A 72,089-nucleotide genomic window follows, 5' to 3' on the forward strand; every position below is an offset into this window, starting at 1 on the left:
GAAATGTTTTGGTTTTTCTTGCCAAATTGTCATTTCATTGACACCAAGAAGCTCATTCCCAGAGCTTCTAAGAAGCGAAGATGATGATGACCTCCATTTAGAAAATGGTCAGAAAAGATCATCATCGCTGTTTTACCCAAAACTTAAGTTCTGTGAGCATAAGTCGAGAGTGTGGGTGACTCAGCTCCCTTCCGAGTGGACTAGAAACACCATAATCTACCATCCATGAGGCTGGACAAATACTCAGCTGCCTTGTTGCCCTTGCAGAAGCAGGTAAGCATACACTGGAGTAGGGACTGTAGCCCCACTCCCCTCAGGTGAGTGTCTTCCTCTCCTGGCTAGACAGTTATACCAAATAACTGGTGATGTATTTTATAGAGGGTTGAGTTACATCTTCAGCACCCAGCAATGAAGATCTCTCCTTGATTCAGAACCTCTTCCCAAAGGGAGAAGATCTGAATCAGGCTTTTCCACAGGGAAGTCCTTGACTGCTAGGATGAAGCATTCATTGAAATGAACTTTCCTCTTTCCCTCTTATTGGTGCTCTTCTACATCATATGCCACATATAAACAATTACTGAGACAAATAGTAAAGCAATGAGTCTGGATCTCCAGCTAGAGAGCAGCTCACCAGCACAGGACACAGATTCCAATCCCCTCTCCAGCCTATATTTAATTATTTTTACAGGACGAAACAGCATCAGGAAATCCCTAGTGGAGTGGCATTTAGGAACTTCTGATGAGGATTCAAACTTTTTGGATAGAAGAAGGAACTGATAACACTTTATTCCACATTTCAACCAATTTCTTCGATTCCTGCACTACTGGTAAATGAAAATAACTCTTTTGTAATTTTGCAACATTTTCTTAAGCCAAAACAGTTTCACAAGCTGGCTGTGTCATTAGGACAATGAGAACCACATCCCTTAGTGAATTTTCTGTCTGCCGGAAAAGTGGTGACCTAGTCAAAACTACCTGAGAATTAGTGTTACTCACGACAGTGATGTTCTGTTTCCTAAGGTTCTTGTTTAAATGTGGTTCTGTGTCTCATCAGGTCATATACCATTTTCATCATGTTTCTGTGTGCTTTGTAAATCTAGCAAAAGTTTCTGCTCTTGATCTCCATTTGAAGAATCCCTCTGACTTCACTTGATGTTCCTCAAATTTATGACAGATTATGATTCACCGCTCTTCCTGTCATCTCGGAAGACGAGTGAAAAGGGTTAGTTTCAAATTAGCATTTGGAGTATTTCAGCTTCATTCTTTTTCTGGTGACATGTTCCTTGGCCTCTGGAAATTATACTGAGATTCTCCATGAAAAAACCTTGGTATCCAAGGAGAGCCTCATTGACACTAATAATGATGTCCTTTGGCACAATCTTCAACTTGCACTGGTTTTGGTGAAGCTTATGGCCTAAGTCAGTAGTCTGGTCACTATAGCAAATGGAGAAGCTCAGTATTTACATCGCCACAAGTGAGAGCAGGATCGGTTCTTACACACTTCTTTATGTTTTCATTTCCCTGTAGCTGTGCTGTCACTATTGTCTTTTTCATTTGAGCACAAAAATAAAAAGCATAAAGGAATAATGTCTATATTGTGCAATAAAATTTCTGTAGAAGGGATGTAAGCAAAGAACAGGGAAGAGGTGCACATCTGTTTTCTTCCAGGTTACCAAAGCACCTAGGGGCTTTAAGATACATCTCCAGAAAATAAATAAAGATTTTACAGAAAGACTGACAATTTCTGAGAAGGGCTAATGTTGATTCCAACTAGTGCGTATTCTCAAAAATATTAAACAGTAATAAAAATACTGTTCCTTAATAAAGCAAAGGTACTGCAGAGGTAATTGCAGATCAAAGTTAACTCACAATTGACATGTATTTTAAATACACAGGGGTTTCTGATTGCAGAAAAGGTTGTCAGTGGCTGAAAGCACAACATGCACCAGGAACAGTTCCAAAAGTCTGTTGTTTTCTTGGAAATTTCTGGAAATAAAATCTATGAGAAGATTAACATAAGTTCTCCTAAGACCTATTTACTAAATAAAAGAACTTCTCTCTTCGTTTTTCTTAAAAAAGGGGTGATTTGAATACATTAATTGGTTGGAAACATTAATTAACTATTTAGGTTATCTCTCCACCTATGTAAGCACACAGGACATAATTCTGGTAAGGCAAAATGAGCCTTTTGGTGAGGGATTTGGAGGAAATGAGGGGACTAGGGAAAGTAAGTGACCATTCTGGTAGTATGCCCTCAGTAAGTTTTCCAAAACAAGGCCAGTGAGCTAAGGGGTTCATTTGTGTTTCACTGCCCCCTTGGACCTCACCTGGGACACTCATGTGCTGGATGTCACATTGCTCTGTGGCGACGAGCAGCACCAGAGCAGATCAGCTGACCCCAGGAGGAAAGTCATGGGCTTTCTCCTTTCATATGTGGACACCTTCCCATGCATTACAACACAGACAAGGGCCAACCAATTTGCAAGTTTTGTTTATGTGGATACTTGTAGTTCCTAAATATGTTCAAATCCCAAGTCTTTTTTATGGTGTAGGCAATCTAAACTATGAGTGCCTCCCATGAGCTAATATGCGGATGTGTGCATGCACCTCCTTCCTCCTTGATAAAAAAAAAAAGACAGGTTTCTGTATCTGCTTGCCTTGGGTAAACAGCACCCTCAAAAATTTTCAATTGGTGTTGTGAGAGCTCCCTCTCCTGTTACAAAGGGCTCTATCAGCTGCTTCAAAGTCTCAGTTTTGGTTTATAGGGCTGAATTGCAGCTGAGCTGGCAGGCAGACAGACAAGGAGACACTGCTAGGAGCAGGCAGACAGACAAGGAGACACTGCTAGGATCAGCTACAGAAATGGTCACCCAGAAAATTGTCATGCAAAGGAATGTCTCTGATGGTGGTGGCCGAAGAATGACTTTAGCCCCCTGTCTTTCTTTGATTCATCTTTTATTTCTTTGGTCAAATTCTGTCCTGAGGTTCACTGGCTTTGGTCAGGTAGCAAATGCAAGGCAAAATTTAGTCCTTTCAGAAAAAACCCTGGAAGCAAGAATGAACAGTTCATATATTGTTAGAGACTTGATCCATTGTAAGGTGTAGCTGGTGGTAGGGCTAGATATAAAGAGGCATAGTAGGGTTTTAGGCTGTTTACTGTCAGATTTTTATTCAATAATCTGGTATTGCTTATTTTATTTAATTACTTGATATCAAATAGCAAGCTAAAATATACACCGTTGCATACTAGGTGACCTTCACAATGACTCGAAAAACACAAACCATGCACACAGACAAGGGGGAAATACAGCTTCCATCTTGTGCAGCCATTATGCATTAGCTCTCATGGAAAAAGGAAGCAGGGAACCCATTATTCCAAAATAGCCCTTTCCTCCCCAAAATGCATGCCCATACTTGTCCACCCCAAAGTGGTTTTATGGTCTGAAAGTCAGCTTTTCCAAAGCGTACAGATGGAGCCACGAGCCTATGACTGAAATATCCACTCCAGAAAGTCTTCTTTAGCTTGGCAGAGGGAATTTGAAATCAAAAGCACTTGCAATAAGATGGCACTTCAAGAGGAATGATCTTCCATACAGGCAGTTCTTCAACTGTTTTAAATGGGCTGTCAAAATTAATTAGGCACCAAAATGCAAGTAAACAGCCCATGTGATTATCAAGCATCGCTCTACCTTTATTTATCATTGATTTCAACTTTCAGCCCTACACTCAGAATGAGAATTTTGTATCTTAAATGGGCTTTTGGTCACATCTGAGTGCTAGAGGTAAGATGACATCAAGAACTTCTGTCATTCTTTCAGGGGCAGGGGGAAGAAGGTGGGCTTGAACTGCTTCAGCTGGGGAAGTGAGTTGAATCTGTGTCTCCTGTAGCTGGATGAATGCTCAGACGTGAGGCCATTCTGTGCACATTTTCAAAGAAAGCAGCAGCCACTGCTATATTTTTGTCATAGATATCTCTTAGGCATACCATACGCAGTTTCTAAGAGTGCCTGATCAGGCAGGGCCCCTTGGTGGGGGGAAATGTCTATGTGGATTTAGGTGAGAACTAAGCACTTTTCATCCATCCTCTCCAGACTAAGCGCTGCTGGACAGGCACAGAAGTAGAACATGAGGTTCTCAGGGAGTTTAAAGGTTAAAAACTGAGGTACCTCTAGAGGCAGCTTGTGAGGCTTTTCAAGGTTTGGATGAGAGCTGAGCAGGGATTTTCAGGTTGCACATTTTGATGTCTGAATTCTTTGCATTTCTCCTTGGAGGTACCAGTGTCTTTTTGATTTGCAGAATGTAAAAGCAGGGAGCTTCACTGCCCATGGTGGGACTTCACACCTAAGCACCTGTCTAAACACTTTAGAAAATGTGATTTATAGGTCATGACCAATACTATTCCACTCATTTCTTCTCTCCTACACAAAGCTTGCAATTAACTGGCAGGTAATGAGGATTATAAAACCTGTTTCTGCTGATTTTGAAGAGTTTTTTTAGATGCAGTCCCTCAGTAGCGAGCATTTCAGTAATCTAATCCATATGTTTGTGAAGACAAAATAAACAAGCACATTTGGAAGATGTAGGCTACCTTTGCCTTATGTTTGCTTTTATGGGGAAAAAATAAGAAGATGATGACTTTTTCGCCACCTGATCATTTTTGTGGGTAATTGTCAGGTTAAACTGAGGCTGTTCTGTCTTTTCCAGATAGTTCAAATAACAGCACAGTTCCTTACCCACAGCAGTTAATTATCAAGCACAACCAGTTGCAAAGCTATTAAATAATTATAACACATTTTACAACTGCTGAAAAATGTATATGAATATTATATGGTGATATTATCATATCCCTTGTTAATATTCCTCAACAGTTTAATAGAATGACTTATGACAATTAAGTACAGTAAACAGCTTTTATTACAGTTTTAACATAATTTTGCACTATATTTTCTACATGCTAAATCACAGCTTCAGAAGAATCAGAGTGAAACATTAAAATGACAATCATCTCAGAATCCTGAAGGAGCAATGATGGGGAGTGTACTTAGTGCTAGTAAAGCTGGACTGATTGATCTCTGGGGATGGTGCTTCCTTCACTCAACATGCTCTGTAGGCCTTGAGAACAACCCTTAAGGAGCTGAGGATAAATTCTTGGTGCAAGCACATTGAGCAGGGTGTAGAAAATACTAGCATAGATCAAATTCATTGCTTTAATGTCACTCTACATAACAGTATGGAATCTGATCTCTCTGTTTTGTACCACAACATCACTTCCCCCAGTATCATCGGATCCCCAGAGCATGCAGGTGGATTTTAGCCTTTTGAACCTTTTTCTCTATTTGCGCTGTACTTTCTCAACTGCAGAACATCAATGCTGAGTTCCATTTTTCTATTGCCTTTTTATCCTGTGGCATCAGGCAAGCCATGCAACTTGTCAGCAACTTGTTGGCAATAGCAAGTCTTGTCCTGAGGACTTGCAGCAGTTAGCACGAGTTGGGGCTAGGTAGAGCAGCTGTTAGCATAAGCTCATGAACTTTAACTGACTTTCTGTTTCAGGAGTAGACAAACCGCTTCTTCAAAAAAACCCCAGAAAGAACCTTGAATGTTTTTTGTGTGCTCAAGGAAAATAAAAAGCCAAGCTGTGCAAAAAACCTGTTGAAAATCAAGAAGGTTCTAACTTGTCCAGAAGTGTCCCAAATAGTACCAACAGAGGCTGATTGTGAGCACCAAGAGTGTCTACAGCAAGTCAGAAAAAGACAGCAGGATTTGTAGGGGTGAATCACCAGGGAGGTGTTTTCTGCCCAGTCCTGTAAATAGGGAAAATAAAGAATTTACAGAGAGACTCCAGGGGCACAGACCCCAAGGGAACCCAGGGAAAAGAAGAACCTGAGAGACTTCTGGGGAACCCTGAGGATGCCACAGCCTTGCCCCAGGACCATGCACTGCACAGCTGGGGCCATTGCACTAACCCACCTGGCATTTGTCCAAGCCCACTTCATCGCTCCCATGAAGCAGGGAAGTCATGCGATTCATGAAAATTCATATATCTGTGATTAAAAATCAGTCTCCATACTGTCATTTTGTCTTTAACTGCAACAGGGCTCATTGGGAAAATGCGTGTAGCAGTGCAGAAGGGCTACATACTGCTGGTTAAAACCACACTTCCATAAAATCACACTTCAGAAGCATCCAGAAACTCAAGAGAAAGGGTAGATATGTGAAGAAATTTATATAACATCAACAACTGGGATTTAGTAATATTCTGCAAACTGCTAAGTATCAATAAATGAAAAGGGAGAAATCCACTGTGGTGTTAAATCATGCACAAACAAAGTATTATTCAGGTTCCAAACGCAGGAGCCTAAGATCCTTGACCACAGTGGCCACCATTAGTTAAGAAGTTTAACAGTGATGGGAAAAAAAGAAAAGGAACAGCAATTAAAATAATAGGATTCTCTAGAAATGTAATAAGATTCTATAGGAGCTGTTCCAGAAACATCTATCATTTAATAATGATAATCAATAATTAAATGAATTATTCCTTATTTTGAATTGGCCATTTCAGGAATATAATCATCTGTTAAATGGCACTGTATGATTAAAAAACAATATTAAATTCAGACTTTTCTCTACAGGAATAGCTGGGTGATTCTCCACCCATCTTACAAAGAGAACTCAGAAAGGCTGTTGTAGGAGACCCTGTGAACTACAGCTGTATGCTACTAAACAGCAGATATCCATTGGTAGTATAGAAAAATACTTAATTGGATTATTCTGCATTTGGTCATTCCAGATATATGCCACTACCATAGAAACAGATGTCTGCGCGATGCAGTATTGAAATAAATCTGTGTAGACCAGAGCTGTGATTTCTATAGAGGATAAATTTCTCTCAAAGGTTCAAGTCATCCTCTGGCTCATAACGTTGTTCTCAATTTCCAGGGAAATATTTGGGCTTCCTAGAAGGAGATGGGGTTATTCAGTAGGGTTCAGCTGAAACTGTTATAGATGAGAGATCCAGGATGGAGACTGAGTGCTGGCTCTGCAATCACCCCCAAGTTGTTAGCTTGTCCCTTTGCTCCATTTTGTAGCCCTCCAACTAGGACTTTCCAAGGAGCCTATGAAGGGGTTTAATGCTAAGCAGTGTGATTGGGAAACAGTAGGTGTCTGTTGACCTTGGGGGTCTGGACATCCTTCAACTAGTAACGTTGCCATAGCCCAAAAGTCCTTACTTGTTGGTGAATTTTCTAGGTATCTCACATAGGTTGGGGATGCTTGCCTTCTTGTCATACCCTCCTCAATACCTACAAGAAAGTGTATTTTGAGCTCACTTTCACTAGCTGCACCTGCAAAACTGTACGGATCTCTCTAGATGCTCTAGTTAGACACTCAAATGACATTTTCCACACACAAGATGGTCACATGGTTAGTCCAAGGCTGATGGGTACCTCCCCATGGACACTTCCACAGTGTCCTAGTGCAGGCACTTACAATGTTAGCATGCTGGCTGCCCAGCTTCCTTACAGCTTTGCCTGAGAAAACAGCAAGTTGTTCCGCCAGCCAGCAAGGCTCAGCAGAAGGGCATATATTGTACCCTTGGGTGGCCCAGTGGTTATGCTCACAGTCTATCCCCACCACATGCAAGAGGCCTGCAAAGAGACATTCCAAAACTGACAGCCAGTTCTCCCCGGTGAGGAAGTTGGACCAATCTGTCAAATGGCTGATATGCATCTATTAAACTGTCTTTTGTAACTCCCAGTAAGATAGACTAACAAGATAACACTTTGAATAATGCATCTCAGGATAGGAAAATTATGAAACACAGATGCCTCACTGTCTTACAATCATATGTCATTCTTCTGTCCTACTTTATCTGCCTTTGACAAGTTGACTGGTAGTGGTAGGATAGTTACATGGGTTCTTTGTTTTCTCATCTGCATTGTCTCAGCCTGAGATTGAACATTAACATGGGTTTCAATCAATTTTGCAAGTTATTGAATATGTTTACCCTTAGAGCAGGCACATGCCAGAGAAGTGGTGGATTGACCAAACCTAGCTCTTCTACTGAGAGACTTGGTACACCTATGGTATGTATGTACTAGGATCCTTTTCAAGGATAATCTTGACATCCGATCTCTGATGTAATTAGCACTATTGCAAATTTTCACAAGGGATTCTCTGTTCTTGTCAAAATCTTTACCATAACAACCTTTGAATTACAATACAGCAGTAAGTGTACTCCAGTGTTCAGCAGAGGAAAAGATACAGTAGGAACATCTCTAAATGAAATTAATTAGAATGGTTAATGTTCATGAAGCACTTTGAAGATGGAAAGAGCTGTAGTAGTGTTAAATTATAATCATTAGCATGCCAGATCCTGAAGGTCTTATTCATTTATTACCCATTTGTTACACAGGCTAAACTTCCATTCACTTCAGTTGAAGACTTATCTGAATGAGATATGACTACAGATTTCAAAATTCATAAAATAGTAGTAGTACATGTGGATTAATACACCAGTCAGTGTGTAAAAAGTCTGTTCTCATAGCCCCTGGTATTCAAGTCTGTATAGGAAAGACTCACTTGGAAAATTCCTTGGACCAAATAGCTCCATTGTTCATTTAATTTGCAAAAATTAATAATATAAGCAAAACAACAGAACAGTGTTCTACATTAGATTAAATATAACAGCTCTGCATAAGGGCAGGGCAGGGCAGGGCAGGGCAGGGCAGGGCAGGGCAGGGCAGGGCAGGGCAGGGAAGGGAAGGGAAGGGAAGGGAAGGGAAGGGAAGGGAAGGGAAGGGAAGGGAAGGGAAGGGAAGGGAAGGGAAGGGAAGGGAAGGGAAGGGAAGGGAAGGGAAGGGAAGGGAAGGGAAGGGAAGGGAAGGGAAGGGAAGGGAAGGGAAGGGAAGGGAAGGGAAGGGAAGGGAAGGGAAGGGAAGGGAAGGGAAGGGAAGGGAAGGGAAGGGAAGGGAAGGGAAGGGAAGGGAAGGGATATAGAGGAAACACACAAGAGGTGGAAGCAGAGGCAGGTGACCCAGGAGGAATTTAGAAACATTGTCCAATCATGCAGAGGTGAGGCGGTGAAAGCCAAAGCCCACCAGGACTTGAATTTGACAAGGGCTGAGAAGGGCAGCAAGAAAGGCTTCTGCAGGTATATGAGCAGCAAAAGGAAGAGTGGAGAAAATGCAGTCGTGCTGCTGAATGAAGCAGGTGATCTGGCAACAAACAGTGTAGAAAAGGGCCAAGGTATTCAGCGTATTTTTTGGCTCAGCCTTTACTGGTAAGATTCACCCTCAGCAATACAAAGCCCCTGTGACCAGTGGGAAAGTCTGGAGCAAGGTAGACTTACCCTTGGTGTAGGAGCATCAGGTTAGGGAATATTTAAACAAAGCGGACATACACATCCATGGGACCTAATGAGATGCGGTGCCCAGTGACAGGACAAGATGCAATAAGCACAAACTGAAATACAGTAAAGTCCATCTGAACCCAAGAAAACACATTTTTGTTGTGAGGGTGGTCAAATACTGGCACAGGGTGCCCTCAGAGGTGGTGGAGTCTCCATCCTCAAAAAAGGAAAAGGAACAAGTGGGAACAGGTTGCTCCTTGCGGTTAGCTGTGATACTGTGTAAGAACTCACACATTTAGTTTTAGAAAAGTTAAATGCTTTGTGAAAGATTACCACAGTGACAACCACAGAAGGTGTGATTCTACCTGCACCTTACTCTCCAAGAGCAGTCATTTACTAACTCTCCCTCTATTCCCTTGTGCCTCCTTATTCTCATCAGTGCTTCAGATCATTCTGGGCAAAGAATGGTGATAGAATCCAAGACCAGCAATAATGGACATCACATATTGCCCCTCCAACACCCTAATTCAACATTGAAGAAACCTGATTTATAGGTGAGATGGGTTCACCTATGTTGCTTCAGTATTTCTCTTCACTGCAAACGTAGCACCCATAACTGGTATTCATTTGAAAATGGTTTACTTAAGAAAAAAAGGACCAGATCCTGCTTCCTTTAGTCATACAATTAGTTCCTAGTGAAGCTAGCAAAACACCTTTGGAAAGGCAGTCAGAGAGATTTTGACTCACATCTTGTAAACTTCCTTTTTTCCTGATGATACGGTTTCTGCAAATAGTACACATCCCACCCAAGATTTCTTTGGTGAGCAGCCACCCACAGGGAGCACACATCAAGTTGTAAGTTACAATAATGTCCAGCTTTTCCAGCTCTTGCTGATAGCTCAGCAGCTCCTCTAGTACTCCAAGGGTTTGTCAAGCAGTAAACAGAAGCTGCAGCTGACCAGGATGTTAGGAGAAGAAAACATAAATTTAAAACAAACTCTTTTTTTGTTCTTGCTTAGAGCCATGTTAACAGTGAAGATCTGTGTGACAGGAATGGGAGTGCCTGCGAGAAGAAGCTACATGCAGACTTCCTACAGAGAATTTAAAATATTGGATAACAGTATCAACATATTTTGGCTGCATGCAAGTCCTTGCATATTATCATAGTTCCAGGAAAGTACACAGCACCTCTGAGTCATATAAAAGTTCTGGTTCCTGCACATAATCTGCATTTAGGCAGAAGATAATAACTCATAGTGTGGCAAAGAACAGTTAATAGCTCCCCCAATAGTATCACATGACAACTTGAGTTGGTTTTAACTCTGTTGTGGCTCCGTACATATATATAGCAAAACTGTCTTGTAATCGTGTTGCAAACCCAAATTCCTGGAGATTTGGATAACTTCAGCACAGCGTGCCATTGTAAGTCTCTGTGAGCCTTGGTAGAGCACTTAAGTACTTTGATCACATAGGTATACCACTCTGGGCATTTAAATTACACCATCTCATGTAGATGCATAAGTGAGACTTGTGAAGTCTCTACACAGCTGACGGAGAGACACCGACTCCTAACTCAGTCTCTTGCCTCCTGCCTCTTCATTGACTGTGCAGCAAACCTGAGCTCCTGCAGTGGGATTTATCTCACCTAATTTTAGCAATCCAAATGTTTAGCTCTTGGCTGAGCTAGTCTCCAAGCTACTTCTACATTCAATGCAGAGAGATGGGTATTTCCAGGTAAATGTTAATGTTCTTAGCTTAGACACTTACTTATCTTGAGTTGGGATGACTTGTTTTCTCTCAAGGAGTCCCTGACAATACGTTATAGCAGTGGCCCATGCAAATAGCTCAGAACAGATGCCTGTGATCTACATATTATATTACATAAAATGATCCATAAGAACTTAAAAATGTGGTAATCATTAAGCAGCATAAAAATTGATTCGTAACCCCCAAAGCTCCAGCACATTTCTAACTACCTTCAGCAACAGCAAAGAATCATCAGTACTGGAATTAGACATCTATTTTATTCTAATATACAGTTAAACCTCTTCAAGGCATAAACCTTCTGAAAATCATGGTACTGTTGAATTTGGTGGTATAATACAGATGAGTTCAAATATATTTCAAAGACAATTAGCAACTTCTCTTATCTGTATCCCACTGTCAGTACTCTATTAAATTAAGAAGGAAGTTTCATTTGAGAAAGGAAGAGTAGCCCGTCAGAGGCTATGACCAATAATAATTTACTGAGGGAAAAACTTGGCAAATGGTAACATTTGTGAAATATTATTAAGATATTTTGTTGGGAAATGTTAAACTTTTCCAATAAGCTAAACTGGCAAAAAGGGACTGAAAATACACACATTGATATATCTCTCTTTAATAATTTAATATAAAAAGAGAATACAATGAAATGAACTGTCAAGTATAAAAATCCTTTTAGTATTCTCTTTTCATGTTCAAAATCTTTGTTGTGTTTGAGCATCCATAATTGCTTTGCGTCAAGTTCCCTAAGACGTTTCCGTCTGTCTTTCAGAAAACTTGAAAACGATCTTTTGTACTTTTGGCTTTAGTGGAAATCAGATGTTTCTTTCAGCCAGGAAGGTTACTTCTGGCGATTGTTTATCCTCTGTCTCTCTGTTGTCATCACTGGGACCATCTTTCACTTCAGCATGATACATGTATATTACTGTTTGCACCATCACTCACAGTTCATAACTTGGGATAATCCAGAAGGGCATTGCACGCATCGTTCCTTCTGTTTAGCCATTGAAATAACTTTACTCAGAATCAAAAAGCTGAATGAAACAGCTGAGCACAGCAAACAGAGCAGCTAACATGGGAGTTTCTGAAGGGTTAGCTACAGACCCTGTGCTCAGAGGTAGTGCAGTTGCAAGAGGTGAGTTGAGAGAGCATTTGCATGCATGTGCGTGTGTGCATTATCTATTCAAGTTTTGTCCTTTGGGAAGGCTGTGAGGACAGCCTCTCGATCTCCTATGAGGCCTACTGGTAGGCTTGTTGGTGCTTTTGTGAGACCCATCTGGCCGTGACTAGCAGGTCATCGATCAGAATCAGTGCTTGAAATCATCAAGCAGCAAAAGCCTCTCAGATTATTGAGGGAATGAGACTCTGCAGCGAGAATTTATATATAAAATGTTTGCCTGGGGTGCATTGGAACCAGGCAGATGAAGGAAGAACGGAAAGAAAGACAGGGACTTCACATAACATACAGGAGGTATATTTGGAAAAAACACATCTGGAAAACGTCACTGTTGGAGATTCAAGGCAGCAGGGACACATCACTAAGGAACAAGCTATATGACAGATCAGGCTCTGTAGCACAAGGGACAAGGGTACCATTTTATATACCTTCTCAAACCCAAAAAAATACTTATGTCTGAGCCACTGACAAAGCCCTGTGCAAGTGATGTTGAAGGTTTATGGATCAATTTTCTAGCCAATATAGTGCAAGGTGGGGCACAAGCTACTGGCAGCTCCCACCATCATATCACACTTCAGAACAATATCAACAGCTCCTTAAAACCCTGCCTATATAAAGAATAAAAAGCTGAGAAGTTGACATCTCAACATGAGTGATATATATCAGAGATCTGTCAGCACAAAAACTACCTTGGAATTTCAAAAAAAAAAAAAATACTGACAATTTCCTAACTCAAAAAATAGTGTCATGGAAAGATAAATTTGATTTCTTCTTGGCAGATAAAAGGGCACTGATCTAAGAACTAAAACCAAAGATTTTTTAGGAGCAAGTTATCATGACTTAATTACATTCATTATGTGCAGACAGAAAAAAAGCTCAAATCAGTAATAAATATGGTTGGTGATCTAAAAGAGACAGGTTCATAAAGCTGAAAACAACTATAGGTTGATAGAACTGAAGAAAGGTATGAATAATTTGGGAGAGCTGATTAAATATTTTATTTGATGGCCAAAAAGCTACCATCCCACAGCTGAAAAATAGGTGACGTTAGTTATAAAACAACTTGACTTTAGCAGAGAGAACAAAAGCACCTACAAAAGCTATTTGTGATCTGTGTGTGTGCACGCCAGTGGAGGGGGGGGGGGTGAAAAAAAAGGGCAACATGAAAGAAATGGATATAAATTTAGAAGCTAGAAAGTTTGGGAAACTGGTTAAGGAAACAAAAAAAGAATCAAGTAAAAAGCAAGGGATGATACAGTTGTAGGTAATAAAAAATCCAAATGTAAGGAATCCTGCCAGAGGTGCTGTTTTTTTTCCTAAATGAATAAGGTAGGACTGTCAATAGTAATGCAGAGAATCAAAAGTGTTCAAAAAATTTTCTGTATTTTATTTGGAAAAAGCAGGATACATTCAGATTACATGAAAATGATGAGTACGTTCACTTCAATAAGGACTTTTTCAGAGGCTTTCTTTACATACAAAGAACTATAACAAAGAACAATAAGATATTTATTATTTTTGCTTAGAAATAAAATGGGGTTTGAATGAGATTTTATCTGAGTTACCTGGATCTATATTTAGAAATGTTATAAACAAGTCATTTGTTAGCCAGAGGGGTCCAGAGGAAACATTAGGCTGGGAGCCTACATTTTTTAAAGAAGTCACTTTAAACTCCTAAAGTCGCTTCAAACTCCTAAAGCACTGAACAGATTTACTTCTTCATCTTGAAATGCCGATGCTTTCTTCAGTAGAATGCCTGCTATTTGTTAGGCACTTCACAAAATCTCGTATAAATTCTTTCTGAGCATCTGACGAGATGTTGTGTTTTTGGCAAGACAGGATGTCAGCGCCTGCTGCTTTTGAAGGCAGACTTTTTGTGGAAGGTTGTATATAAATACATATTAAGGAAGAATGTTTTAACATAACATTTGAGACATAAATATTCATTTCCTGCTGCAAACTATAGATGAACAAGGTATTCTAATTTCTTCTGATCCTTGAGCACTTATTTTTGGAATGTTTGCTACTTCTCCCGTCTGTTGCTCCTTGATCCCATGTTTTCTGTATAAAGCCAAATATCTCCTTCATTGCGTGTTTCCTGGTTTTGAGGAAGGAAAATATGCAATGGTAAAGCTGACTGGAATAGTGACTGCTGTTCTCCTGTGCCCTATATATGAAGGTTGCTGAGAATGGGACATTTTAATTGTTCCTCTCCCTGCCAGCCTGAAATCCTTCCTGAATTCCTGTAGCTTATAAAAGCCAACAAACAAACAAACAAACAAACAAACAAACAAATAAAACCCCTCATCAGACAAGGACCAGTTCCTTTAAGTGTTCATTTGTGCAAGGTGGGCAGGGTGGTGTGACTGGCTGACTCCCAAACATCTCACCTGAAGTGTCGCACACAATGCTGCAGTACTGGTGCTTAATAGCGTACACAGCAGAGGTCAATGAGGTTGATGTACTCAAAAGCAAGCCTGAGCAGAGGCCATACAACCCGATGTAAGGCTAAGCTCTAAGCACAAGCCACTGCATCAATTTGAAGTAAATATCAAGGTCCCGGTTCACTGCAGTGGGCAATAAAATAGTATTTTCTGTGGGAGCATTATATGTTTCTTATCAAACCCACATGGACATTTTTGGTTATCTAATTAAAAAATCAAAATTCAAACCTTTTTCTTCCTATTTTTAGTATTTGAAACACAGACAAAAAGCATGTTTTCTTACACATAAGCAAAGGAAGCAAATATTTACCTCCAAATTTTTCATCTAAAAGAAAACATGCAAAAGCATTTTTACATGTTAATAAAAGCAACTCCTTCTACTGGTTATTATCCTCCTTTCTCACTCATGCATATTACTGTGATCCAAGCGGAGAATGAGCAGGCTTTCAGACCTTCCTTAGCATGCAAATGAAGTATCGGCTTATGCATTACCCCTTGCATCTGAAAGCAACTTGTGTGCTGCAGCATAACCTCGTTCAGAAAAACAGGAGTCTTCCCCTATTTCTTCAGCACAGCTAGACAACATTTTCCATCTTTGACGTGTAGGACTAAACCTAATTCAAACGGCAATAAAACTGAAACAGAAGAGCAGGTGAAGATAAGGAAGCATATGAAAATAGGTGGTTATTTTATCGATAAATGTTTCAAAAAGGAGGAATTACAGCATTTCCCTCCAGGTGTACACTCAAAATTAGATGTGAAGGACTATCTGATTACTTCCTAAAGTGTTGCCTGAGAGAATCAAGCACAGGCCATGGAGGGGATCCTCTGCATAGGCAAATCACTGTATGCTTTTACACAAGCTGAAAGACTGGTCCTTCTCCATCCCATCTGTCAAATATGCATAGATACAAAACAGGAGCCTGCAGTCCTCCAGAGCAGGTATATTCTCTTTCTCCCAGTGTTTTTTTATGCACTCAGTGAGTTTCAGGACTCAATTTAGCTCTTTTCCAACTTCATTTCATAGAGAACAGAAGATGGTTTTTGGCAGTGACACTTAGCTGAACTCTGCTTTGTGTGCAGTTAGATTTACTTCTAACACTTCTGAATGTCGTTGCCCGCATTGTTGCTTTTGTCCCAAATGCTCTTTTTGTTGGTTGGTTTTGTACTGAAATCACAGTTGAGCCATTCAGCATGGTATTTTCTCTACAGAGTGAAAAGTGTGTGAAAGCAGTTGAAGGTCACACGTATTATAACAAAACAAAAGAAAGAAATAATGGGGCATCCATTCTGAAGTCCTCAGACATCCAACATATTATTGCCTTGGTGATTTCAGTGCGGATAAGAAGAGTTGCAGAGGGAAGGAGGCATCTTAATCCAGCTGCTCCTTTCAGCATACACAATGAGAGGGATGCAGGGATTCTGTTCCCCAGCCCCTTCCTGCCACTCCGTGTCGCACGCCTGGAGTGGTCTTTAGAGAGTACACCTCTCTGCCAGCCTACCATGCAGGCAAATGTTCAGTTTGTGGGTATCTGCAGTGGCAGCTCTGATAGGGGTCTTGCTCAGAGGGACTGAACTCCCTGTTCATCTGTTCCCAAGCCAGGCTCTGGGTACTGCAGCCCCTAAGTCCCATTTTAACTGTACGAATGTTCTTACCTGTGACTGGAGCCAAATTAAGTGGCTGAACAATCAGATTCCTCCGGTAAAGACACAGCTTTTTTCCTCCACCCCAACAAACTAAGTGCCTGGGAGGAGGGCATAAAAGAGAAGAGAAAGAGAGTAGGGGTGTATCTCATTACAGTTCCTTCCTCTCTCGAGGTCCATAATACCTTAGTCAGGAAGAACAGCCTGCATTGTTTGAAGTGTAATTAATTTATTTCTGTGGGGGTTTTCCCAGCCTGTCAGTGTACCCAAACGCTTTCCTTTTTCTTAGCAGTTTTCAGGTTTTAGCCCTTCTTTATTGTTTTATTTATCCTTCAATAGGACAGCTCACTCTGGTTTGGAAGCAGACATTTAACACCTTTGAAGCTGTGAGCAGCACAGCTTTTTAAACACTGTCTTTACATCTCCTTTTAATTATAGCAATTTCTGTTCTGCATCTAGTCACCAGCACTGGTAAAGGAACATACAGGGATGCTGTGGTACAAGTCAGGCAGAGCAGAGCCTGCTGAGATCTGGTTGGTTGGCGTGGTAGGTAGTCCATCCATAGCAGCTGTGCAAAACCCCTAAGCATCTTTAAAAGGCATTGGGATCTCATAGCTGTAAGAGATAGATAGGAAATGCTCAGGAGGTTCAGAAACCCTTCTGCAGCATAACCCTCCAGTTCAAAACAGAAGGGGAACAGAGGATTGAGCCCACCTTTGCTCCACCTGGCACGGGGACAGGGCACACCACTTGTCAGTAACTATTGCTCATTTAATAGCAATGTGTTCCCAAACAGCCCTTGCTTTCTGAGTCCTTGTCTAAGTTTGCATCTCTTGTGGGCACCGCTTTGCTAGTCTGCCTCAAAGTCTGAACATTGGCAACAAAGCCCTAACTAAATGTCCAGACAGTTTGGCACAGTCATTAGCCCCAGATTTCTTTTATCCCAGGCCAAACGTTCCCTCAGATGAGGAATATAATTCCCTCAAAATATAAAACACAATGCAGAGCCATGAGCTATCTTGCAGACCAGAAGAATTAAAGCCACTTTACTTCCCTATCTATACAGTATCATATATATTACATCAGCACAGTGCTCTACCCAGGCTAATAAACTCGGCTCTGCGTTGGAGGTAATAAATGTGCTGGCTGGACTGCAGCCAGTCTCATATTGTACCTAACCTAAAAGATGTGCCAAAGCTAGCTAGTGACAGAACAGACTGAGTAAATATTTGGGTGCTTAGCCTCTATTGAACTCTATGCTGCTGGAGCTCCATTGCTCTCAACACCTGAGCTAGCGGGTTTAAAGCTTACTCAGGTGTGTATTACCAGATACTGTGGGGGAATATTAATTGTGACCCGGTGCAAAGCAGGAGAGAATAAGATTCTCCTCCTTTTTACCTCCCAGAAGTGGAGTTATATATGAGACCATTTGTCTGAGTATATATGGTCTCGCTGACAGGGCTGGCTGGCAGAGTGGCTTTGTTCTTCCACGCAGAGCCCTAAATCATCAATCCTGGATCCACAGAACGAGGGTATTTCAAACAGGGAGTGTCAATATTAATATCTCATTTCATTGTTTCTAATCAGCTAAAATTATTCGGTCGGGGCAAATTCTGCTCTCTGTTAATCTGGTGCAATTCATTGATTTCACAATGGCCAAGTGTAATTGTGTGCAGAATTTGGCTATTAATGTAATTTTAATAAAAGTTTCTTCATGTATATTTCATAAATCTATTATTTTGCAGTGAGAGTTTTCTAATCAGAGAGAAGATATCTCTAGAGACTGTTGCTCATTTGGTAAGGTAGGCAATAGGTAATAAATACCACTGCATTAGAAATGTAAGTGAAAGTGAAAATTGGAAGTTGCTTTAAGACAAGAGTAGATTAAATATGGTACATTTGTTTAAGTATCTTTATAATGTAACCTGTCTTTTCATCTTGATCTTTGGTTAAAATGACTTTCTCTGGATTTAACTCTTCATACATGGTAGAACACCTCTGCACAATTGGAATAAACAAGACTCAAATTAAATGCATATTGTGCCAAAACCTTCCCTCAGCAATATCTATGCATAGGAATTCATAACAGGATTTAAAATCAGAACTGAAAGTCACCTCTTTTGTATCACAGGCCATTACATTTCTCCCCTGTAAGTAAATCCCGTAACTTTACTCAAATTAAAACATTTCAGCCCCTTTGAGACCTAGTTGTTAAGTGCTTCAGACAGAGATCAGCTGAAACAGAGCTACCACAAATGCCCAAGGCCTTTGCAATGCTAGGTAACAAAGAGGTGCAGTACTCTTGCATAGCAGTAAAAACCCAGAGTCCCTGATGCTCTGAATTAGGCAGAAGCCACCTTTGCCTCTGAGCGTGTGAACCTGGCATAGTAGGCAAGGACCAAACCATGAGGGTCATCTGTACCACATAGGAGCAGTGTCCAGTTCTGCCCTGGGGGAAAGTTTTCCTGACCTTGAAGACAAAAATCCATTTTCTTGTCAGCTCTATCTTAACGCAGGGCTGCAAGTGTTAGTAGGAAGGCCCAGCTTCTTATCCCTATGTCCTCAGCAGAGATGGAATGACTGGGGAATTTTGTCCATGCTTCATGGCATTTGTCTAGCTTGATGTTCTCCCCAAGTGCTAGCAATCTGTGGAACTAGTCCAGTAGTCTTGACTCCCTGTGTACAGTTAGAAATTGCCCTAATCTTATTTAAAACTCATTGCTACAAAGTTACATTTTGTTATTTATGGATGAGCTCTTCTGACTTTGGCATTCAGATGCAATGCTTCATTTGGTGTAGGTTAACAAGACTGAACCCTTCTCTATCACTCCCACCCAGCTATTAGAACTCCCTTCTGTAGAGAAGTAGCTAAATCCAGTGAAAAGTAAATAAATCCAGTCATTGCCTCTCAACCACTTTTTCAGTAAATAGAAGAGGGTAAGTTCTGCTATTCTCCCTATTAGATTTTCCACATTCTTGAGCTGAGGACGTGTTTTCATAGTACCCTGAACAATGCCATGTACAGAGGGAAGATCACTAGTTCCACTCAGTTATCCCTTTTTACATATACAAACCCATCTTTTTTTTCCCCCACAGCATTGCATAGTATTCTGTAATTACTCAGAGTAACCCCTTACGCCCGCCTCTGACAACTTAGGCTCATGTATCCCCAGTGTAATTTATTTTTCAGGAGCCAGTGTTTCATCTCATAGGTTTTGCCTGCTTTCTGAATCCAAATCCAGATGTGAAAGAAGCAAGGAAAATGGCTTTGAGGATTCCTTTTTGACTGAAAGATTGCAATTACTTTCCTGGAGTTGCTGAGAACTGCAGGAATAACCTTGCTTAGTGTAATTTGGGATTTGAGAGAGGTTCCTCAGCTCAGAAGAGTTTGCTTTCTCTTCAGCTGCTTAGTGTTACCAAAGGGTTATGATTAAGGGCTAAGGGAAAAAAATATTGTTTGAATACTCACAGTTGCAATGCTGAGACGTTTAGGGAACGTACAACCTAGGCACTTTACATCATCGATGTGATAGATATTCAAGACTATTCTGAGGTATCATCCAGAAAAGCCTGTATTTTTGTGTCCTAGGAAAATAGTAACAGAGTTTATATTATCAAATTGTTATACAAATAGATCAATTAGGAAACCAGAACTTGCATGCTTAGAAAGTGAAGGATAAGTAAGCATAAGAGAAACCTTGAAAAAGGGACATTTGTACTGGATCTCACAGCATGACTTATCTCAATTAGCTTAGCAGAGTAGCATATATCATACAAAATGCCATACTGATAGGAAGAAGTATTCAGATGTGTCATGTACCACACAGAAAGGGTGGAACCAAACTGTGAAGTGCTCTGAGATATAATGTTCAAGGTGCAATACACGATGAGCCAGAATAGAAAGAGATGACAGCAACCAGACAGCAAACCAAAATAAAATAAAATAAAAAGTATGACATGCTGTCTTTGATCCTGTTTACAAGAGGAAAGCAACCGCACAGTAAAGCTTTCATGGTATCACAGAATCTGCAAGTGTAGGAGAGATTGCTTGTGAGCGAGGGCTTGAACCTGGAAGTTTGCATGCAGCTCTCCCATTAACTTCAGCTATAGTTCAGTACACAGAGCACCAGAAAGATCAGAGTCAAGATAACTCAGTAAGTGGCTTGAGGACAAGAAAGACATATGCAAAGAAAAATACCATAGATCAATATCACCCTGCACTGTCCTTCTTTACACTGTATTAGCTCACAAGCTTTGGAGATAAAGCACAGTTTTAATGAAACTTGAGTGTTATATAAGGCTTTACCATCTTCTGAAAGTAGCCAAACCTATGCAAAAGGGTTTTAGGATTGCTAGGGAAGCATCAGCCCAGTCCTCTCTAAGAGGCAGAGGAAGGGAAGAAGTAATCTTGTACATGGAAAGCCATGGAAAGCAGAGTGAGCAAGTTTTAGAGGAATCAGCACTACTACTTGCTTCTCAAAAGAGAAACTCTTTTTCAAAAACCCACTTGTATTAAACAGCTTATTAGCTCCCAAAATCTTTTACTAGTCAGAGCCTTTGCAGCACCTCTAAGGGAGGTGTGGAAGGGGAGTGAAGGACAAGCATTAAAATATACTTTTTCTAATATTTTGCAGCTTCTTCTGTATCTGAGCTAATGACCCACATTTTTGCTAGTACTGCTGTAAAGGAACAATTCTGCCCAACTAATTTAAAAAAAAAAAAAAAAAAAAAAAAGGAAGCATCGTACTGGAACTTACAGATAGCTGAGTTATATGTAAAGCATATGAGGTAAACCTCATACTCTGCTTAGCACCTGGTAAAGAAAGCCCCAGCTTTGTAATGTCATGTCACAATCACTAGATGTTCATAGTTCAAGACAACAGTTGGCTAACATGAAAGACTTCAGAAGAAAACAAAAATGGCTAGAGGTCTAAAAAACACAGCCCAGCAGGAAAGATGGAAAGAATTGGGTCCATTTACTCATAAGGACTAAAGGGCCACTATTTTTGAACATGTAAAAGTTTGCTGCAAAAAGGAAAGGGATAAGTTGATCTCTATTTTCATTTTAGGTAGGACAAAAGGTTCTAAATTTAAACTGTTTCAAGAAGATTTAGACCAGACATTAGGAAAACCTTCCTAATGTTAAGGATTAGATGAGGTATAGGGGGGAGTCTCACCACCAGGCTTTTTTAAAGGGATACATGAAAGAGAGAATGTTTACTCATAGCTGATTCTGCCTTGAGGCTGAGGATGGCTGAAATGGCCTGCCTAGGTCTTTTGAGCCTAGATTTATGAGCCAAGCTGCTGCCTCTGAAGTGAAATATGATGTATTTATTTTAAAACCATACTGCGAAGTTTAAGGAGAAAAGCTTAACTTCTCTAATTAAAACTGCAGGAGTAGCATGAATCTGAAACATACTTGGAGATTTGGCGTATGTTAAAACAACTTCTCTAGTGCAGCCTTCAAGGGGAATTTTAATGGCTATCAGCAGTAAATATGTTGGCCACTGTCTCTCTTCTGAATGTGGAAGATGCAGAAAACCTCATTCTCCTTGAGGCATTTATGGGGCACCGTTTCATCCCTGTTTACTGGACAGAAGGCCATGTGTTGACTCTCTAGACGGAGTGGTTTATTCTGGTATATTAGTTGATAAGCTTTGAAAAACAGTTCTTTGGAGAGGGGGAAAAAAATTGTTCTAAAGTATTTTCTCTTTTTAGAAGGACTTACTGTTCCAAATTGCTTGCAGCTTTTCTCTCCATATAATGATTATGGAGTTAAACATTAGTGAGTCTATATAAGTAGAATAATGACAATAACTAGAGCAAGGAATGAAAATGTTAAACTAACAAATAAAGAGGTCAATTACTGAAACAGATGAGAAGACAGAGGGCAAATTCTAATAGCAAGACATAGCTGGCTCAATGATTAGACCACAGGCAAAGCTTACTGAGTTTGGATTCAGAATGCTAAACCAGCAACAGTGGAAAACAGAGGACTCGCAACACAGAAAGAGCATAAAAAATAACTGGAAGATGTATATGAAGGCAGAAGAGAAAAACGGTGCAAGTGAAAAATGTTATGAGGCAGAAAGTCCAGGAAGGACAAGTTTACCTGAGGATGAAGTATTAAAATGAGTAGCTGCACTTCTGCAGTACCATGCGGTTCTTTCTAAGGCAGGATCCCACTCAGCCCTCCCAACTGGCCTCTGCTGACCTGAGTTCCCAAAGCATAAGTGTGGCAGCCGTGCCGTGGTTCCTCAGATGCCCCAGCAAAATGAACCTCTATGCATCTGCATTTTCTTCAGAGAGGATGAGAATTCGTGTGCAGCACACATGTCACTGATAGGGCTTCCAGACCAGCCTCTGCTCTCACTTATAAGGAATCTGGGGATACTACCCCTTTCTAAGGCACAGTCTCACAGCAGGCAGAGAAAATCAACTGCTGTTGATAATAGCATGGTGAGGCTTGTGCTGTGCAGGGCTGACTGATCCAAATTCAGGTGGTGATGGAGGGGAGCTTCATTGACAAAATCATTCCATGGCTATAAGCAATTCCTGAGTTTTGGTAGCAGAAATAAAGTGAAGTCCTTTGGTTTTATTTAGGTTAGAACAAGCAAGGCAGAGAATGACTGAAGGGCTTGAGTAGGAAGGAAAACCTTGTTCTTTTCTATTTATTTTTACCAATATCTAATGCTTCATAGCTCTTGTGACATTTCAGACACATGCGACAATTGCACTAAAATCTAAGTCCATAGAAGTAGGCCAGTTTACAGCAGCTGAGGAGCTCATTCTTCTTCTAGGGACTACTACTGAGACAAATCATTTTGATTTTTAGGCTTTCCTCCACCAATCAATATTTTTATTGGTTTACTTGAGAGAGAAAACAATCATATAACAACAAAAGTAGTTGTGTTTTGTTTCAGATTGTTTGTTTTACTTTTTACTGTTTTGTTTTGAGCACAGTGGGTAGCCTCTTCTCATAGAAAATATGAAAAAGGGTGAAAAAAATTTGTACTCTACTTCGAAGTTCCCTTCGAGGAAGGGAAAAGACTTCAGTGCACTGCAGATAGACTGAGGCTCATACTGACTGTTTATTCAGCCTTCAGAGGCTGCGTTCTCATCCATGTTGCTGTTTACATGTAAGAACTTGTATTCCTGCACAGTCATTTGCTACTGCTGATGAGTCACATTTCGCCTTCTGTTCCTGCTCTTGATTCATCCCATATAAGAATTTGTGTTCCAAATCAATTGCATAGATATATCTATAGCTGTTCCAGACTAAGCCACTTTCCGTCACAAAATTAATATAAGCCATCCAGCAGGAATAGAAAGCACAGAGGCATGTTCACTCGAGTCAGCTACCCAAATTGCCCTATCCGCAAATTCCTGTTTTTGCACCTCGTATGTTGCAAGCAGATGAGGGATAGGAGTAAGAGGAAACTATATAATCACAGTGCTCTGGCCTGGTGGCCACAACCCAAACTTCAGAATTTTTGTTGTGCTTTTTGTCACCAGTCTAAAATTATTTTCTCTGTCAAACCTGTGCTTTGAGGAGACTTTCAACATATCCTTAAGGTGGGCAAGGCTTCCGTTTCTGAATACTACTCATTTTGCTAGCAACACAGGCATCAATACCTGTTTCTCAGCATTTGAAGGAAGATTTAATTCATTTATCAATTTCACTATTGAATTCTTTGAAAGGGGACAGACCTTTGTGCTCAGAAGTCTAGAAAAATCTTCCAAAGTATTGCTCCATTACTTTTGTAATTTGTGGCAAGAAAAGATTAGCACAAAAGAACAGATTAGTTTCTGGTTGGCAGCTTCTCCAACATTTATAATGGTTAGCTAAACTAGCTTTGCCTACATAGCCTCATGTCCAGTAATATTGGTTTAAAATTTTGTGCAGTAAAATAATTGTAAACATAATGAGTTGGATCTATTCCTGGTGTTCTTCCTTATTACTTCAATTTACTAGTTAAATTAAAAAAAAATGCGAAAGCTGCAGACGCTTCTGTAAATTTTGCAACAACTTTTTAAAGCCTGGAATATGCCAGTGATGGAGTCCTAGAGTAAAGCTTCCAGCCAGAAGCATCTATACAGAATTACGAGAAGGAGAGTAGGGCAGCATGAGACAAATCACAATCAAAGAGAGACCAGAACATCCCTGTGCTGTCAATCAAATGCAGGGTTTTCTAATCTCAGTTCTGGTATGAACTCATTGTCTTACCCTGAGCATCTCTCTCCTTCATTTCCCTGACTTTAAAATTATAATCCGTCAGGATTAGTCATTGTCTACAGAAGGCCAGTATCTTGCTAAGTGTTTACACACTTTTCTGTTGAAAAAAAGGAATTAAATTATATTTGTGAAGGACTAAAAAACATTAAGCATTACAAACATTCTATTGTTTTGTACTTATTTCTTATGGAATATTTCATCTGCTAAGATATTACTCTGACACCCTTAGCCATTCACCAGTTTGATGTCCCTTTGTAAGGACTGTGCTATTGACACAGAATCATCATTTCCCCCTTCACAGTCATATTTTCATGCCTCATGTCATTCCCACCTGTGGCTTTTTAGTAATTAATGATGTTACAATGCAAATTCTAATCAAGCCACATATGTATTTTGTTCATTTGTTTCCTTATGGGAAACATTTTAATTTCCCCTGGCCTTTATGCAGCAGCTGCATGTCCTTCTGATTATTTCTTCTGTTGAAAAGTGTTCAAAGCATTGTTCGGGCCAAAAATCAGTCCAGCTGTAAGCACGTGAAATTCTTTTGGCCCAGAGTATCCTAATCCATGTGCCACCTAGTTTTATTAAAAACTAGGCAAATCATAGGATCCATGAAACGTGCAGTAGCAGCAAGACAGAGAGAAATAAGAATTTTGGGGTTACTAAAGCAGGCTGCTGTAGTGGGTGTTTTGAAGATTACAGCAACTCTTAACACACAGAAAACCAATTTTCCTGCTACAATGTTGTCTGTTAAGACCATGCCTATAAATATCATCCCCTTTTTGTCTATGTCTATGAACTAGATGAAAGCATTCAAAGTAGCATTTTCTCATTAACATACAATTAAATGTATTTTGAAAACAATTTTAATACATATATAGCAACTCATCTACTATTTTATACCTCTGTTTTGCTGCAGGCAAACACAAACACAGCCTTGCAGCTGAAGCATAGGTCTGGGAACGGGGTGGTATACTAAAATCTGTCATGGGCTTCCCATTTATTTTACCTTAGTCCTATGAATCTTTCTAGGACTCATTTTAATCTTCTGTAAAATGGAAACAACAGCTCGTACGCATGTTGCAGGGAGTCTGGGAGGTCTCTCTCTTCAAAGCTCTTTGGCAATCTCTGATACAAAGCACTAAAACACTCTAACTATTGCTTTTACACATATCTTCTCTTATACTTCAAAGAGATCTGATCATGTATCATCTCCATTATAGTTTAATGGTCTTCATTTTTTTTTCTCTTGTAGCTGGGAGCGGTGTTTTAAATTAAGTTCAAAACACTGAGAAAAAAACACCCTCCTTGGCCTTCCTGAGTTGTCCACACTACCTTTATCTGCTTTTTCACCTTCACACAGTTTCCATATGTGAGGTTTTAGCTCAAGGGAAAAATTATATCTGAACAGTTCTTGCCAACTAGTGACCTGTCATGGGCTCTTGTCTGTTCTGCAGGTGTTTTTCATCCAGAAGATGGCAATGAAATTAAATCCCTATAGCTGGGAAACCTCAGGTATTAAATTTAACTGAATAGGAAGAGAGGACTTGTGCAATCCATTCAAGTGGGCTTTTGTTAGTGAATAAACAAATAGCTCGCAATATTGGTAACATAGCATTTGATCCTATAGTTTTCTCCCATAATAAAATTTTACTGTTTTCAGATCTTGACTGACTATTCAGTTTTAACTGTCATGCTTATTTCTCCACTTAACTATGGCACTACACTGCGATCTTTCCTGGGCACTGAAATAGAAATACTGTAGTTTCCTGTCTGTAAGAGGTATTCCCAACACTTAACACCAAATTTGCCTTGCAGAGCTACCTTAAAGCTCCTCCCAGTAAAGGCCTCAAGATTCAGACCTGTTCGGTGTTCATAGCCATCTAAGAGAGGAGACTCAACTGAGGAGGTCCTTGTCCCATCCTCCTGAAGGCAAGATGACTATTTGGCCAGCTTAGAAATTGAACGGGCACATCCAAGGATATGCTGCTTCATAAACTGGTAAACACTTTGTTCCTTCTGCAGCCTGGATTTACTGTAGGCATTAGCAGTCTTTGATTCCCTCACCTTTCCAGAAAGCTTGAGCATGCTATTTTCCCCATATCTTTTGTTTTAAGGACTTGTTGCAGTCCTCCTTCCTGTATACCAAGGATCTGTAATCCTTTACTTCTAGTGAGTAATGGCTTCTTGTTGCTTCCATATCCACTCTTCTGCACCAAGATTCCCTATTCTCCTCCCATTTCCTCATTCACCTCCTCCATTTTTCCCAATTCCAGTGCCTCTATGGATCTCTTCATTACTCAGCTTCCAATACATCAAAGACCATTGTGTCTTCTACATTCCATATGGGGTTCATGTGCCTCTAATTTCCACCTACGTCTCCATCTCTCATTATCCCTTTCCTCTCTATGAAGATAGCAAAGTTTTGAAATTTGGTTGGGACTGACCTTTCTTTTATGTAAGAAGATACTTCTCCACAGACTTGTTTCCTAATCTGGAAAGAACAAGTTTGATGATAGTGGATGGATTTACACAGCAGATGCCAGGTGGATGCTGTACCCCTCATCCTGTTTTCCAGTTGTCTGTCATCGAAATCAATTGAATTCTGCTCCAGATGCACCAGACAGCTCGTTCCTGAGCTTTTGCAGTCAGTGGCATACAAGTCTCAAAGAGTGTCATGTTACTTCCAAAAAGAAAAACAACATCAAGCTGAGGGCAGGTCCTCACAATCTCAGCCAGCTCTCCCACCTCTGTAAGTGCATGACTAGTTGTGCTGCTCTACGAGCAGGCAATGATTTGGAGTATCAAGCAGTTTGATAAGTAGAGCTTGTGAAGAACTCAGTGTGTAGCTAAGCTCTCTGTAGCAATATTAATGAACAATGACCTTGCTTTGAAAATATACAGTGTTTGTTTCTTCACTGCTTCTCTACAATCTCTGCTGATTTCTGCTGTGTTCAGTGTTCTTGGAAACTTCTGCCCTGCTGGGAAACCTAGAAGATCTAAACTTTAGTTTAGTAGCTCTAAACTGCAAAACGTGCACTGAAACAGGCACACGTGCACATACAGACACAAGGGCTTACATTATAAGACAGTTTTTATTCATCTTCCAGCAGAGCTCTGTCATCATAAATGATCACTAGCGCCACTTACTTTGTGTATGGATACACAGAAAAACTCCTTGGGACAGCAAGATCAATTAACTTAAAATAATACAATGAGATTTTTTGGAGTTGTAACTTCTTTTTTAACTGAAAATGGGACTTTAAGAAAAGCACTTAATTTCTGTGTCATCATTTCTCCCAGCTGTACAATGGGATAATAACATTGCTTTATCTCACTGGGATTCTGTGAAGAAAATTCATTATTCTTGTAAGAGGCTCTACTACCAGAGATAAGGGTTGTGGAAAAGCCTCTCAAAAACTAGTTGCACTTGGGCTTATCATTGGTCACATAAGTAAAGTTAAATACATTCAGAAGTGCTTGCTGGTTTTGGACCTAGATCAAGACAGGTGTAATTAAGGCAAAAATCAAAAGTTTGAAATTCTTGAAATGAAAGTGTGATGTTCCAATTCAAGAAATCAATAACTTTGAGGTTAAGAAACATTGACTGCATTTTCAGAATTTGCCTCTCTCTCTGCACCACAGCAGCATTTGCTGGCACAAGGGGAGAAAGCACATTCAGAAAACTCAGTCTAAGGCATTTCCATGGTGCTGTGTAGGCTTATTAGCTTATTGTGAGGAATTTTGTTAACACTAGTGTGAGGAATTCTGTTCGGTGCTCTACTGCATATTTTTGATACATACTGGCAAGGATACGTCCTGCCCCAGGCGGCCTCAGAGATACAGAGCCCTTCACTTGATGTTGCAGTTAAAGGCTCAATCTGACCCTCTGGGAAGTATACGGTTACTTCTTTTTTTTTTTTTTTTTTAACGTAAGTAGGGATGGTATCAATGTTCTCCAGCAATCTTCATCACACGGCTTTTCACAGGAAGAAGAACAAAAGGTAGAACAAAAAGTACAGGTTGTCAAAGATGCTGTCACTTGGAACATATTTCTCCTGAGCTGTATCTGAAAGGGGAGATAAAAGAAAAGATACTAAAATATTTTATGTGTGTTTGAGATGAGCTCAACGCTATTCCTGTTGTTTCTCTGCTAAAACACATCACTGACTAAAGCAACATAAAGCTCAAAATGCCGTCTTTGAAAATAGTTAGACAAACACTGCTTAGAGGCTTGGTTGTTTGGTTGGTTTTTAACTTTGCTTTAGCCTGTCAAACTCGAGAACTGTCTCTCTGCCATTTGCAGACTCTGCCTCTGCCCCCTTGCCATTTACAAGGGCTTAGGCAGCTATTGCAAGTCCTCTTCTCCTTTAGTTCTTTTGCTATAAATAGCAAGGTGTGGAGCATGAATGTCCACAAATGCCACTGTAACAGAATGCAGTAATGCATGAGGACTGCATGACTTACAGAAAAAAAGAGCCAGTCACCTTGCAAACTCATCATTACCATGTGTCTGTGCATCCGATGGGCAGGTTTACACCACAGTCACTGCTGCCCATCCCTGATTTCACCCAGGCTGTATAGATAGATAGATAGATAGATAGATAGATAGATAGATAGATAGATATAGATCACCCTTTATATGGATGCTATGTTTATGTCTCCTCCTTGACTAGCAGTGGGTGGCAGGCGGAGGGCGGCAGTCTGATCTGCAGCGTGAACTTCAACATTGTAATAGTCACAGCGCCTGAGCGGAGTGTGGCAACCACCACAAAAGGCACTGCTGGTTACAAGCTGTTGCATCTGTGTTTTATGTCTGCAGTCGGCTTTAATTTGTGTCCTACTCCACACCAAGCCTGCCATTAGTGCTACACAGTTAAGGACAGTATTTTGCAAACAGTAAGGGGCAAATTCACTTCCAAACATTGATTCCCTTTTTAATCACAAGAAGCAAGAGAGCAGGGATCCTCCAGGATTTTGTACTCACACTCCACAGGCATGACACCATGCAGATAACAAGCGTCCTATTCACCTCCCTAACTGGAAATGCCTGGTCTGAGCCAGTTGTCTGGCATCCACCTGTAGTCAGCGAAGAAAGAAAAAAACTGAAGAGACTGATTGATCCAGTGCTAAAGCAGGTGTCTCAGACAAGCAGCATGAATTGCCCTCTGGAGCTTATCTCCTCCCGTTAATTATAAGGGTAGCCTGGAAAACTGGTTTAGACTAGATGCTGGACTCACAGACAGCTTAAGTTAGATGAGCTGACTTCCAGCCCTGGTTGAAAGGAGACTACATCAGAATCCCCTCCTCTCTGCCTATAGCAGGCTTTCCGCTATGCAGAAACTTCAGGCAAAGCCCTGGCTTAATTTAAGTCCATGGCAACACTCTAACCGGACTAGGATTTCTCCCGTCATACCTGCTTGTGATTCGGGCAGTATCATAGCCTCACAAAACTAGCAAGTAGGAATCACTGCAGTAAAACCCTTGTCCAAATATTTCATGGTGTAAGAAAAGAAATAATGCATTTCAGAGAGGTGCAAAAATTCTGTTTCAAAGCTTTTAGCAACCTTGCCTTTATTTTGTAAAATGTTATTTCACTTACCATAAAATAATGCCTTGATTGTTAAAGCGGCTCTTTTTTCACCAGATGCTATAAAAAATGGAGCGAGTATTCACCAAAAACCTGAGGACTATTTGTAACACTGAAACAGGCAGTGGCAGAAATGGGGTGGGTCTGCGTTAATTCCCGAATACCAAATTTTGACCCAGTTACTCCATGGCTTACTGGAAAAAGCTGCTGTGTAAAATCAACACAGAAATTGGGAAACCAAGAGGAAAGCCAAGAAACAATCTCAGACAAGACACGTCTCAACAAACACGTGGGGGTTTTACAAATGCAGGAAGGGGAGAGGACAAAAGATTTCTGCAATAAAATACGACTCTTCCTGCAGAAGTGGGTAGGCGTTTCACAGGCAGGTAAGGGAGACAGACAGACAGAGGTTATAGCCCTAACCACAGCCATTAGAGATGACAGTGAACAGGAAACCTATTTAGTAGCTCTGTCAGCATTTGGCAGTAATCCAAGTAAGACAGACATGCAAATTGCCCTTTGTTGTTTTAAAACCCTCTTTCCTTTATGTTACCTTCTATCTTAGCTGATTTACCTAGTCCTGCAGCCAGGGACTGGGTTAGCCATCAGTCCTTACCCCAGCTATGGCACTGCTGCCCATCCTGCACCTTTGCAGTATTGCGGGAGCTGCACCAGAGCTGCAGGTGGGATGCACGCCTCCAGAGGAGCCTCCAGTGGGGCCTCGTCACTGGCATGCTGCAGCACACTCCTCCGGTCACCCAGATTTTGCTCACTTCGGGGCATGAGCAGAGGTTGCATCGACCTTCAATACACTGTGCAGGGCATGCCTCAGAGGAAAAGGGATGAGAGATTAACTACAAAGAATTTTTTTTTTTAATATATATGCGTATATATAAATACATAAAATACATATATTGTATAAATACATTTTTGTGTAGCTGGAAGTATCAAAAAAGGATAATTTTACCCACCATTTTACGAAAAGCAAGTAACAATATTTCATTCTGCCTGAGCCCATGCTTTGCCCACCAATTTCAACCTGCCTCTACCCCCCCCCCCCCCATTCACAGTAACTGAATCCGCTTCAAACATTAATGAGTCAATGCTCAAAAACAGCCCTGCAAAGGGCAAAAAAATATCAGCCCCATCTTGTTGTGGCAGAGATGAAGTCACACATGGGTTGCCCGTAGTTACCGAGACAACCTGGAGGATATCTGTTGTTTGCGTCGCTTGCCCACGCCTAGGTGGCCAAAGTACCCACTCTGTAGATAAGCTGCTGGTCAGAATATGTAACTGGGGCTTCACTGAGCTTTGAGCACAAACCAGTCACAGGCATTCTTTACTGCAAGTGAAGGGAAACTATTCTTTCCTATTAATGTCTCTGCACTGCCAACTGAATGCATTCAAAAGTCATAAATTATCTCTACTACAGTTTCTAAGGAATAATACTTGCCAAAAAAACCCTGAAATTTTAAGTCTTATTAATGCTTGATTCTTTTTATTTAACTCTGAGTTTCTGAGACTGTAGGGTGCACTCGGGTCAAGTTATCAAGGGTTTCTGAGGTACCGTGAGAACTATAAACCTGTGCTTTTAAAAATGAAATATGAGCTATGCCCCCAGAATCTGGGACTTCAAGAAAAAAAACAACAAATATCATGAGACTCCATTAAAAGCAGGAGCTGACAACAGTGTGACCCAGAAGTGACATGGAAGAGTCAGCACTATTTCTAGGTACGGTGAAACTCACATTGTTAACTTTTGAAATGCCTTCTAGAACAATCTGGGACCAAATTAATTGCTGACATAAGTAATTTCACCTGAGTAAGGTGAAAATTCACCTGGATAAGGAATTTCACCAGGCTCATCTATGAAAAACTTTGGTCCTGGGTGTTTTTTCTCTGTCCATTTGAGTGCAGCACAGGCAATTTTCGTATCAGCAGGGCATCTTTTCTGAAAAAAAAAAGAAGGAGATGACAGATTTTGGAAACAAAATTATTACTTGCAACTGTGACAGATACCATGGTGACGCTTACAAGAATTTTTCCTATTAAGCTTTAGCAAGTGCTAGTGCCACAATAAATAACCTTTCCTATATGGAGGCTTCAGAAGGAGCAAATAAGGAATAATGCAAGCAATTCTAGAAGTTTAAACAAGGCTTATATCACTTCAAACTTAAACCAATAATATAATAGGAAAAAAAAAAAAGCAGCTATATATCCAATTACTTACCAAGGTATCCTCATTCCTAATCTATAATTTATATGCACATTTATTTTACATTTCTGTAAAAATAATTAGATGTACTTGGATTCCAAATGAAAAATATCAGATTATATATAAGGCAGCACAGAAGCATCTGAGGTTAAATAACACTCCCAGTAAAATGCCTATGAATCTTTTTGATACCCAGTAGTCAACAGAGGATTTTCCTCACAATTTCCTATTCTACTGAGGCTTCAATCCCTCTTCCCCTGAGAAATCTAACATCGCGTGGACAGGAACAAAGAATTTTTAAGGTGGAAAAAAATGTAAAGTCAACCTAAGTGTTTTCTGTACAGATGAAATGTGCGTGCAGCTGAGTTTACAGAAGGATTTCATAATATTGAGACCTACAGAGATCAAAAGTAATAATAAGGAGTCTCTCAGAGTCTGCGGTGGCATGAAGGGATCGTGCATTCAGGAGAAAATTTACATTCTGTTTGTTGACATCTTGTAGATTGAGCTATGCCAGAGGGGTATAAATCAATGAAGATGCTGCTGTAGTATTTGAGTCCATTATTAATACAGTCTCGTATATTTTTATAAGAATAAGTAAAAAAAAGTGAAAAACTTATTTAATTTTTTAAATTCTTTGAGACAAGATCCATTCCCTACTGTACACATACATATAGTTTATATAAGCTGAATGTTCTCCATTTTCAGCTGGTCCTACTCAGGCATAGATATGTAAATAAACATGATAAATTTTCATTAGTGAATATGAATAAATACTGTTAGGATGGCAATTCTATAACCAGAATCTGTAACTATAGCTAGAATTTCCCTATATAAGAACACAGATTCCCTGTCCCTGGGTATCTCCCTGGCAGTCCTTTAATCTCCCTTCTCAGCAGTCATCATTTCAATCTAAGCACTACATTCCAAGAGCTGAGACAGAAAAACAAGGATAAGCCATGTGGTGTCATGGTTCAGGAAAATATTCACTATCCCAACAAGCTATAGTTCTACAGTGAAGATACAAGTTGGGATTCAAAGACAGAAAAGGAAAGCATACTCAAAACATGCAAAAGGAAAAGTATAAAATGTTCCTGGGCTAACATGCTAGGTTGCTACATTTCTGGGGGAAATTCCACTGATATATGTACAGAAACAAGTACCTGAATCCTTTTGAAGTTAATTTTAGGATTCACAAACTACCAAAGTCAGCAGCTAAGATGTTCTCAGTCTACAGTAATATTTACAGAGAAAAGGAAAGGAAAGGAAAGGAAAGGAAAGGAAAGGAAAGGAAAGGAAAGGAAAGGAAAGGAAAGGAAAGGAAAGGAAAGGAAAGGAAAGGAAAGGAAAGGAAAGGAAAGGAAAGGAAAGGAAAGGAAAGGAAAGGAAAGGAAAGGAAAGGAAAGGAAAGGAAAGGAAAGGAAAGGAAAGGAAAGGAAAGGAAAGGAAAGGAAAGGAAAGGAAAGGAAAGGAAAGGAAAGGAAAGGAAAGGAAAGGAAAGGAAAGGAAAGGAAAGGAAAGGAAAGGAAAGGAAAGGAAAGGAAAGGAAAGGAAAGGAAAGGAAAGGAAAGGAAAGGAAAGGAAAGGAAAGGAAAGGAAAGGAAAGGAAAGGAAAGGAAAGGAAAGGAAAGGAAAGGAAAGGAAAGGAAAGGAAAGGAAAGGAAAGGAAAGGAAAGGAAAGGAAAGGAAAGGAAAGGAAAGGAAAGGAAAGGAAAGGAAAGGAAAGGAAAGGAAAGGAAAGGAAAGGAAAGGAAAGGAAAGGAAAGGAAAGGAAAGGAAAGGAAAGGAAAGGAAAGGAAAGGAAAGGAAAGGAAAGGAAAGGAAAGGAAAGAGAGAAGAGAGAGGAGAGGAGAGGAGAGGCGAAGCAAAGAGAAGAGAAGAGAAGAGAAGAGAAGAGAAGAGAAGAGAAGAGAAGAGAAGAGAAGAGAAGAGAAGAGAAGAGAAGAGAAGAGAAGAGAAGAGAAGAGAAGAGAAGAGAAGAGAAGAGAAGAGAAGAGAAGAGAAGAGAAGAGAAGAGAAGAGAAGAGAAGAGAAGAGAAGAGAAGAGAAACCTGAAAATAATGACTACTGGATGCTTGTATCCAACAGAGTAAAGAATAAGTTCATGTAATAAAGCAGTGTAAAGGTTTTCAGTTCTGGAAAGGAACACTTGGAGGATTTAAGTAAACAAGAGTTTAGTCCTAAAGGCAGAACTTTAATGGAAATCAAGGAGGACCTGGCATGTAGAAGGCTTACAAAAACAAGAAGCTACCAGGAAAAAATGGGAGAGCATTAAAATCCACCACATTTTCCAACTCCACTGTGACTAAGATCCTCTAGACTTACATGAAAAAAAGAAGAAATATGGATAATAAACTGTCAGATGGGCCAAACAATTATAGGAGGTTAAAACAAATCTATTAAATAAGAGATGGGAAAGCAAACCAACAAAAATATAGTCATTTAGTCAGATAATTGTGTAGAACAAACAAACCAGAGAAGTAAAATAGCAGACATGATCAGAAAAATTAAAAACGACCTTTAAAAATACATTGGGTGAGGGGGACGAGATACTGTAGAGAAAGAGGCCCACAAATACAGAAGGCCAAACAATAAACAATAAATGTGTAGAAATCTCCAAGAAGACATTTCTTTAGAAATTAAAATAAAAATATATTTTAAATATTAAAATGGATGCAAAGCTTTCTGAAGCATACTTTGAACACCACTTCATTACGTGAAAGAGAAGTGGGGGGTGCAGCAGATCTCAGACAAAATCAGGAAGGTTTCAGACAGCCCAGTAGGGAAAAACAGGATGATTTTCTACTCATATGCAGAAACACAGGAGTAGACATGTGGAACACAAAACACTACGTTGCCTACATCATTGCTTGTTATTAAAAAAAGCATGGCTCTATTAAAGTCAATGGAGCTGCATCAGTTTAAAGCAACAGTTTTACTCCCTGTGTAGCTGTATGGTTGAAGGGTTCCCTTACGCTGAAGGAAAACACATTTCTCCCTCATAGTCCATTGAAGAAACATTTCCAGCATAACCTATCTTTATAAGAAGACCTCCATGGGAAGTGGAGAAACTTAGTCATAACTGATGAAAAGAGGTTCTCCCTTCAGGGGAATACCTTGAGAATGCATGTGAATGCATGTTTCTCTTCCTCTCTTTTTATTTTTGAGATATCTTTTTTTAAGTTTTTTAGCGTGAGACATAAGTGTATCACAGGTAGTCCATGGCTCCGAGCCCTGGGAAGTAGTTTAGCTAACTCCAGAAGACTCCATGAAGCACAAACTGTGCCAGATACATCAAGCAAAGCTCAGTTACAAAAAGACAGGAGACCACAGCTCTGATGAATATTTTTTCCCTGGATCTTGCTTGGCAGAGACACACTGGGAATCCTGCTGGGCAAGTAAGATAAAAAATATCCCATGAAGGTGGCATAAGACTTCCATGAAAATAACTCACTGAGTAAAAGTATTCCAAAATCGAATCTAATAACACTGCATAGAAAAATCTATTCTACCAGTCTGGAATTCAAAGTATCATAAAGCTAGGGAACTGTGCAAGCAACATTAAACAAGACAAGCAAAATGTAATCCAGAGCACTTGTAACAAAAGCGTAGAATAAGGAATGGGAGAATAAAAGTGTGAAGGCAGCCTAATGCTTCCACAATTAATACATCTACTTAAAGAAAAAAAATCAATTCAGTGCAAAGTTAGAAAGATGTCAGGAAGGAGCAATTATTCATGGCTAATTACTTTTTAGAGGATGATGACAATGGTTTAGTTTCCTCTGGTATTGATGAAGAAAAACCTCTGGGGAAATCATTTGCAAAGGTTACCAAGGATATGAATTATTCTCTGGTATGTATGAAGTACAAGAATATGAAAGAATGAGTAAAATACTAGTGTAGTGAAGGTCATCAAGACAACTCAGCTAATAGCATAAATTACCACTTTAGAGATTCAAACATGCCATCAATATGTCTAATAATGAATGATCTCCTGGAAGGGATGATTTGTTATGAACTGTTCAGATACTCACCAGAAAGAAGACTTTAAAATAATTTGCTTCAAGAGAATATAGCAAAAGACAAAATTACAGAATTCAGCCTGTAGTTGTCCCTGTGAGCGAAGTAGGGTAAAAAAAAAAAAAACCTTTACACAGGACTGTACTGAGGTACATTCTCTTCCTGTAATAAGGGGTTATGCAGCACATCCTCTGGTCTTCCATTTACTTCCCCATCCCTCTCCAGAATAGCAACCATAGTCTTCTCCATTTTATCCTCTCTCTTTTTTTGTGCTCTCTCTTATCCATACTTGTGGCTTCATTATCAGCTTCCTCTTCAATATATCCATTCACAACCATCTTCCCTATACTAGTCTCTAAGATAGCTAGCAACAGCTTTATCTCCTGGAAAATTAGCCTGTCTCACAACCCCCCAATCCCAGTGGACTCTCCATCCTAATTTGCTCTCAGACCTTATTAGTTGTTCACATCCCTGCTCCAAGCGCCCTATAACATTTGAAAATCTGATTATAGAGTCCACGGCACTCATTGTAAATTCCCTTCTCATCCCTCTCTCCTGCCTTTAAGCTGCAACATCGCCACCTCCGCCATTTAGCCTGCCCATTATACTGCTCTGTGCCCATTTCTGTGGAGGTCTCCCTTCATGTTTTCATTTTTTCTCATGCTGACTTCAGTAAGTAGGATAGCCACACATACTGCTGTCACATTTATATGCAACCGCCATACATAGCTGAAGGGCTAGATATTAGCTATATTAGCCACCAGTTCCTCTATAACTGCTATTCTGACTACGCAATTAGGCAGCAATTCCTAGACTCTAGGTAATGAACATACATGAAGCCTGCATACATTACGAGATGTTACCAAATTGTCAGCTCTTCTATTAGAAGACAAAAGAAAGTTGGTTTTATTCAACCTCAGCATAGATTTAGTTAAAAAACACCAGGCTTATTATCAACTGCATAGACGTCTGTGATAAGACAGTATGTAAAAATACCCTCCCTGTATTTATAAAAATGAGTAAGCATGTGATACTGTTCTAAATGAAGGGACTAATATTCAAATTATAAGGTATGAAAATAAACAAAAGGCCTAGCCTGCCATTTTCATACATTTTGATCTTCAGTGCTATTTATCTTGCAATAAGCAACTCACTTCCAGACATGACTTCAATATGTCATCCATTCTTTCCAAAACTACTTTGCTACAAAGAAGGACTCATCCCTCCCAGGGTAACAAAAAAGAAGAAGAGTTTGTGAGGAAGAAACAGGCCAGCAATAAAGCCAGGAAAAGGAGCTTGACCCACCTTTGAAAGCCATCACTGCGGAGACGTCTGAGGGCAAGGAGACTGTGACTGCCTGGCAGGCAGCGCGGGGAAAGGAAAGTGTTTCATGAACAGCTCACCTACCTTGGCAGCTAATAAAATCCGTAGAGTTAAACTGGCATAAAAGTAGCATGGGGAGAACCAGACCTTTGTAGCAGAAATAAAATTGTGTTCAATCTGATGAAAGCTGGTACATTTCTTGTCATCTAAAATCATGGCCTCCTTAGGGCTAGGCTGGGTGCAAAGGGCAGGAAAGTTTTAATGCAAATATTTCCTCTACAAACAATCAGAATCAAACACCGATGAGAGAAAAGGTTGATGTTCAAGCATAATTTCAAAGGTGAAACTTGCTTTCCTGGTAACAGAGATCAGAGATTCTGCATTTTTCTACCTTTTGAATCTGGTCTGATCACTGATTCCTGGGCAAACAATGCTGGAGTGATGCAAAGAGGAACCAGGCTTGCAGAGCAGTCATCATTTCATTGCTTTTGAAGACAACTGGCATATAATATCGTAAACACACAAAGAACTAGTAGGATCAATAATAAATCAGGTAGTAAGTACAGAAGTGATACTTTTTTATACAATTACAGATTTTAAATAATCCCATTTGTACTTTTTTTTCATTTCCTCTGAGCCACTCAACTGTTAGTCTCTAACAATATTGTTTGCACCCTTTTGATTGGCAGTCATTTAAAAAGGAAGGAAATAAGGAAGGAAGGAGAGAGAGAGAGAAAGAAAGGAAGAGAAAGACAGAGAGAGAAAGAAGGAAGAAAGAAAATCCTCCTTGTGTGTGTACGTGCATGTGTTTGCAGAGCCATTTGGACTTCATTAGATACGTTCATTAGGTTCATTAGGTGAAAGTGTCATGCTCCTAAAAGGAAAAAGAATAGAGTTTAGCATATCTAGACTATCTATTAAAATGGTATCAGAAGTTATAAATTCCAAAGCATAATGTTTGACAGTAAGCTGTCATAGAAGCAATAGATTCATTATAAAAATGCTAGAAGTGCATACATCTCATTGACTGTTTATCATTAACTGCATGGGTTGCTGATAGGAAATGTCTAGCTATAATTTATATTTCTGATGACTCTCAAATCTGTTACTCACCTTTCTCCAGTTTTATAGCTCCTCTGGACAGAATAGAAATTGAACAGGCAGAGTAGGATCTGGAGGGGAATTTTCTGTTGTTGCTATTCTCTATTATCTCATCCCTCCAGCCTGAGCTGTCCCTCACATGTGATCAGACCTGCACTGCCCAAGTGTGTCTCAGAAAACAAGGTTTAAAAATAAAAAATAAAAGGGGGAGGGAGACATTTTTTAGTTACATGTCCATTTCAAGTCTTGCAGCAATTCGACTCTAACAATTAAACACATTGTGGGTAAAATCTTAAAGGTGCAATCAGTTGTGGCACTAGGAAAATCTCTATTAAGGGTAACAGGAGTTTTAAGAGCATAAAGACCTGAAAATGAGTCTCTGGGAAAATAAAGAAAATAAACTCATGAAATATTCAGTAAAACCAAGACTCATTTGTGCCAAGGTATGGGTTCAAGAAATCTGATGTTGTAAAAAAATCCTTATGTCTGCAGAAATGCCATAACAGAATGAAGGCTAAAACTTGCACATGAATCCGTTCCAATTAACAATTAGAGTTTAAAATTCCTATAATTGTGTACAAAACATTATCTTTTCTTTTTTTTCAGTCTTGTAGACATTGGATCAATTAACCTATCTGGTAATTGCAAAAGTCTTCAGTGAAGTTACAAAAGGAAGTATTTATTCTGTTGCCTTTAAAACTAGTATACAGGTTTGTACAGATGAGCTTTAGAAAGCTACTAGAGCAATGGAGCTTGTTAGCCCTCCTCCATGCAGCAGCATCTAAGCCCAAGCTCTGGAAGCACAGGCTTGCTATGCAATTTCTCATGGTAGACTTTATTTCTCTTTTATTGACTACACCTACTGCATTTCTTCCTTTTACAGCATTTCCACAAACGTTAGAAAGAGGACAGGCAGTAATAGCAGAGCTTAGAGGAATATTTTTCATATGAATACGGAGTTCTGATGTAGCACAACTTAGCAAGAGAAACCTGCATTCTCTGATGTTCCCAGAGGGAGAAAGGGAAACAATTCTTCTTATTTCAGACCCCCATGTAATCTGATCCAACAATTAATCCCTGAAAGAAAACGCAGAACGCTCATTACATGATCAACATTCAATAATGCATTTTTATACAAGAAGAGGTTCATAACAGTTCATGTAAAACCAATGTATGATGAAATCTTAGCAGGTATTTACCGTAACACATGCCCTTGTCCTGTGAAGGACTGGGTCAGTGCAGTTTTGCCTCTGTACAAGACTGAAGCTGTATTTTTGCAGTGTGTAAATTCAAATCTTGAATATTTTGTTTAAGAAATTATAATTTAGATAAGTGTTCCTGACAGATCTAACCCACAATACTGGATTTTACGTTGGAGAAAGTCAAGTGAGTCTAGAACTGAAGTTCAAACACATACACTCATTTCTAGAAAAAACTATTTATGCAAAAGATTGTATCTTTTCCCTGCAATAATATGATATTATCAAATCTAACAAAAGATCTGATGTAACCAAGGAAATTTTTGTTACGAAGTCTCAAAGATCAGTCACTTTCTTATATCTAATACTGTCATCAAAAGAGATTTTTTGTAAGACAGCATGTTATTCTGAAAATCTTCTATCTTTCCATAACTACAATAGTAAGTGAAACTTGCACTCATACTGATAGCTTTACTATGATCTGATGGATGGGAAGGAGGGATCAGGTGGATAAGTAAGACGTTATACAACTGAAATGCCCCAGCAATGAAGACGCAAATGTTAAATTACACTATAACTGCCTAAATCAAAGCTTTTTTCTTTACAATATAAGAAAGGGTTAAGCGAATGTCAAATGTGAAAATAACGAGGCAGGAAAATTAGTATTCAAAAATTGTGTGATGTCAGATTAAATCACATACTGTAGTTAAGAAGAAATTCATCCCCAGTAGGTTGTGCCCAGGTTGCCACCGCTAACATTAAAGGTCTGAAAGCTGTGTTATATCTGGAGCTGAGATGTATAAAGGTGATACGAGTATTTTCCCGTCTCCTGTAACTTGTGAACATTTGAAAAACAGCCCTGTTATTTGTACTTGCAGAACACGGTGATTATATCATTTCTGCTGTTGTTTGTATCACATCCTACCTGAAGGTCAATAAAGCCCACGAGACTTCAGTCAAAGGCCCCCACACAAAGGAAGATTGTCCATGGACTTGAGGCAGGACTTTATGCAGCGTGAAACACGAGTGTGTGATAGGCACAAACCTGAAAAGGAAATTAAACTACTTTTATGGAGAAATTTAAAAGAGGACACTGGCCACTTGAACAGAGAACCCTTCAGATTAGAAAAAGACATAAAACAAATTGGAATGAGGAAGGAGGAGAAGGGAAAGGGTGCAGGGGAAACCGATGAAAAGACCCAGCCAGGTGCATAAGGGGCCTGTAATACCTGATAGGAAAAACTAATTATGTGATGTGATTAGGCTGGACTGAAATAGGTGGAAGCAAGAAGCTACAAAGGAAGATGAAAATATTGGACTGTCAGTCATGACGAGGGACTGGAGAAGCAGCTACAGGGCTTTGGGAACAGAGATAGCTAGCGGTGCTTTGACCTAGCAGGGCTGGCAGACACAGGGCGCTACAAGAACCACTCCAGCTATTGGTAGGATTGAGCAGAAATTTTTTAAACAAGTCACCTTTACCTTTCTGGGTATAGTGTCAGCCTGTCAAAACCGTCTCCTAACTTTCAAGAGTAGGTGAGGCCTTATCAGACGCACTAAGCTCCTGTTCAGCATCCTCACTTGGTCCAAGAAAAAATTTGGCTTAGGTCTATTTCTGCTTCTCTCGTCCTTGCATATGTGTCTCTTACCTATTTTATACCACCATAGAGAATAAGGGATCGGTCCTTTTCTTTCTCATAAAATATTTTGAAAAGTCGGGGTTTCATTCTGATACAAAAAGAAAACAATTTTCAAAGCCCTGGCATTTTTCACAAAACACTATGCAGAGGATTTTGTCAGCCTGGAGCCTCTGTGCTTGAGAGAAACTGGTGTTTATCAGTGTTGGGAAAAAAGAAGATGGCTTCAGGTGCAAGACAGAATTGGGTATCATTCCTGGAGGCTTGGCTTGAGTTTCATCTTGCGTAATTGGACATTTTCTGAAGAGGTTTTTTTTTTTTTCATCAGAGCAGATCCTATTACAATGACACTCAGGAAAAAAAAATCTGTCCAGGTCACTGCGTGTTGCAGGACTAATCATTACAAATCACTACTACCCCTATATCCAATAGACTATCCAGTCTGCTTCTGAATACCTGCCACAGAGCCCAGTGCAATGCCATTGTAAATTCACCTCCTCCACAAAACACAGTTTTCCTCTCTGTCCTGCAGGGAAATAGCAGAATTGCCAGACAATCAAAATACAGGTTTTTGAAAAGGTCAAAGGATTCCAGCAAAATATTATATTTCATGTAGTGTACGAACCATGAAAATGTTGATATTTCATTATTGAGGAAAAAAATTGTAACAAAAACAGAATCTGACAACATTTTTTTTATTATTTGGGACAAAGACTGTAGCAAAAATGGAAACAGGCGGCAGGCTAACATCATCTGAATATTGGGGTTTTTTTGTATTATAGTCATTCTGTCTTAAGCCTCTAAACAACCTGAATCTTTAGTTATCTGGCAGAACTTACTCTTTGTTCCATGACAGGGCTACCTTATAGAGCCAACACACAGGAAAAAATGCAACTTGCTGTCCCAGATCCCATTCAAGCACAAATGAACCCAATTTAACTAACTTACTTTTTTTTTTTTGTCTCCTTCATATTGCTGGGGCACCAAGGCTACTAGGCTAACTTATTCCCACATAGTTCTTGCCATAGCAGTAATGCACTCCACAAGGCATCGAGCCTGTTAATCAGAAGAGCTTTCAGAGCCTCCTTAGTTCTAACAGTTTTATCGCAGGTAAGTAAGCAGCTGAAACTGCATAAGTTCAGGAGCTGCAGTAACTCAAATAGCCAATCTGGAGTAGGGGAAAATTGAATACACAATTCTCAGCAGCTTTGTCTCGATGGGGAGAATGGAATTATTCTTCAAGTATTACCATGTGCCAGAAGAAAGCATTACTTAGGACTGACTATAGAATGCCTAATTGCAGCACTGAACCAAGTAATTTGAAATGATAGCTATCTAAAGCCAAATTGTAAAGTGAATAGTGAACAAAGCAATAAATAATAAAATTACACATACCATATGTAATTGCTCATTGAATCAGCTTGCCAGTCATAATAAAAGCCAAAAGTAACAATCAGCCTCATTACTTCACAAAACAGGAAACACCATTAATTATTTCTAACTCCCATTATCAACATATATTATGAAAACAACATGGTAAATCTGCTTTTGATTAAACTGGACCTAACCTTAACCTTATTCCTTTCTTATTCCTAAGAGTGTTTTTTTTCATACTTTAAAGATGGCTTGATCACGATATTGATTGTTCACGTAATTCTTCGGACTCTCACAATACTGGTTGCTTTCACTCAGAAAGCAAGATGCAAAGCGTACACAAAAGGAAGGAGTAAAGGCACTGGGAAAGAGGAGTGTCATTTGGGGTCAGGGAAGGTGCTCTCAATTTGTTCTGGTAAATGAGACTGCATGTCTCCAGTGAGATTCCCCCCAGGGACTTGGATGAGCTACAGATATTCAGCTGCTATTTGCAATATATTTATGTCTCTCTAGATATAGAAATATATGTGTGTGTGTGTGTGTGTGTGTGTGTACACACATAAGGAACCCAAATTCTGTCTCAGTTTGAGCGTCATACTTCATTTGCATTAGGTTTCAAAATGCCCAATTCCAATGCCACACAAAATAAATAGAGATACAGTTCTCACTTTGCAGCATAAGCAAATGGCATGAAAGTTTATTTAAGTCTTTCCAGTACAGCAGCAGGGTAACTTGTAAGAGGATAATTTTGCATTTTGCTGTCTGAGGGTTTTTTCTATATAATTGTTAGTACGTGTGGCAACTGACATTCCAGGCACTGTGAGTCTATTCCTTTCCACTGTTACAAGCAATGTCAGAGGAGGTTCATATGTACCTTTTCCTGTTCTCACTGCATTATTTATCAAATGAATATGAAATCAAAATGTTGATGCACAGAACAATATGTTAAACACTTTAATGTATAATGCCAGCTTAACCTTGTCAACCTTCCACCATGGGTCAAAGTTCAGTTTCCTACTGTTTTAACCAGTATTTACCAGTCTTTCTTGCCCTATTCTATTCTTTTTTTTTAACCTTTCCCATCTTTTTTTTTCCTACCCTTCATGTTCAGCCAAAAAAATATCCACGTAAGCCCTTGGTTGTACATTTTATTTTATAGCTGATGACAACCATACCCAAGAGATTTCAGCACATAGGCCCTTGCTCCCAACAAACCTAGAGGCAGGTTGAATCTATAATTTACTTCTAACCTTGCCTGAACACTGTGTTTTTAATGAAGTGTTTTCTCCAACTCTCTAATATTTATCTACCAATTTCTTGACATCTCATATCTACTAGTGACTTGGTTTCACATTCAGGTTACTTTCTGAGCAGGCCAGCCACAATTACCTGTCAGGACTAGGATAACAAGGTTACAAGGACTTAATGGACACCTTAACTGAACAAATCACATTCTCACTACACTAAGCATACCCTACGACCAGGCTTTTCAAAGTAGTCTGAGGGCATTAGGTTTTCGTATCATATAGGTTTAAAATCCTATCCCAATCTTGAAGCATGAGTTCAGAAACCTGGATTTCTCTAGTGGTTGTTCTGCAATTCCTCTTTCTCATCTGACCCTACTTCACTGATTCCTTGTACCACCAAAGTGAAAATTCAGGAGGAGCAGGGCCTCACTGTTACAGGTCTTGGGGGGGAACAGAAAAGGGAATCACTGACCCAAAGACTACATTGCAGATGGCAGCTGCATTCAAAGCCCCACAAGAGGGCGAGGAAAACACATGAGAGAGTTGATCATCATTATAGGCAATGATTTCAGATGATTTGCCTAACAATGCCATGTGTTTTGGGGACTTCAAGGCAAATTAAGAATAAGGAGGAGAAAAAGCCACCCGCTATACATTTCTCTGCAAAGTAAGTATCCATTCCCCACTGTACCTGTTAGTTTTAGCCCAAAGTTACTTCCTCCAAATAAAAGGTCATAAAAGCTCCTGCATATAGACTTTCCCAAATTGCAGATTTTTTTTCCATTCTATCCAAATATAGAATGAGAATATTACCACCATCATGTAATTTTTACATTTAGCTTACAAAGCTTACAGTTTGTCTGGTTTTGGCCCTTTCTGTGCTAATGCAAATCAGCTTTCATTTTCTCCATACTGCTTGGACAACTGCACACCAAAGACTACCTAATACCATGTTGTTGGCGTTCAGACCATACTGAGAAGTTCAGATAATACTGTTGTTATCTTCACTAGGTGAACCTATTCCTCTTTAGATCCCAGGCCTCAGTGAAATCTAATTATTATTGGCATAAATTTTGCCTGTGAAATCCCAAGATGCATGTCATTTAAAATTGCCAGTACCACAAAAAGGCACTGACAAAAAGGAAATTAGGATAAACCAATTAGAACTGAATGTTAGATTGCAAATTATTTGGGAGAAGGAACAAAGAAAGCTTTGATCATGTATTGCTTTGATAGGGACCTAAGGACAGATATGGTCTCAGCTTGGACACATTAGCACTGTGCCAGTGGCTTTTATGGAGTTACGTTCACTGACACCAGCTAAGGAGCTGCTACTACATACTTCCTAAACCAAATTTTAGGTATATTTGCATTTTAGATGCTTTTAAGTGTGCTGCTGCCTGTGTATGCTAAAGGCAGTCCTTTCATCATCCGACTACAGATAAAAGCAAACAAATACAGAAAAAAAATAGCTACATACAAATGGCCTTAGAAAACATGGATAGAAAAATCCGACGAGAATTCATTGCACTAGCCAGGTTTCAAAATAATTCATTAAACAGCTACCACTTGTCCTGTCACTGACTATCAGTCTGGAAATGGATAATGTTCTAAATGTGTCTGCTTTCATCGCATATTCTCCTGCTATCACAGTTGGTAACATTAGCTATGCACAGGAAGCATTTTGCAGTCTCTCATAGCTATCTTATCAATACCACCACAAAACTAAGGAAATAGATGAGGAAAAAAGTAATCACAACAGTCTATGGTTATAGTTGAAAGCATAATGCTTCTGTCTAGCAGACAAAAATGCTTGTCCTATAATCCTACATGACTGTGGAAAACAGAACTTTAATAATCAGGTTGAGACTTGCCATTTAAGTTTACAGCAGAAAGTCTGTCATATTTGTTGTTACCATTCTGAATAATCCTTAAAAACAGTAATCTGTTTATCATTTATCTTTTAATATAGCATTATTATTTCAGGAAAGCATGCAACGAGGCTGAAATAGCCTTATTCCAACAACAACAACAACAAAATCAATCCCTTTCTACAAATTTGATATAGGCAGGCTGTGTACTATTTGAAAAAGTTCACTGAACCATGAAGGCTGGCATTTGCACCATAAAATTCAAGCTTTATTTGATGAAGTTATTGAACATTGAATTTACCTCAACTAAGGTTTAAAGCAATCATACATATTTTTACTGTCCTCTCAAGAAGGAAGCTTTGAATATGAAGCAAATCAGATTGCTAATTCTGGGAATTTCAAAGGGATCTGAGGAGGGACACGGAAAAAATGCATGGTGTTTAATGAAAAATATCTGTTCGGTTCAATTATGATACTAGAGGCTCAGCACAGTGCAAAAAAAAAGGAGGATAAAAAAGATAAAGACATGGTGCAATAATAACATGAAAGAATTTTGTTCTCTAGCTTTCTGATTAAAAGTGTATTTTCATGTCAACTTTAGGAGAAATTATGTACAAAGCTTGTTTGTAACAGAGTCTGTTTTAATTTGTCAAAGGTTTACATTGTATAACTCGATCACATTAATTGCAAAGATTGCCGCCTCTATTGTTTCATTCTACTCTTGAAAGGCAAACAAAGAGAATCCAGCTCCTGTAGTACCACCAGGTGTGACAAGTTGTTTTCTTTAAACCAACACCTGACCATCAAAACTTAGTAGTAACTAGCCTAAATGGGAGCTTGCTAGCGTACAATGCTTTTATTATTGTTAGTGTCAGTAGAAACATTGGTGGCATCAATTTAGGGACCAAATTCAGAAGCTCAGGAGACATGTCTTCCTCATATGGCCACTTGACATTGACACTAACCTGACTGAGAGAGCAGGTAAGTGGTTTAGAGATGATATTCCCCTGTATCAAGCACAGTGTCATATAAAAGACTCATCTCTCAGATGGTTACAAATAAGCTTATATTAATCGAGTCTTGCATAGGTTTAAATTCAACACAGTACATCAGGGCACAACAAGGTCAATGTGCCTTCCAATACCCTGCTCAATAGCAAATTAAGCATATTTAGATGTAACATGCCTAACACTCTCTGACAGCATTGAACAAACATCACCAGTTCTGTGGCAACTTTTTATTCAATAATCTGGTCATTTTAGCAATCATGCAGAACCCTAGTTTTAATTTGCTGCTCAGTCAGAGGACATCTGAGTCACCTCTTTCTTCTGCCTTCTACAAGAGTGTCCTAACCACCAAGTGACACAGCAGGCTGAGAAGGGCTGGGACCACTTGCCTTTCCCCTTGCCCACAATGACCCACCATATACCTAAGAAGGATTCCAGAGATCTAAATGGAGTAAAACATAAAAGGAGAGTGAATCTGTAGTAGAGAGGCTAGAGACATGCAATAGATAGGAACTCCTCGTCTCCGCTTCCTCTAATGTGCCATATTAGATAAAATCCTGGATTTTTCAGCAGAGCCCAGAACTCAAGACTCCCCCTTCATATTCAAAACACTTAAGCAGGCATTTGAGTGCTAGCAAGATCCCAGCACCCTGGTTAATAACTGGGCTGCTGGGAATTATCACAATATCACAGTAATAATAATTCTTTACACAGCAATACATTTTAGTTTTAAGGGTGACAGAAGATATCTTAAAGTGATTTTTATGAATAGAAAAGGTAAGGAACAAGTGAGGATTTTGGTAGTTTAGTAGTTTGGTAGTCCTCAGAGTTGAACAGTTCACTAGACATTGTAGTCCTAAAAACACTTTCACAGACAACCTGCTTCTGTGGTAGGGACCCAAGCAGGCAGCCAGAAACATGACTCTTACTCAGAGGCTTTATCTACTCTGCTGAGAAAAAGAGGACTGAGCCTGAATGTCCACCTTATTGTCCTCACTACTTAGCTGTTAGTCACTCCTTGATGCTGCACCACAACAACTAACTCCAAGAAGAATTTTTTACAAGGGCAGTTAGTCCTAAGTAGTGTTAACTGGTCAATGACACTTGACTTCTGGGCCAGAAGTCAGTCCCTAACCCTCTTTTGTGCCTGTTGATGAACCCAAGAAGTACCCTTCAGTGACTGTGAGAGCAGGGTCCTGTGTCCCTGGAGCAGTGCAGCAGTGGGAACTTTCCAGGTGAGTGAGGGAGTGTGAATGAGCAGACTCCAGAGAACTAACAAGAATGAATTAGGTGGCAGAAGGAGGTTCAATACAAAAATCGCTAAGTAAGTAAGTGGAGCTGCCTGGAAACAAAGCTGTACATTTGATGGCCTACATTGTAAAGCATCAGACCTGTATCATGCCCTCCACCAGAACCAATGCATTGAATAAAGTGCTCCCTCTAGCTCTGATCACTGAGTAATCAGCTGACAGAAGCAAGCAAATGCAGAAACAGCTTATGACCGCATGTACTTTGGGACTCTGAGCTAATTTTCTACCTTGAAAGCTTGCAGAATATGGTGATGTCCCTAAAAAAAAATTGTTTTCTGACTGCTGCCAGTTGGAGAAACAGTGCTTTGATGTTGCTGTCCCACCACAAATTTAAAGGGTATGGATAATTTACAGTCTTGATTAACAATCTCAGAGCTGCAATAGCTCATCCTCTTCACATCCCATCCTTTTTATTGAATATGCTTAAGTATTCATGAACACATGATGGTAATCTTGTTAACACTATGAAAAGCAATGACATCCTCATTATAAACTGCTTGAAAATGGTCATGATCCTTTCACCAGAATAAGCTTTGTACAATTAGAAGCCTGAAAAAGTCACAGGTGCGCAACACACAAGGTGATAAAATTGTAATTATAAGATACAATGGCCTGTCCAGTAATGTCCAGGACAGTAGATTTTGCAGCTACAGACAGAGGGCAGGACACACTAGTGCTCCTTGTAATACCAATTTCTCTTAGGTGCTGTGCAACTGCATCTTACTCATGTATTCAGGCTGAAAACAATCACAGATTCAGGGGCAGGTAAGTACTTCCATTGAAATCTGATAGACTGCAGCTATTTAAGGCTCCTTGCCTTTCTCATTACGGTGATAAAAATTTTGCTTTCTGGGCTGTTGTGGTTTAACCCAGCAGGCAGCTAAACACCACACAGCTGCTCACTCACTCCACCCTGCAGTGGGATGGGGGAAAGAATTGGAAAAAAAAGGTAAAACTCATGGCTTAAGATAAGGACAATTTAGTAGGACAGAAAAGGAAGGGAAAAGAATAATAATGATAAAAGAATATACAAAACAAGTGATCCACAATGCAATTGCTCACCACCAGTTTGAGTCAGCTGTCTTGGTTGAGCCCTTGTGCACTTCCAGCCTCCTTGCTGGCAGGGCAATATGAGAAGCTGAAAAGTGCTTGACTTACTGTAAGCACTGCTCAGCAACAACTAAAACATCAGTATGTTATCAACATTATTCTTATCCTAAATCCAAAACACAGTACTATACAAGCTACTAGGAAGAAAATTAACTCTATCCCAGCTGAAACCAGGACGTGGGATCAAAAAGGACCTTGGGATGTTTGACCATGATGTCTCTTTGTTTCTCCAGAGACCTATTAATACCATTTATGATCTTTTTATCTTTTATTATAGGTTAGCAGCTTGCTTTGGAAGTGGGTGTGGTGGGGTTTTTTTGTTACGGAAAAGGCTTTTTGGCTACAGTCAACAGGAGGTTCAAGTGGAGTTGACATCTTGTCAACCCTTCTGCATACCTCTTGTATCTACCACAGAGATAACCAAAAGATTATAACAAATAGATGTCAAAAATCTTCAAATTCTACCTGAAGACAAATTATTGTCATAAAAAAGGGACCTCTCCAAGGAAAGGTATACCAAAAAAGGCTTGGCAATTCAATGAGTTCCGCCCAGCCCAGTACGCCAACCTCAGAACTTGCCTGTAGTCCCCTCATGCTATGAAAAAGGTAATAATATGAAGTTGCCCTGATATTAAAAGAACACAGGATTCCTTCACAGCCTTAGGCTACACTTTGATTTCAGAGAAACTCAAATTCCAGATTTTCTATGTAGGGAAAACACAGTTCTGGTGTTTCCAAATATTTTCCTTTCATTTTCCTTCCTTTCATTTTCTTAACTTCATGCATCAGATCTTTGTATTGCTGGATATTGATGAAGATGTATATTAAAATCTGCCACATTCTCTGTGACTACAACTCAAGACAACCAGAGACTGCCTTTAAATACACACGCGTGTGCAGTTACATGCATATACACAGATGCATAGGAAGATAGACACAGCAAGCAGGGAGTAGATTTCAAGAAACACTGAACCCAGACAAAGTGGTTGGTTTGACATTTTGTGATGCAAGTGAGGCTCTGAGATCTGAATTCCATTTATCATTTTGGCCTTTCAAGAGCTGATAGGGAAGGAGAGAATTTCAGCTACAGTTCAGCATTTCCACTTAGCCAGCTAATCAAGTCACCGTTAAGTGGGATAAGTGGCAATGAGGGAAGAAAAGGTACAGCAGATGTGTCACACTCAGCCTGGAAGAGTCATATTTGACTTAAATACCTTCACTGCCCTGATGTGAAAAGGGACAGTTAGCAAAAGATTTCATTTACCTCACTGGAGACTTTCTGTTTAACAATCTCCGCAGGCAAACCAAATGAGACAGAGTGATATAAAAAATGTGGTCTTTTAGAAAACTGGATCCGCTTCTCTGCTGTCAAAGAAACCTGCATAAGCATAAAGACTTCTGGAAAAAGGTGGCAACGTGGCAAACACTTCCGCAAACATGTTGCATATTGCATTTTTTTGGTGTTTAGCCTGCCCGGACATACATGAACACATAAAGCAGTGCAGAATTCAGCCCAGCACTTCCAGTAATGAGAGTATACTTTGCATTCAGGAAAGATTTTAAGTGCATGTTTAAGGTTAAGTGTGGGATTCGTCACCCTTCCTCAGCCTGGAAGTCATTTCTAGCAGCATTTGGGTGCATCTCTGCCAATATAATCCGCTGGAGCTGGGCACATTTTTCTTCCTGTGAATGAACTATTCATATCCCCAAAAAGCAATTTCATCCATTCCAAAACAATTTATGAATTCAACATTAATTTGACAAATAGTTTCAGCTGGGAAGGCTTTCTCAAACTTAGACTGGCATAAAAAAAATACCTGAAAGAGTCACTTCTTTCCTCCAGTTGTCACTAACCCAGATTCAGATAATGTGGAGTTCTTCTTAAAATGGACTCAAACCCCCAGCTTCTACCTCTAAAGAAAGGTTCCTAAACAGCACAGGGTAAATTATCTAAAATTATGGGCTCAATATCTCTTCTTGATACTGTTCAGCTTTGCATAAACTACTTATGAAATTCCCTGGAACAGGGGCTGGAAGCCAGGTGTCAGACCTTTTGCTGGCTCAAAGGTGCTGCCGAGTGGTCTGCTGCAAACTGACATCCAAAGAAGGAAATTAAAAAAGAAGAATGAATGCTTCAGTGTACCACTACCCTCGTTCCTAAAATTGGCCTTCCTAGATATGTAGATGTTTCACGCCTTCTGTCAGGACCATCTCCAAATTGCGTAATTGAATTCTGTTATCTCCTTTGTTTCTCACATCTGTCGTCTTCTTTCGTTATTTATTTATATTCTTTTTATCCAAGCTGGTAAGCTTGGATCCTAAAGCAAACCTGCTGTCACTGACCCTTAAAGGGGGGTCCATTTAATCAAAAAGAAATAAACAAAAAGTACAAATCTGGAGTAAGATCAGTAGTTTGCCAAGGTAGTAACGGACCCATAAATAATTGCGTGACATTGTTGTTAGCCATTATATGACTGCCTACTTCACTCCTGAGGTACCTGCCTTAATGGTCACTAATTGATTCACATAGCTAAGGTCTTTCCAGAAGGATCATGTGGATTTACTGTCCCCAGTCACTAAATACTGATACAGAGTGGTTCCATTAGGAAACCAACAAAATATTTTGAGTGTGAAGCTAGAATGCGATGCATAATAACTAGAGCAAGTCATGGAGGAGAGAATTTGTATTTAACATGTCTTTACCAAAAGAGCAGATGTTAATATATTTGAGTACCTATTTTAAAAGAAAGCTTTTCTAGTGACTTGTTGGTTGGTTTGGGGGTTTATTTCACAAATTTTAACTTAACCTGGAAGAACTGAGGCTCCCAGAGAAATGGAGTTGAAAACATTAAAAAGTCTCTCTGATAAGTAGTAGAGAAGGAAATATTTCCTCTGAGCTAATTTAGCACCACATTATGCTGAGCACCCACAGCAGCTGCTGTGGAGAAACCCCCCTATTAACAGGAGGTGCCATGTCCAGAGCAGAACATTTTCTAATCACCAGTTAGTGCTGGCCCTAAGATCTTTTGCAGCAGCCACACCTCATCTCAGGCTTAAAGTCAGATTGAACAGGAAAGATGATTCATTTGCTGAAAGTCTGTTAAAAAGAAAGTGTGGATTTATAAATATCCACTGACTTTTGTCTCTTCCTCTTTAAATCAAGCATCTTTTTCTATGCAAATTTGGAGTCGAAGGCAAGATGCATTTCAGATGTAATAAAGCCCACACGCCCAGGCTCAAGAAGTTTCTCAGGTGAAGAAGCCAAATCTGCTTATACAAAGAAAAAAGTCTTATCCTGCAGTGTCAGAGTAATATGTTCTTCAAGTCCTGACCATTATGCATTCCATTTATACCACTTCTTTAATCAAAGCTGAACCTGGTGAATTGCAAATAAGAACGAAAACATTAAATGTGAAAGGCCAACTTGCTCATCTATATTTTTTGTCAAAATGACAGTTTTAAAATTACATAGGTAAAATACTTCACTAAATAGGGTTATAAATGCGTAATTCATCATGGCAGAACATTTTTATGCGTTTTAAAACTACTCTTTTATTTTAAGAGGTGAGGACGCAAAATGGTAGGCTCATTCTTCATCTTTTCATTTTGCAGTTTATTTTTGACATAGCAAAGATGCAGTACAATTGGAAAAGCTCTTGGAATAGTATTTGTACCCTTCTCTTTCTAAGTTGTTGCTTACCAGAGACCATATTTCAAAGGTGAAGGTAAGTTCCCACCCTGGTTAGTGTGTGTACATACACACCACAAGACTTTTACTAGATAAAATCCTTACTGTTGCACAAAGTTGCACATTGTTAAAATAGGGACACTCTCTTCCCCACCCCCTCAATCCTCTAGTAAGGTTTTGTGTACCTGAAGCAGGAGCACCAGATTTCTTATCCCACTATTTGTGTGAATTCCTGAGTAATCTGTCTGCAGCACAGTGTCTGGTGTACGGTTCCCCAGTGGCCATGGATTTGTTACCCCGTTAAACACGAATCACTAGGAAAACTTAGAGGAAAAGGTAAGCATTAAAGCTGAAGAAATAAAGCAAATGCTTTAGTAGAAACTCCCATTGCTTCACTGTAATTTGCCTGAAATCCTTGCTCTTCATTGCAAGTGTGAATTCACATACTGAGATTGCAACAAAGGATTAAGATAAAAATTCTGGCACGGAGTCAGGGAAGAACAACATCATTGCAAGGTCATATAGAGAAGAAGATCACTGCATCCAGGTAGTCTGCTGCATATGATGTTTTTGAGATGCTGGCAAGAACAGAGCTTGAGGCAGGATGAGGAACTGTCACAGAGAGAAAGAAAGAAGAAAGGAAAATATGATCTGACTCCTGTTACATCCTGGGGAGATTGTCTCCAAATTCTACACCAGGACTGGGTCAGCCACAAAGACACTGACCCAGAATAATGTACCTCAGGTCTGACATTAACCCCGGTGCCTCGTGGGTCATAGTTCAGAGCATTTCACCCATGTGATTGTGAACATCTGTCAAGGAAGCAATTTCTTCCTCCCCTTTAGTTCCCTGGGTGTGAGAGTGAGGCCACCATGGAGACCTGAGCAATAAAGTTAACCAACTGCTGCACTTTGATTTCAAGAGTTTTGCAGTTGCATATTCAGTCCCCAGATGGCCCCACTCCCAGAGTTCATTGACCAAAAAAATCCCAGGTGCAAGACGACTGGGTCTTCGTGCACCTTGCCACACAATTAGAGGAACATGATCTCAGTGCTGTTTCTTTGAAACCTCTGCAGGAAGGCATGCTGGCCAGGTCTTTGAGGAACCTACTGCCATTCCTGAGTCACACAATAGTTTGCTGGTGACCATGCTCCTTGCCTCAGTTTCCCCTTAGTCAGGATTTGATTACAGGAGTGATTTCCATTTCCCTGTGGAAGCAACCTTAGGCTCGACAGGCATTCTCAGGTGGACAGGATTTTCACTGTAGGCAGCAAGAGTTTTCAAAGTAAATGGGTTGACATCACATGTTTTATTATGAAAGGAAAACAAAAATATTTTTTGTGTGTTTTCTGATGCTTTTTTACTTACCTCTGGTAAAAAAGCAAAACAAGCTGCAACGAGGGAGTTGCATAAACCCATAATTTGGCAGCCAATTAGTCTTTGATTTAGACAGTTGCTTTTTGAATTTTTTTTCTAATGTGATTCCTTGCAGCTGAGAAATTTACATTTTAAAAAGTGCTTAATGCCAAGGCAGTAGTGGAATCCCACATTTGTCAAAAAAGTAAACCGAGACGAAATCCAGTCCTTGTTAACATCCTAGGCTGGGACTGCTTTAATAGCAAATGAAGGAGAGGAGGGGAGGAATTTTTCCTCTGCTGATAAGGGAGACAACCAGGGGAGCTGGATTCCTTGTTGCCTCTTTGCCCCAGCTAGGATGGGGCATGCACAGACATGCACAGCAGGCAGAAATACCTCCCATATAGCTTAGAGCAACTGTGCAAATTTGTTACCAAAGGTGGAGATAGGACAGTCTAGAGCACAACAACAAGGGGAATAGTGCAACTGTGACCCTTTCCTAGTGACTCTGTCCAGAAAGGCTGCAGACGCAGGTCTGACACTTGAACTGTCTTTACCATCCCTAGAAAAATCAAGGTAGCCTCTAAATTGAAACAATACCAGCGCAGGCATCTCATTTGCAGTCTGGCTACAGTCAGCTCTTTGGGCTGTGTATAGATCTAGTGGCAAGAACAAACTGCAGCTTCTTTCATAAATGCAGATGCTGGAGCTTGCTTCATTTTAAACACAGTCATGTCAGAACCACTCTGCTTTGTACGGAATACAAAAGGAGAGAAAAAATACTCTCGTTCACTGTAATGAGACCAGTTGCTGGAAGAAACATCAGCCTTGCTGAAACACAGGAGAAACGCCATGCATGTTGAACCCTGCTAGAAATAACAGTTTCTGAGTACCCGAGGTTATCTACAGTCAACAAAAGAATACAGCAGCTTCTATATGGGTGTACAGTTTGGTGAAGAATGCAGTCTGGAGTTAGCTGAGTTATAGTGGACATGGATTAGGCATTGATATCCCTTGAAAAGCTCACAAGGTACACTTCTACCTTCTTTTTTAGTTTCTTAACTGTTTTAGAGGCCTGACACTAGAACACTGCCAAAGCTTGGTCTTGCTGAAGGCCAGAATCATGATTCCTCACAGCTGGGGCACATAGCACAGGGAGAGCACCTGGCCTTGTTTTCCATGCCTGAAAATTAGGGGGAGGAAAAACAGAAGCCTTACCGACATGGAGATACTTGCCTTAATAATTTGTCTGTAATCTGCTGTTCTTGCACGGCTCCTTTATGGGACCAAGGGGGAGATCTGTGATCCTTACAGCAGCCTGGGTGGGGTTACTGGAAGTCCAAGCTTGAGGAAGTTCCTAATGAGCTGTGTGACTGATATCTTTCAGGCTGGGCATGGGAACCACTAATCAACTCGTGCTCTGGTACAGCAAGTTCAGCAAAGGCTGCCACGATGGTTGGGGCCGGAGCATCTGCCCTGTGAGGAGATGCCAATAGAGCAGGGCTTGTTCAGTGTGGAGCAGAGATAGCATCAGGGGGACCACAGAGCAGACCCCAGTGCCGTTGAGGAGGTCAGCAAGAAGATGGAGACAGGCTGCTCACAGCTGTGCATGGCAGGAGAGCAAGACTTTCTGAGAGGGTATGAGGAAAGTATTTTTCACTTTCAGGCAAATTAAGCAGTGGAGCAGGTTGCCCACTGCAGGTTTTCAAGACCCAGCTGGATAAAGCCCTGTAGAATCTAGTCTGACCCCACAGCTGGCCCTGCTTCGAGCAGTATGTTGGACTAGAGACCTTCTGAGGTCCATCCCAATCTGAAGGATTTTATTTGGTATTACCTACCAAATTCCAGAAGGGTTTGCTCTTATGGTGATTTAGGAAGCAGAGGGCAGCACCTCAGAAGTGCTAATAGCCCTGAAGTAGAGCTATCATCTAGGGGATTTTTTTTCAGATTCCTTCACTGAGACAGCATGGGATTCACCTCATCTACCAGTGAGACCCTCAAAGTTAGACTTCCAGTCTCAGCCAGCTCTGTGAGCCCCCTCCATAGTCAAAGGGAAGAATGGAAAATTCATCTTGTCATAAGACAGGGTCTGAAATGGGGGAATGGATAGGCACCATCACTTTGAAAGTGACAATGTCTCTTGTTTAGAAAGAGGATGCTCAGATGAATAGCTCAAGCATGCACCTTTTACACAGATAAAGCTGAAAGAAATGAGTCCTATCCTAAGTCTGAGGGAGATGCTGGCTAATCTCATACTTGCATTTAATCAGGGTATTGAACTGGCTTTGACAGGAATTGCAGGAGCTCAGACCCACTCTGAGACAGGGACGGTGTTTGCTACAAGTTTAAAAAGCAGAACATGTGAGGGCACGACTCCTGCTATGATCCCCTCCAGCGACTGTGTGCACAGTGATGCCCTGGTTAAGCTCCCGGAATTAGGCACAAGAATGTCTACACAACAAGCAAAGGGAGAGCTAGAGAATGCAATTTCAGTGAATTGGCTGGGATGGGATTTGCAGGATTAGCACAGCAGGTATAACTAATTGCGTTTATCCTGCCCAAGCAGCAGGCATCAGTGTAATGTGCCTGGAGTTGTTGTGCACTGTATGTTTCTCATCCAGGTTTCCCCAATCCGTCCTACACACACATCCCTTAGGGAATCTGTCTGCTCTAGGTGTAATACACTGGTCTAATCTCTGCTATCCTTCTGCCAGGCTATGCAACTCAGGCCCCACTGGAGTCTCCTGTAGCTTCGTGAGCTTTCAGAGGTATAGGAGGGAAGGAATTATGTCTGCTCAGTTCTGTTTAAGCATATAAATCAATTTCTTCTGAGTTCTTGTGCTGACCATTTAGGACTGATCCAAAAAAGAGCTGTTGGGTGTCTGCAAGAAGCAGAATGTGGGCTGTAGAATGCAAAGACAAAAACCTATGCTCAGATGTTCCCGATCCCAAAAGTACCCACATGCTTTTTTACACCACACCTCCCTCAATGCCTGAAGATCTGGATGCGCACAGATAAACTTTCAGTTCTGACAGCACTGATGAGCTCCATCTCACGCCCAAGCCCAATTAGCATTCAGAAACCCACTCTAACTCCCCTTCAGTTTCATGTTTTTCACCTAACACACCTACACAATCAGGGCCTTTATCAAACACCGTGGTTTTCACAGCTTGCTTTGAAAAGGCAGCCAGAAGAGGAGGTTTCTGTCCCTGCCTTTGCACAGTACTTACAGCAGGCCTAGATCACAGAGGTGACCTGCACTCAATCCTCACCATTGCCTGAGGGGATTCAAGACTACAACCGCCTTCCAAATGAGAGTCTGAAAAAAACAGGCTTTTATGCTCAGGTGGTCGGCTACTTACAGTCCTCAACCTCTTACTGAAGGTTTTCCACTGCGTAGGAAATAGTTAACTTTGTATGTGCTGGGAACAGAAAGAGAGAGAGAGCAAGAAGCAGCCTGACTCCATAGCCTGGCATGCACCCACTTAGAAGAGCACCAGAACTCACATCCCTCAGGGGATGTACTCATGTTTCTGCTCTGACCTCAGTGATGTCTTTTCCATAAACCATCAGCAGGACAAGTGAAAAGAGAGCTCCCACACTCAAGCACCCCGCACTCAGGTGTTTACAGTACTGCTGAGGAGCAGTGAGAAGTGGATTGCAGTCTCCCCAGGGAAAGCTGGGAGCTGAGCGTAGGCTGTTGCTTCTTGGGTGACTGCACTGGGCTGTTACATAAGAGGGTGGCACAGTTTCAACAGTATATCTGGATTTAAAAAAATAAAATTAAAAAAAAAAGGAGTGAGACCAAAGTTTATACCACTTTGGGAGAGAAAGGTAAAAACACTCTGAGAGTAAAATATCAAGTTCTGGATTTGAAGTGGATGGAGGCACCTGATGCCATGGTAGCATATTAGAGGGAAGAAGATTGATTCCTGTCCTCAGATTGTCTCTGTTGGCTGGTTCACAGTGCACTGCTTGCAGAGATAATAGCTCAGGTCCTGGGAGCAACATCACCACCCAACCCTTTGAAAGCTAATTTACCCAGACAAAGCATCACATGAACTGTGGCCACTCTGCTGTTGTTTTGGAGCTAGCCCAGGTCTCTCTAGCTGGAACTATACCTGCACCATGTAGACATACTCCTTCCTGACAAATAAGTTTTGGGTGTGATTGTTAGGATCTTCAAGATAGCTAGGCTGAAAACTGTTGCTCCATGAAAAACAGTTTTCATCGATTTCAAGGGAGTCAAGCCTAATTTCCTGATTTCTTGCACAAGCATCCAAAAGTGAAAACAATGTTACAAGGTGATCATTTTCTTTGCACCCCTTTTTACTCACCTCTGTATACGTATTTAAAAAGGCTCACGGAGACCAAAAAATCAATGGTTTTGTGATCTTAGACTGAAAGCATCACAGTACTGAAAAGTATCTCTGTCATATATTTTTAAATCAAAAGACATTTTTCTATTTTTGCCTTTTAAGTATTCTTATATGTTAGAATATTTTTTTTTATTACCATTGAAACTCTGACTGGAAATTGTTTTTAGAACTGTGTTCTTACTCATTTATGTTTTGATTCCCTTTTTATTAATGGCTTTAATAGGCTTTTACTTTCTAGTATATTTCTGCTTGTAATTTGAAAAGATGAAACAAAGATTTTAAATAAAAGTCCTTTTTTATTCCACTAATGACTTTTATTTTCGTATTATATTTTACATATAGAAGGCTTAAGAAAAAATAAATGAAAATAGTTTTGCAAAAAGCAACACAGAACATTAAAACCTTTGTTTTTTCCATAAATAGCCCAAATCTGCCACCTACTGATATAAAGTAGAATTTAATGGAACCGGCCATTTCGCGTTTCCTCTAGAAACAGTTTGCTTACTTTCCAGCTATGCAAAACCAGTGCCATCTAGTGGTTATTTCCAAGACTACTCAGGCCAAAAAAAAAAGTCAAATATTTATCAAAATATCTATTGCTGCTGGCTGCACAACAAGCTACTTAGCCATTTTGGAATGGATTCAATAGGCTTAGTGTCCTGCGACTCCATACAAATCTTCGCAGCTCTCCTCTGAGGTGACATATAAACCTGTATGATCATTTGTAGTTTATTTTAATGGCTACAAAGAAACAAGACACTGTGCAAATTGCTTTTCAGGTTGAACGCACCCTTCATTCTTGCTTATTTTATACCTTTGGTTTGTTTCTACTTTTATCTGTCCTTTATTGGATCATCTAAACTTTCATGGATTTTGAAAGGCTAAAAAAATATCGATTGTTTTAAGCTTACTTTAAAAGAATGGAGACCTAGCTCTTTTTTACAAAAAGCAAATATAACTTGTGAAGTCAAATGATCTGTGCTTTGTAGTATGCCACAATAACAAACAAAAGACATGAAAAGTATCTACAGTTTTGCTCAATTTCATATTTCTTCCACCATTTGATAAGTATTGCTTCCAAATCACAAATTTATCCTGTCGAGCTCAGTAAACATGAAAAGAGTAATTTTTATTTACACAGGAGTCCCACGCTTTCAGATGCATTGTTAAAAACAGGGAAAAGAAGCATCACTGTAGACAAGGACTGCCTCTGGGACTTAATGCCTAAGTACCTGAAGAATCAGCTAGTCAATCACTGGGATTTTCAAATACTCACCTTCAAAATTGCTTTTAACATTTAGGCCATCTTGCTTAAGGGCAAACAAATTCAGATTCAGGTTTGATGATACAGGTCTTTTAAATGTACTTTGGTAACGCTTCCTTGTGGAATCAAATTTAAAGACAGCCTTCTATACTTGTGTTGATTTAGAGGCATATGAAGAATTCACATTACTCTGTAGCCTGCCTCTGATCAGAAGGAGAGGCTCATTGCTCACAAAAGGATGGTGTGAGCTCCATTTAACATTCGAGACAAAAGAGGACCCATCTTCACTGGATTAATCTTCCTTCGCTTTAAGTTTGCAAAGAGCCAGATACCCATGTTTGATCCGACCACCCAAGGGTTCTTCTAATAGTTAAGAAAATAGATTTGAGGCATTTTTATTTTAGAATTTAGATATCTTCTCCTTCAAGGTGAAGTGAGTTTAGACACGAAGGTGCTTACTACCTCCCATCAACTACAAGAGAGTGTAGAAGCGGTAGCTCAGAGGTAAACAACTCTAGACAGTCACATCCAATCAGGTGAAACTCTCTGTGTCTGGATAGAGTTGGGCATAGACTTAATTGTTGTCAGGAAATAACAATATTAATTTTGCTCTTAACAAGTTTTCGGCATTAGTCTGGGCTGGTTCCACTGCTTTCCAAAAGCTTTCAGTGTTGTACATGGGGGACTGATGTTCCTGGGAATGATTCTTTTGAGACAAACACTCCCTTTAGATGCTAGGCAGAAAATCTGGAGTTTCTATTTCGGGAATCATTTTATCTGGATACAGAAGGTATAAAACATGATAGGTCCCTCAGCAGGAATCACCCAACATGTTGAATGTCCCTTGGAGCTCATTTGGAAAGTCAGAGAAGCCTACAAATAAAAAACATTTTTGTCTTACCATTAAAAACAACTTTCATGCAATATAAAGCAAAAGTGCATCTTTAATTCTATCATCAAAAAGAAAGACATTACAAACTCACAGGGTCTCACAAAACTGTATGTCATTTAAACAAGACCAATGCCTCAGTAACACGGAAGGGGGTATGTGGGGCAAGAGATTATGTGGCCTGCTGCCTTCACTCCCATGGAAAGCCCATCAGCATTTGCAGAATCCAAGCTGCATATGCAAAGGAATTAGTTTGCTCTGCCTCAAGGCAGCAAAGAAAACCTTCCAAATATGACCCTGATATTGAAAACAATTCTGCACTGAGCTCACACCAGGCAGGCAGACTAACACAGATGCAGTATGGGGGGCGAGGACTCTTTCCATCCATCTCACCAGTTCCATCCTAGGAAATACTTTCACTCTGAGTGATAGACACTTAGTTGAAATCTGTCATGCATTTGTTGATACATGTGACAATGGTGTCAGAGCCATTTAAAATGTGGTCTCATAAAGGCACAGCCCACGGGCAAAATCATTCACAGTGAACTGGTGGAATGTACTAGTCAAGAAAGAGGAAAGGTTAACTGTATCAGCAGTTCATAGTTTGAGGAGGAGGGATGTTTGTACATGTAATAGTAAGTAATATCAAAAATGTGAAGGAAAAAAAAAAACATTCGTGGTCTGTATGCTTCAAGTGCTCACACAATGTTCCATCAGAAAGTTGCTGTCCAGAACACATGCCACTAAGTTAGATACCTGAGTTAAGGTTGTGTCCAACACCAGATGTTTAACCCTGGCATATAAGGGAGGTCTGACCAGAGCTCCAGCCCTTCCAAAATGCTTGCCTGCTGCTATGAACAGCACAAGATGACACCCTTCTGATAGACCCTTTCAGGTAGCCAAGGCAATGCAACTATCTTCCAGCCTCTCTTCAGCGACCCTCTAGGACTGGCACTTTTTTAAAACCAGTGCACCAACGGAAGCAGGTCTCTGCACAATTTTGGAGGGAAAACAGCCTCAGCCTGGGGGATCTTAAATCCTACATCCTTGGATGGCATCCCAGGCACTATGGACTGCCCAGTGGTGAGAGCTGAGTACAAGGGATTAGCCTCCCTAATTGTTGTTGAAGTTGCACCACTGGATGGGCAAGAATGCAAGTCTTCAGACCAGGAGAACAAGCAATGAAGAGCCTGAGTCTCATCTGAGAGGGGCATAACCTGAGTAAAACAGCGCTTTTCATCCCTCAGTACTTCCTTTCTTACCAGCCACCACCACTATCCTGTCTGATGCTCAGACTCAGAGCTTCCACCACAGTTTTGCTGCATTTTCAAGCAGCGGCTGTCGCACCTTCACCTGTGCCTCCGCCATGACTGTGAAATGATCCCCATAAACTTTAGGAAGGCCTCTTTACAGTTCATCTTCAAGATCCCCTCAATCTTATCTCGTTGCCCTTTTGTACTTCCCACTTGACTTTACCCACCTCTTTTCTCCTTTTTAGATAGAAAAGTGTTTGGGGGAGGGCTGTCTTTCTGTTCTGTGCCTGTATTGCAGGCAGTATGTGTGAATCCAAGTCCCTGAGCAGAGCTCCCAGCAGGGGAGCATTTGATGAATCAGTAGATATAAAATTGTCATTCTGGATATTATGGAAACATCAACTTCATCTGTATTTGTTGAATACTCTGAAATGAAAAGAAGGTTGGCGCCCAACCAAAGATGCAGATAGTCTTGTTTCAAAAAATGATGTTATCATCTCTCTTGTCTTCAAAGTAGTTTTGCATGAAGTGGAGAGGATCAGCAATGGACTCCATACAATTTTGCCTGGGGCCAGCTTACAAAATAAAAAGGTGAAGCATTACAAAGCTGAGTGAGTCAGAGTAGAGACAAATCATTCCTGTGGTGAGTAGCTCCTTGCAGAATCAAAATTCATTTGGAAGCATCTTAGCATTGAGTTTTCAGGGCCCCATATTGACAAATGAGACTACCACCAGCAGACCCAGGGCAGGAGTTTTATAAATGTTCACTGTTCCTTCTGTTTATTGAAGCTTTGCTCATGCATCTAAATGACAGAACTAGAACTTGCTTGCCATTTTAGGACATTGCTGCCTGCATTTCAAAAAATACTTCTACAGTGACCTTGATCAATCAGTTTGCCACTACTCAGTGCTTTTATCTAATGGTAAGTATTGCAGAGAAAATGTAATGGTACTGAATCAGTGACAAAATTACCACTGCCTTGCAGTAACTTAGGATTTTTTCACATGCCTCTGCTAAAAGTAGTACTAGCAAACAAAAGGGACTATGACTAATTCAGTGTGACCCAATCTTTTGTTTTCCTGTGTCAACATGTTGCATTGTTGCTACTTTGCCTGTGTCAATAGTTACTGGAAAACCCTTCTTTTCTAGCTATCTTACCTGAAAAACATATTAGTACATAAAGGAATACTTGAATGACACATGTACAAGACGTACTAAATGGATAGTAAATGCAATTGGGTGTTTTGAAAGAAACTGGCATGTCAAATATTTTTAACTGATTTTTTTTTTCCCCTGGTGTAACGAGTTAGGTGTTGTACAATTCATCACTTTCCATGATTCACTGAGCTTATATAATATCCATTTGCATAGCACTGCTTATTTGAATACCAGTTCCACCCCTGCAACAAAACCTGCAAATTTCAAAAATATTCATTGTCACACTCATTTTTTATCAAATTCATCTGATATAAGTAGGACTGTATGAAGACCATGGCAGCCTAATAGAAATATTTATGAGAACTAGTGATCACAATAAAATAGTTTAAGGTGTGTTGAATTTTAATTTTGTCAAATTTTACAGTAGGTGAAGATATACAGCTGAGTCTACTTCAAAATTTTTAATTCTACCCACCTTCTTCACCAAGAGAAAAGTATGATATTTATTTCTTCTGCTTTTCCTGCCAAAATAAAATGGAAAGTCTCTTTCAAACATTTCTTAATTAAAATATTGTCTTCTATGTTTTCAGTTAAATCATAGCATAGTCAAAGTGTGTTTCTTTTAAATTTGGATTATAATATACAGTTCATAAACAAAAAATATAGAATTCCTGTCGCATTTTTAAATCTCAATGCAAAATTAATAGTGAAACCACTGAAGGATCTCTGTTGTACCAGAAGCTGAGATGATGGACTTAGACATGCTTTTATCAGCCATTTTCAGCCAGCTTCTCTGCCATCTTCAGAAGAGGCAGGGAACTGCAATCACCTTCTCATGCCTCTTTAGTGCAGGAGTGGTCCAGCAAGCAGATGATGGAGGCCCCAAACAGAAAGCCAGTGCCTTCAGCTGCCACTGATGGACTTCTGCTAGTTTATATGGTATATGCAACTGATAGCCCAGACAGACCCTCAGAGAGATGTATAGCTTCTGAGTCTTGAGTGTGTATCTGTCCAGCACTGATTCACAGCCTTCAGGTACACCAGGCCATTTGAAGACGTCCTCAAGATCTCTACTTCAAAGCATCTTTTGCATCTTCCTGATCCAGTGCTAAAATTGTGGCGAGAATTGCAAAAGCCCCCTGCAGAATTTGGACAATTCTATCTAAATCAGGACATTGCTAGGGATGTCCTATAGGGTCTCACACAGACTCTGCTCCTTGGCAGGGAGCCCCCGCACACCATTTACAAGGATGAATAGACCATTTCTCCCAGTGCTTTTAAGAATCCTTGCTCTGGTAGAATTTGCTAAGAACTCCAAATTATGTCTGTAATATCAAACTAAAAAGGAACAGGAAGCACTCCTGACCCCAAGGTCAAGGATGAAGTTCACACTACTTTGGATTAGCCTCTTAGAGGAGATCAGTCCTGCAGAGAACCAGCTGGAGTAATCTAAGACAGAACCAGGGAGTAAGCTAATAAACGTGGATAATCGAGGTTCAATTCCTTAATTTGTTCTTAGGCGTTCTTTTATGTACCAATTTAGACCCACCCCTAGAAGTTGTTCTTGTGCTTTTACCAAGCAAACATGGGGAAAGGACAAGCACCTAATCCAAATTAATTTTGGGGCCAAGTTGTATTCCCACTCATTCAATTTGAAAAGCACACCAGAACCACATGTCTTTTTTCATATGTAGGACCATCTTCAGAAGTGTTTTGAGGCACTCACAAGATCAGGACTAGACCCCAAGTGTGAGATTGGCAGAATCTGCCTCCTTGCAGGTCCTGCTGGGGTCATGGCATGTAATATGTGCTGAGACATCCAGAGCTGTCAAGGCTTGAGCAACTCCACAGATTTTCACCAGCAAAAATTTACACAATACCAGATTTAGGCAGAGGAAGAAAAGATCTGAATTGTAGATTTGAGTGCATGCGTCCCCTCTGTGAATCTGTCCCTGTGCTTTCACCCTGCAAGTACTGTAACCTTCTTCCCACTCTGCCTATTAAGATCCCTAACTATATTAAAGCCTATCATCACTTATTCATGAAAGCATCTCTTTAGCACATCCAAAGTGACTGATCCCCAAGGTTAGAGTTACAATGACAGAGAGGGACGTGTGTGTTTTCACAGAAGCACTCTTTAAATGAGTTTTCTTTTGTAACTTTTTCAGCAAGCAAGGTCAGTTCTATTGGTTTTGTTCAGCTGGAACTCCTTAGCACTAGAAAATTACATTGTGTAATCTATATACTTTGCCACCTGATCTCCAACCTGAGTACGCTACCTAGCTCCAGTGATTTTCTTTAATGAGGTGGAAATGTATATAACAGTTTTAAATATGCAGGCTAACATTTTCCTCTATCTATAATTATGCAAATCGTTATATAGTTGTCTCTGCATGACAGAAGTAATAACATTTTATGGAGACCCTGTTAAAACTCACTGAAATCATCTACACAGATGGATATGATTTTATATAAAATACAACACAGACACATTAATTAGTTACAAACCACCACTACCATCTCCTAACAAGCTATGTGACACAGGCTAGGGCGTGTACCGTATAATGATATAATTTTGTTTGCAGTAGACAACTGAAACACTCTCAAACAGTTAATAAGATCAAAATGTCACAAGCTGTTATCATTTTTTTCAAGATGTAGAAGTACCGTGTATATTTCACATATACTCTTGATTTTAAGACAAGTGGTACTGTATCCATCCTTTAGCATTTTCTGGGTTGTTTCCTTTTCTCCTCTCCTTTCCCCACTTCCTTTCATTTATCAACAGTGGTGGAGCTTGTAAATCCACTCCCATTTTGCACCCATCCATAACTCCTCAATGATGGCTATTTATCCAGGATTTAGGCACAGTCTCCTATTCAGGCACTGTGCATGGCTGGGGATACTTATACTTTCCAAGAGAAATAATACACTACCAGAGGATGCATTTTTGATACCTCTATTTCTACTTGCATGTTTTGAGGGTTCTTTAAGGCATGCAGGAAGCATCCCAAGCTCCCATGCACATTGGATATTCATTTTAAAATTAAAAAAATGTCACTACTCTGTTTTAAAAAATCAACTTCATTTTAATTTAATGGCAATATTTTAGAAGGGATTTTATTGAAATAAACATTTTTATAAACACTGGCAGCAAAAAAAAGCACTCAGAATTTTTAAATAAGTCCCATGAGCCCCGTTCAGAGCTCATAAGGTGTGAGTTGGTACCTCACACCTCTTCTTCTAACCCTTGCTTCATTTTTTCTATGAGACAACTTCACAGGCTTTTGAAAATTCCTAAAGCAAAGTCCCTTGATGTCAGTGTGAAGTAAGAAGAGACCAGCAATGGCCCATTCCTGGCAATGGAAGAAACAGCATCCTGGAAGGAGCAGAGACTCTTGCTGAAGGCAGAAAAACTAGCCACAGGAGAACCCGCCCCTTTTCACCATACCCTCAGTAATTACATTTCCCACTCTACCATTTTCAGACTTGTTGGTCACCTTTTCCCATTAAGGGAGAGTACAGTCACAAGGGTTTCTGGAAAAAAGAGTGGCTGGCCTATGGTTCAGACCTTCCTGTGGCTCCCTGTCCTATCTGTGCACTCTCTTACCTGGGGAGGCCATGAAGAGGAGGCATAGCTTCTTCTTCAGTAGGGCCTTCAACTCATTTCTGTTGTGATAAGATAAATTCACAGATTCTCTCACCCTGCCCCTTGGCCTCCTGGCTCTTTTACCCGCCATAAAGTTGCACAAGCTTTATTATTACCATACAACCCTAGACATTTTAGAGACATTTTTATTCCTCTACTTTTCCCTTTCTTCCCATTTCAGGTTCCCTTTTCCTGCACATACCTCCTCTAGCCCATCCCTAGCCAGACTAGTGAACTGTAAGGGCACTTAATTTCACAGCTGCCTCCAAAAGAAGAGCTATTTAAATGAATATGACATGCCTATCCATGCGACAAACATTCGCACAAGCACAAATACACATCAAGCATGTAAATGCCCTCAAAATGTATGCAAATAATTTCTACATTGACTAAATTTTACCTGCACAGTTTTCACAGCCATTCAGCCAGCTCCAGGCTGTGAGGAAACCTGCATGCTTGGAAGGAGGGACGTGCTCCTTGTACACCCACCAATTCAATGGGAAACATGGGCAGAGGATAGAGGTAGGACACTAATGTCTGGGGACAGGCTGTGTCTGAGGATGAGATACAAGAAATCTCTGGAAAAGGAGGGAGTCTGCACGGCAGGTGCTTTTCTGGCTCTCCGTACCACATGACAGAGACTGAATATTCAACGGATAAGTCTTGAACCTGAATCCTCTTGACTCCTAAATTAACCTGGCAACTGAATCAGCTTCTCTGTTCTACCAAAAAAAGCTAACTATTTTTACAATTTTTAGGAGCACTTTCACTGGGGAAACAAGAGAAATGCATGTGTCGCATACCTACATTAAAAAAATGTGCAGATATTTATCTCCAAATTATCTAATAGCGTCATTGTCCAGTCGCACAGCTGGGATGTGAAAAACACACACAAAAAAAACATTGTGGGAAGAAAAGAGAGTTCTGTTCAGTTTTTAAGGCACAAAATTTCATGGGACAGGAAAATTGCTTCTCACAAAGATGTATTAAAGCTGCCCTTTGTGGAGTAAAGAAAAATCCCAGAGGTCAAGTAGAAGAGAATATGCCTCTAGCTTCAAGAAAAAAAACACAAACTTAATGGAGATCTATTGGAGGACACCGGAGTTTGCTTCAGAGAGACAAAGGGTATAAAGAAAGAGCACTTTCTATAATGAGAAAGCTCTGCTCATGTCACAGACTGCCATTGATGTGCTATTCCTCTTCCTTCTCCTGCTCATTCAGGCCAACTCCATTGTGCCACAGTTCACAGCTTTAATAGCTATCTGCTTTGGACATCATTAAAAGTGCTGTGGCTTGAGGCAGTAATAAGTCTCTGATCTGTTTATTAATGACAGCAATCCATAAACAAATAAGTTCCATTTTGCCTGGAGCCTTGCTGTGGCTTAAAAATGCATCTGAGGACCATTTCTGCTTTAAGTTTCTGATTGTGCCGAGTCCCATTAAGTCACAGGAAAATACAACTTGCACATTGCGGTGGCTATTCAGTGGTTAATGGGTCTCCCACTGTTCATGAAAAGCCTTCTATAAGTGCCCTCTTCACTGTAAAACTTACATAGCTCCAAAGCTACTGATGCAGCCAGCTGGAGTAACAGCCTCCTGAAAAGTGACAGATTTAAAGGAAGAAATAGTGTGCGGTTTGCTAGAGGCAAGTTATTTTAATATAATGCATCAATGACAGCTCTCTATGTTTAATCATCAGGCTCCTGATTTTCTCCTCAGCACTTGAATTTCACACAATTTAGGGGTTTGGGTAGATGCTATTTTACATTCCCCCTCCCAGCTGTTGAGAGTACCTTGCAGGTTCATGTTGGGAGTCATGTTTGTAAGTTTCCCAGCTATTTTAAACAAAAACCTAAATAACTGCATGCATGGGAGACAGGCCTCAAAGAGCAGCTGATACAGGCTTCCCAGGACATTTGACTGCTCTGGCATTTTCGGCATGGTTGAGACACATCAGTTGCACATTCGCGTCCTTGCCTGTCCAATAAATCCTTTTAATTCTTTCAAATATTTCTGTGATGCCTCTCAAATATAAGCACATGTATTTATCTAACTAACAGCTGCTATGAGCAGAGGGACATAAGAGTCCAGGGCTTCTGCTCTCGAGTTTCCCAAGATTTATACTGCTAATTACTGGACTTCGTCAGTAAGTCTGACTTCATCAGACCTGTTATGCCAGATGTGATATGAGAGTACCACGGTTGGCCCACCAGTGTATGTTTGTGGATGTCTGCATGAAGAGCACATGTAGGGTCATGAAAAAATAAAATTATACATTTCCCCTACATTTAGGTGGCTAATCAGAAAGAAAACAAAGTGTGTTAAAAAAAAAAAAACCAGTGTAGCTTCCTCCTCCTGCAGCCCTCAGAACTAATTTTTGGTAAGTGAGAGTATCTCACTTCACTGCTTTCTGTCTTGTTTTGTCTCAGGTTCCAGCTAGACCAGCTGAATAGACCAAGAGCCATCTATGGTCCCTAATTAACATAGAATAAAACACTATAATACTTTAAAATCTCACATGAATACATCTTAAAACATCATGACTTTCTGTCTTTGAGGCAGATCAGTAAGCAATCCACTCACGCCAGAACAGTGATAGTCTGCTTCTCATCTGCAGACACCTAGTGTCCATGGACCAGTTCTCAGCAGGAACCAATCACCAGTACGACATGACCATTTATCTTCTCTTGATCAATCACGCTCCAAGACAATGACATTTCTTATTTCCTTTAGGTTGATTCTATCAATTCTTTGAGATGTAGCACTTCCAGACAAGTCACAAAGCTCTCTGTTCTCAGCAAGCCCAACCTCCAGACTCCTATGTGTATTTTCTACCTGCCGCTGGTTTCAAGCGAGACAGTCCTTTATTCCTGTATCAATTCAGAAGTTTCTTTAACCAATTCTTACACTTATCCTCAGAAGCATCATCAAAAAAATTTTATTGATTCTTCCTCTCACCTCCCTCATAAAAAATGAATTATTCTGATCATTCCTGGTGTCTTCCCTCTACATCCAATGCCAAAAGAGAAAAAGAACAACCAAGAAGCCCTGCAAGTTACAAAAGTGGGGTCCATATTGCCTATCCTTAGACTTTCTGCAGTACAGACCTGTTCATCTGAGCCTGTCACTTTGGGCTTTCTTAGTAGACAGTTACAGGAAAACTTTGTTTACAGGACAAGATTCATCTGACCCATTTTTGCTATCATCAGCTTTAAGATGAGATGCTGTTTGTGTTTCTCTCCATTGTTTTTAAAGGCCACAAAGGCTGACAAGCTCCAGTACCAACATGTACATTGTAGAAGTCAACAGTTGGTTAGACAAATCCCAAACTGTGTGATCAGAAAATCCAGGGTCAAATGTGGGGCTGGAAAAGGAAGTACAATCCTGGGAGCACAATGAATTCACTAGCAGGGGGACAGGCGAGAATGGAGGGATTGAACGAAGTGGATATCTGGGCATATGATTCCCAGTCAGGGTGTGGGGCAGAAGAAGTAAGGACAGAAACAGCATGACTGGGAGAAGTGAATGTGAGTGTGAGAGAGTAAGAAAACTCAAATTTGAAGCTGGAAATTCACCTTTGTCCAGAAATTTAGAAGACTGGATGGCATTCTTTCTCTGAGAATAAAAAAAAAAAATCAAAAGTCAGTACAAGAATATAATAGAATGCAACAAAATATAATAACAATACAATAGAAGACTTTTATCTTAATGAGTTCTTGTGGGTTTTGAAGTCTGACTAGCGAAACTCTTTTTAATTTTTGAGGTTGGTAATATTGACATCTCTAATAGCAAACTCCGCTCAGTTTAAATAAAACAATGTTATTGGCAATTGTTGAGAAACAGGAAGAAAAAATAAAACTAAAGGAAAAAAAAAAAAAAAAAGAAAATCCACATGCTGAGAAGGAAGCTATGCAAAACACCGCTTGGTTGTCACTGAGCTCAGATTGCAAAATATCAATGAGAAAAGCCTAAACTCTCTCTGCTCTTGGCCCTCTGCGTTCCATCATATAACAGAGAAAGCTGTCCACATCTCAGCATGGGACTCAGCAAATTTGACACATGATCATGTAAGCTTGTAAGCTTATATCTTCAGTTCCAGCTCAGATGAAATAGTCCCTTGTACTGGTGCCTTAAAAATGGAGCAAGTACACAGATTACCATTTCCAGTCACTGCAACCTTTTTTTAGCACACTTCAGGCTTGTATATGCGGTGTCAAATCCATTCTAAGGAATAGAATAGGAGGGAGATTGTAGACTGCAGTTGTGAGACTTATTGATTTGTCTCTCATCTCCTCTTGCTGTTCTAAAACCTGACAACAATGAAAATAATATTTTTCCATTCAGCCCTGCATTCTGTCCTCTTAAAGCTAAGCTGCCTCTTTGCCCTGCTCCTGCACGAGAACAATGGCTATTAAATCTGAATACCATGGGTTAATATCCAGTCATCATATGAATGCAATTTTCAAATTAATACCCAGTAGAACAGCAGCCTCCAAAAAGTTTTCATACTGTGAACCAGAAAAAGAGGTTTAGTTATCAGACCCTAAATAATCAAATACTATTGACCTTAGTGTCAATAATTCTTTTTTATTTATTACTTAATCTGATTCCTTTCCAGCCAAATAGGCTGACACAGAAAGTGTCCATTCACTTATGCTACTGAAGGTTAATATCACACATGGGACTTCACCTGGCTTTGGCTATCTAAAAGTTAGGCAACTTGTCTCAGTTACCTAGGTTTCATCAGGTGAGGATCTGGAAGATGCATCTAACCTGTCTTCAAAATTTATGTACTGTTTTCTTGAAGGATCTCTACTCCCTCGAGAGGGAGC

This window comes from Nipponia nippon, unplaced genomic scaffold, assembly GCF_047370975.1.
Source record: "Nipponia nippon isolate SJK-2023a ecotype South Korea unplaced genomic scaffold, ASM4737097v1 scaffold_2, whole genome shotgun sequence".
In the NCBI taxonomy this organism is placed as follows: Eukaryota; Metazoa; Chordata; class Aves; order Pelecaniformes; family Threskiornithidae; genus Nipponia; species Nipponia nippon.